Source organism: Eretmochelys imbricata, chromosome 1 (genome assembly GCF_965152235.1).
Source record: "Eretmochelys imbricata isolate rEreImb1 chromosome 1, rEreImb1.hap1, whole genome shotgun sequence".
Lineage (NCBI taxonomy): Eukaryota > Metazoa > Chordata > Testudines > Cheloniidae > Eretmochelys > Eretmochelys imbricata.
Genome location: NC_135572.1, coordinates 271,826,279 through 271,894,735, shown reverse-complemented (window position 1 = coordinate 271,894,735; position 68,457 = coordinate 271,826,279). Strand labels below are relative to the sequence as shown.

Below are 68,457 nucleotides of genomic sequence, written 5' to 3'. Positions count from 1 at the left end.
TGGGACGCAGGAGGGGGTGCAGGGCTCAGGCTCTTGGAGGGAGTTTGGGTATGGGAGGGGGCTTGGGGCAGGGGGTTGGGGCATGGGAGGGTTTTGGGGTACTGTATCCGGGCGGTGTTCAACTCGGGAGCTCCCCAGAAGCGGCGACATGTCTCTGCTGCTCCGCAGTGGCGGCGTGGCCAGACGTCTCCACACGCTGCCTCTGCCTGCAGGCACCGTCCCCGCAGCTCCCACTGGCCATGGTTCCCGGCCAATGGGAGCTGTGGAGCCAGTGCTCAGGGCGGGGTGGGAGCAGTGCACAGAGCCCCCATGGTTGTTTCTCCACCTAGGAGCAGAAGGGACATATTGCTGCTTCTCAGGAGCCACGTGGACCCACTCCAACCAGACTTTTCATGGATATCAGAAATGCTGGTTTCTAGAGCTTTCCAGTTGGTAAAGTGCCAGATAACACAGCTTTTACTGTACTAAGTTTGCCCTTCTGTGGTCTTCTGAAACCACACCCATCCTCCATGAGCTTTTGAATATAATTACTAAAGGTTCTGAGATTTCTTCAACTAGTTGATGAAGTACTCTAGGATGAATTTCATGAGGCCCTAATGACTTGAATACATTTAACTTATCTAAATGTTCTTTAACCTGTTTTTTCCCTATTTTGGCTTATATTCCTTCTCCCTTGTTGTGATTATTAATTGTGTTGAATATCTGGTCAGCATTAACTGTTTTAGGGAAGACCACCCTATACCGGAAACCTACTGACCGCTATTCCTACCTACATGCCTCCAGCTTTCACCCAGACCACACCACATGATCCATTGTCTACAGCCAAGCTCTAGGATACAACCGCATTTGCTCCAACCCCTCAGACAGAGACAAACACCTACAAGATCTCTATCAAGCATTCTTACAACTACAATACCCACGTGCTGAAGTGAAGAAACAGATTGACAGAGCCAGAAGAGTACCCAGAAGTCACCTACTACAGGACAGGCCCAACAAAGAAAATAACAGAATGCCGCTAGCCGTCACCTTCAGCCCCCAACTAAATCCCCTCCAACACATTATCAAGGATCTACAACCTATCCTGAAGGACTACCCATCACTCTCACAAATCTTGGGACACAGGCCAGTCCTTGCCTACAGATAGCCTCCCAACCTGAAGCGCCCCCCCGTTCCTCAGACGTTCTTGTTAACTCTTGGAAATGTGCTGGAAATGGCCCACCTTGATTATCACTTCAAAAGGTTTTCTCTCCCCCCACCCCACTCTCCTGCTGGTAATAGCTCATCTTAAGTGATCACTCTCCTTACAGTGTGTATGGTAAACATCCATTTTTGTATGGTCTGTGTGTATATAAATCTCCTCACTGTATTTTCCACTTTATGCATCCGATGAAGTGAGCTGTAGCTCACAAAAGCTTATGCTCAAATAAATGGGTTAGTCTCTAAGGTGCCACAAGTACTCCTTTTCTTTTTGCGAATACAGACTAACACGGCTGCTACTCTGAAACCTGAAGGAAAAGGGGTATTAAACATCTCAGCTTTCTTGATGTAACCACTTATTAGCTTTCCTGTCCTGCTGAGTAAAGGACTACACTGCCCTACATCTTTCTCTTGCTGCTGATGTATTTAAAGAACCTCTTCTTGTTGCCTTTTATGTCCCTGGCTAGGTCTAATTCAATTTGTGCCTGAGCAGTTTTGAGTTTTTTTCCTACCTGCTTGTGTTATTCTTTTGTATTCCTCCTGAGTAATTTGTCCATGTGTCCACTTTTGCAAGGATTCCTTTCTGATTTTCAGGTTATTAAAGAGCTCCTGATGGAGCCATATTGGCTCCTTACTATTTTGTCTATCTTTACTTCACATTGGGATAGTTCACAGTTGGATCTTTTATATTGTCTCCTTGAGAAACTGCCAGCTCTCCTGAACTCCCTAGATGCACTTCCCATAGTAGCTTGCCTGCCAGTTCTCTGTGTTTGTTAGAGTCTACTTTTTTGAAGTCCTTTGGCCTTATTCTGCTGCTAAAATGGCTGTCTCTCTGGTTACTTCCTCCACTTTCTAAAACAAAAAGTTTTTCTTTGAGTGCTTGTTCATGTCCATTCAAATCAGGTGTGTGCGCGTGCGTGTGCACGTTGGCCGAAAGATTTTTCCCCTAGCAGCATCCATCGGGTCAGTCTGGGCACCCCCTGGAGTCACACCTATAGCCCTGCCGACCTGCCACCCCTTCAGTTCCTTCTTACCGCCAGTGACGGTGGCTGGAACTTCCCTTAGCTCTTTCACCGCAAGTTCACTCTCTATCCAATTGTATGTCGTTAGTTGCTAGTGTTGTCAGAGTGATTAGAGTTTAGTATAGTGTTTGTTGGGGGCTGTTTGCCCCTCCCCCCCCCGCCCACTCCGGTTCCTGGAACCGTGGTATGTCACGCTCCCCGGGTTTCAAAAACTGTGTGGCCTGCGCCAAGCGCATGCCCAAGAGTGACCAGCACTTGTCATGTCTATGGTGCCTGGGGCAGACCCAACAGAAAGATCGCTGTAAGATCTGCCGCGAGTTCCATCCGAGACCTCTTAAGGAAAGGGAAGAGCAGCTCAAGGTGATCCTCATGGAGGCAGCTCTACGCCCCCACTTCGATCCAGGCTTGGGAGCCTGACCCCCTACTGCGTCGTCCTCTACGCGAAGAGCCTCGGCACCAAGAAAGAACTCTTCCCGAGACGCTTGGCACTGTCACAGCTCTTCAAGGGGCCTGTGTCATAAATATAAAGGGAAGGGTAAACCCCTTTGAAATCCCTCCTGGCCAGGGGAAAGCTCCTCTCACCTGTAAAGGGTTAAGAAGCTAAAGGTAACCTCGCTGGCACCTGACCAAAATGACCAATGAGGAGACAAGATACTTTCAAAAGCTGGGAGGAGGGAGAGAAACAAAGGGTCTGTGTCTGTCTGTATGCTGGTCTTTGCCAGGGATAGACCAGGAATGGAGTCTTAGAACTTTTAGTAAGAAATCTAGCTAGGTATGTGTTAGATTATGATTTCTTTAAATGGCTGAGAAAAGAATTGTGCTGAATAGAATAACTATTTCTGTCTGTGTATCTTTTTTGTAACTTAAGGTTTTGCCTAGAGGGGTTCTCTATGTTTTTTGAATCTAATTACCCTGTAAGATATCTACCATCCTGATTTTACAGGGGGGATTTCTTTATTTCTATTTACTTCTATTTTTTATTAAAAGTCTTCTTGTAAAAAACTGAATGCTTTTTCATTGTTCTCAGATCCAAGGGTTTGGGTCTGTGGTCACCTATGCAAATTGGTGAGGCTTTTTATCCAACATTTCCCAGGAAAGGGGGGAGTACAAGTGTTGGGAGGATTGTTCATTGTTCTTAAGATCCAAGGGTCTGGGTCTGTAGTCACCTAGGCAAATTGGTGAGGCTTTTTACCAAACCTTATCCAGGAAGTGGGGTGCAAGGTTTTGGGAAGTATTTTGGGGGGAAGGACGCGTCCAAACAGCTCTTCCCCAGTAACCAGTATTAGTTTGGTGGTGGTAGCGGCCAGTCCAAGGACGACGGGTGGAATATTTTGTACCTTGGGGAAGTTTTTGACCTAAGCTGGTAAAGATAAGCTTAGGAGGTTTTTCATGCAGGTCCCCACATCTGTACCCTAGAGTTCAGAGTTGGGGAGGAACCTTGACAGCCTGTCTGACAGTAGGCACCGTTCCCACTCACTGATGCCTCAGAAGAAGGAAAAGCTGGACAACTGTTCTCCTCTGGCTGAACCATGAGATGTGCTACCCCAGGTGGGCCACTCCTTGGGATCTCCTTCCAGGGCTGTATCGACTACTGCCCAGGTGCGGCAGTTGAGTCCTGCCCTGCCTCGAACACCGACACCTACACAGCAGCTGCAGCTCCCATCCATGCTGGAAGCGTACCAGGCTGCTCAGGACCTCCTCCACCTGACAGCACCATTCTCACCAGCCAGGGAGGAACCCTCAGTGCCTGCAGACTTGCTTCCTCTGGTGCATTCGAAGGGGAAGCCAGCTATGATGTTGAGACGCTCCCCCTCGCCATGTCCCTTGGCGCCCACCCACTCCGACAAGAGCCTACCTGCTCCCTGAGCTCTCAACATTTGAGGAACCGAGGACTGACTCCTCCATGGTCTTCAGTGTCTGAGACCTTGGAGTCAGAGTCCAACTCCTATCGCTCTGGTAGGAGCAGAAGTCGCACACTGAGGTCCGGTAGAGACAGAAGAGAGTCCCAGGTGTGGCCTCCGCAGTGGCAGAACCCACCTCAGTGGCTCTTCTAGACCCCCTAGGCTTTTCACCAGGGTCAGGCAGGAACCCAGGGTCCACGCTCAGCAACATCTTCCATGGCCTTTGGCACCATCATGCCACCTTCTGCTGCGCATCTGCCCTCGGCGGCTACGGTCCCAATGCCTCTGCCTCCAGCACCGTGCTTAACTCCGATCTTGGCACCTTTTTTCACGACGTCAACACATCCGTCTACCACACCTGCACCGTTGTCGACATCAACCTCGATGCAGGCACCTGCGGCCCCAGTGTCAATGTCAGCACCAGGCCCCCTGCTTCTGGTGGCTCCTGTGAGCGTGCTGACACAGCTCCCTCCTGTAGGACTGACGCTGTTGCCATCGTCCGTTCTGACATCCATAGCCTCATGTCACCGTCACCTCCAGCGGCACCACTACCTCCGATGCTGCCCCAGGAGCCATCTGACCCCCTCGGGAGTAGATGGTAGGGAGCTTCCACTATGAGCACACACGTCTTCCTCCTCGTTACCAGACAAAGCATTGGCAGGGACAGCCATAGCCCCTGCGTTAGAGAACAACAGACTCCTGCAGCAGTTGCTGTGCAGGGCCGCCCAGGGTCTGGGCATCAAGGCTGAGGAGATGGTAGAAGAGATACATCCTGGCACCCTTGGAACCTTCACATATAGCCTTGTCTCTTATAAAGACCATTGTGGACACCACTAGGACCCTGTGGCAGATGCCGGCATCCTTGCCATCTACTGCCAAGCACAGCTGGTTTCAGCCCAGCACATTTCATCATGGATCGTGGCCTGTATCAGTGAGTGCTACAATCTAGCAGAGGTTCCTGCGCCTCTGATCACAGCGCACTCTACCAGGGCACAGGATTCATCGACGGCATTCCTGGCTCAAGTTCCCACCCAGGGAATCTGCAGGGCAGCGACATGGTCATCCATACACACTTTCGCTGTGAACTATGGAATCACCCGACAGGCCAGAGACGATGTGGCCTTCGGAAGAACAGTACTCCAATCAGTGGACAGCTCTGACCCCACCTCCTGAATTTGGCTTGAGAGACACTGATTGGAATGGACATGAGCAAGCATGCGAAGAAGAAAAAACGGTTACTCACTTCTTGTAACTGTTCTTCGAGATGTCTTGTTCATGTCTATTCCAATACCGACCTTCCTACCCCTCTGTCGGAGTAGCCAGCAAGAAGGAACTGAGGGGGTGGGGGGGTCAGCAGGGCTATATATTAGGCGCCATGAGGGCATGACTCCAGGGCCACACAGACCAACCCGATGGATGCTGCTAGTGCAAAAATCTTCCAGCCAACGTGCACATGTGCTCACATATACCTGATTGGAATGGACATGAACAACATCTCGAAGAACAATAGTTATGAGAAGTGGGTAACCGTTTTTTTTGTCCCCAGTGTGACGGGTGGACCCCCTTTCTGGGGTGCCACCTGATGTGCTGGGGTCCCACTGAGCCCACCTGTCCACCAGCCTGGGTCCCCTCCCCACACACTGTGCTGTTGTGTCCGGCTCTCCAGTCCCCTTCCAGCACAAACACAGGTAGGGACATGTCCAGCTGTAGAATCACACAGCATCTGCAATCAGCTCTGTGTAGGAGGACTCAACTGGGGAATTGCCCAGCTCTTCGATGCACATCCCCTCTGGTGTGTAAACCCCAAATGATATTGTCTTGCGCTGTATAAAAATGTATACAGCATAAGCTCATAATATTCATCTCCTCCCTCAATGTGAAGGAAGATATGTACAGCTTTCTATCTTCTCCCACCCCCACCCCCCAAGTTATGAATTGCACAAACTGGGTTTTGGAATAAACAAAGAACAAGTTTATTAACTACAAAAGGTAAATGTTAAGTGACTATAAGAGATTGCAAACAGAACAAAGCAGGTTACGGAGCAAATAAAACAAAACACAGAAACTAAACTTAATACACTTAAGAATACTGGCTACAGATAATAATTTCTCACCCTAAATGTTCTTTCAAGCTGGTTGAAGAGTTTCTTGAAGATAAACTGCACTGCTTGCAGCTTAAATCTCCAGGGATTCCTTTTACAGGCTGATTTGTCTCAGAGTTTATATTCCTAACTTCAGATACAGCAATGATACATGCATACATATAGGATAATCATATTCAGTAAATCATAATCTTTCCAACGATACTTCATATGACCTCTCTTACATAAAATACATCTCAGTTATGCCATATTCATAACAATTTTTCTATGAAGAATAAGGGGGCTTAACATCACACCCATTATTTTCCAAAAACTTGTTGGACATTTTGTTCTATTACTTTCCCACCAATATGGATAGTTAAATTTCCACATTACTGCCAGGTCTTGTGTTTTGGATATTTCTGTTATTTGTTCTAGAAATGCCTCATCTACCTCCTGTTCCTGATTTAGTGGTCTATAATAAATCCCTATTATCCCTATTTTTTACTACTTTTCCATATATAGTGTTTGATAATTCCTGATTTTTCATTGTGTTTTGCTTTTTAAGTGGGGAATGGGGGGACACCACTTGGGATAGAGTTGGACAGCCAGTGGTACTTGGCAACAAGTCAAATTGTTATGTTTATGTTATGCACTTTATGTTTTTGTTTTAATCTCTATTTTTGTGCTCTTCCCTCTCCCTCTCTGGTTCCCTCTTCTATAGCCCCTTATGATGCCCATTCTTTTTACCCCGTCCCCGTGCCCTTTGGACAAGCAACACTCAGGAAAATTATACCCTAGACGATTGCGATTTACATCAAGCTTCTGCAGTTGATGGCACCTTATGCTCATGCCTCCCCATAATTCTCCTGCACCTACTTTATTCCCTGGAAGTCTGGCAAGTGGCTGTTACCTGAAATTGGGCCAGCTAGTGGGCTTAGGGAGGACGAATGACCCATGAGAGTTTGGCAGAAAGCAGCACATTCATTATACTGATAGCTAAGCTCAAAAGAAGTGTGTGTGTGGGAGGGGAGTCACATTCACACTCGCATGCTCACACTCCTAGGACAGGCACAGCACTGGAGATGTCAGGATCCTTCAAGGTAAGTGTCCCACAGTGCAGCGATGGATGGTGAGAGGAAGGTAAGTCTTCCCGAGGCACGATGGAATGCAACATGCCGAACCACTGGCCAGGCGGTCTGGGTGAAGGGCCTTCAGAGGAGGTACAAGCTTGTGAGTGCACTCCTGAGCACATGGCCGCTTTCCCTTTTAAGGACCTGCTCCTCATGGCCTGTGACTAGAGATGACTTGGCCACGTCCGATTGGTCACACTGCACCTCAGGCAGTGTCCATGCAGTGTCCATGCACTGGGGGTGTGAGTGCTGCCTAATTAGAGTTCCAGATGCCTTGTCTACCTGGGAGCTCTTCTGATCTTCCAGCTGTTCAACCAGCCCATTCATCCCACAAGCATTCCAGGAGGGAGGGGGAGGGGCAAAGCCACTTCACAGGTATTCAAAAAGGGAGAGGAGACAACAGCGGGGGGCGAGGGAATGTAACAGAACTTTTGAGCATACAAGTTATATGTAGCATAGTCATACAGAGCATACAGATCACTGCTGCTCCTACAACAGTGGCAAGCATCAGACAAGGTAATCCAACAACTGTGAAATATATGTATGAAGCATTTCATCCATATACTCCCCCTCCTCACCACCCGTTGGAATTCTGTGTAGGGAGTAGGATGGAATTCAATAGAGAAAATGATACAAACTTTCCATCACCCTCATAAGATCACACATTTAAATAATAATAATGAAAATATCTCTTAACCAGCCAAATGATCCTGAATTTCAATTTTATTTCCTGGAATGTAAAGGGGTTCACCATGTAATTCCAAAGGATAAGGGGGATAAAAGCATTCTCATTATTAAAGAGAGCACAGTTCAATATAGTTCTTTTGCAGAAGACACACTTGATCACAGATGAGGCTGCTAAATTAGAACATGACTGGGTAGGAAAAGCAATGTTTTGTTACTACTCATGCAGATCCAGAGGGGTAGCAATCTTCTTCCATAAAGTACTGGAAATAACAGTGTCTGAGTCAATTTCAGATGATAGTGCAGATCTTTAATACTTAAAGTTGCCAGAAATAGATCTGAGCTAGTCATTGCTAATATATTTTTTTAACTTCTTTATATGGAGCACCCCATCTCCCTACTGTAATTGTTGGGGATTTTAATTTAGTGCTTTAAGTGGATACATCTGCCTATAGGGTCATAAATCAACCAAAAGTAGAATGGCCCTGGAATTGCATATGTAAGCGGGGAAATGGTCCTGCTATTATGGGGAACTTTTCTGGCTTATAAATTACCCCGGCGAAATGGGCTAGCGAAAGGATCTGAGTCTTCGCTCTCACTCCCTTTACCCAGAGGCCTGCCTGACCTCAAGGGATCCCCTTCCACTCTCCTGTGTGGCAGAGTCCTTGTAACTCCAACAAGGCTGGGCCCAGGATTCCTGGGAGGGCTCGACCCCCAACCTTGTAGTGGTCACTTAGGATGGGGCTAGGGTGTCCCCACTCCAGGGTTCTCTCTCCGCACCAGATGCTTCCCTGACCCACTGATCATTTAATACAATTCAAAGCAGATACAATTTATTAAACAGCAATCAATTTGAAAAATAAGGAAAACTGGGAAAGGTTAAAGTAAAACACATAACCCCGCTCTGTGGCATGGGGACATCACAAACAGTGTCTCTGGAATGTAAGGGAAGTTCACAGTCTATTCCTCACATGTACCAGGCCTCCTTCTCAGGCCCTGGCTGTGCTGCAGGGATGCTGCAGGTCACTCACTCTGGCGGTGACCACACGCCTTCAGGCTCTAGGTGGCAGGACTCTTCTTCCCTGTGTCAGCCCCCTGTTGGGGTTACGATCCCCCTCCAAGTCTGGCCTGCAAGGCCTCTCGGCTAGGGGTGTCTTCCTGCGCTGGGCCCACTGCCAAGGTCCTTCCCACTCTCCCCAGCTGCTCACCGCACCCAGCTCAGACTGCTCCAGTCCCAACTCCACTCTGCCTCAGTGCAGCTCCCTGGGCTGCTTCTCTGGCCCCTCTGGCTCTGATTACTGCAGCTCTCCTCCCAGCACAGATCTGCTCTCGGGGCTGCTTCTGTGGCTCTGCTCCCAGCACTGACCTGCTCCCTGGGCTGCTTCTCTGGCTTTTGTTGTTGTGGCCCTGCTCCCAGGACGGATCTGCTCCCTGCGTGCTGCTCTGGTTCTCTCTGGCTGGCATGGCCCTGCTCTCCAGCTCAGCTCGGGCCCCTGCTCTCTCCTTAGCTTGGCCCCACTCTGTTCCCTGCAATTCCAGCTCACAGGGAGGATGAGACAGCCCCACCCCCACCCCTGGTCTTCTGACTCCCTCATTAACCTGCCCGCCTTGTCAATCAGGCTGACCTGGAGTATTGGCCTCTCCCCATTGCTCCTGGGGACTGTTAGTCTCAGGGACCTGATTTCTCAATCCATCCTTCCCCTTCCATTTGGTACTGGGAGCTAGTCAACCGAAAAAAAACCCACTTAATTTTAGTAAAGTCCCCTTACACATATTAAAGATCTGGGACTATTTGATATCTGACAGCACATACATTCAAAGGGTAGGGGCTATTCATACTTTTCTCCAGTACAAGGATTCTATTCCCACATAGATTTCTTTTTGCTCTCCAGGGACTTGCTTAATTATATAATTGATTCCTCCATTGATACAGTTGCTGTTTCTGATTGTGCCCCTCTTCAAATAGGAACAGAACTGCATAAGAAACAGACATGTAGATGGAGATTTAATTCTTCTCTTTTATTAGATCCTCATTAAAAATATATACATTGAAAAAGGAATTGGCCTTTTCCTGGAGACAAACAAACCCTCAACATCTTCTAGCAGGATGTTGTGGGAGACTCTCAAGGCCTATTTGAGAGATAGAATTATTAGTTTCATGACTTCCAAGAAGAGGAAATATGAAGAAAATTTGATTGCCCTGAAGAAAAAAAAGTAAGAGCTTGACTCATCTTATGCCATAGCCCCATCTCCAGATTCGTTGTGATTCCTGATCAATTATAGATATGAACTCAATGAGCTGCGCTTGGCACAGGCTGAACTCGCCCTATTTTGACTGAGTAGTATTTCTGGAAATGGAGTGAAAAAGCAAGCAAGTTGCTGGCATATCAACTAAGACAAAAGGCCTCTGTGTGTAGAATCATGGTCTTTTGTGATAAACATGGTAAATTACGTACCTCACCCAATGGGAATAATAAATAGTTCTTTAATTTCTACAAAGATCTGTACAAACCCCTCCGCAGATTATTTGGATTGATTTTTTAAAAAATATTACATTATCACAAATTACTGCAGGCCAGTGTGGAAAACTTGATGCTCCCCTAACTGAGGATGACTTAAGTGAGGTGATTAAGAATATGAAAGTGGGGAAAGTCTCAGCCCCAGATAGGTTCCCCACTGAGTTCTATAGACATTTCCTTGAACTTCTGTCTGGCAAGATAATTGAAATGTTTAATGAGTCACTTCTAGAAGGCATCCTTCCTTCATATGCTGAGGGAAGCCCTAATATTAGTTATTCCTAAACCAGGAAGAGATGGTGAGATGCCACACTATGTTCCAACTGCAGGCCAATATCCCTTGTTAATAGTGGTATCAGAATACTGTAGTGGCAAAAGTTCTGGAATGAGACTGGAGAAGGTTTTGGGCTCTATCATACATCCAAATCAATTGGGTTTGTCAGAGACCTTCTTGGCTCTGATAACCTTTGACAAAGTTAATCGTATCATACGATAGCAGTAAAATATGGTGACCCTGAACCACAAGCTGTTTTAGCCTTAGTTGCAGAAAATGCTTTTGAGAGGGTAAGCTGGAGGTATGTTTTATACTCTACAAAAATTTTTATTTGTACCCATGTTTAGTTCCTACATCCAACTGTTATATTAGTCCCCAACCTCTCTCCTCACAACCAGCAAAGTGATCTTGAATATTTTCAGCCTTTTCAGAGGAACCAGGCAAGTGTGACTGTTGTCTCTATTACTTTTTGATTTGGCTCTTGAGCCCCTGGCAATATCTATACAGTCTCATCCAGATACCCCAGGCATATAACTTGGTTCCATGTTGATGTTATATGCAGAGGATGCCCTGTTGTATTAATTTAGATGGAATATATGGACCCAAAGAGTCCAATGTCTTAACAAGACTGTGATGGGGCGTGCATACCCCGCACTAGGCAGTAAAGGGTTAATCCCACACTATGGGCGGCAGAAGTGCCGCCCCTTAGACCAGATGGGGCATGCTCCAAATGCTGCACTAGTATAAAGGAGAGAAGCCCAGCTCACTAGGGTGGAAGGACACTTGGTGGAGGCGCCAGTCCAGGAGCCACTTCAGCCCTTGATTGCAGGAATCAGAGAGCCTGAGGCCCAGACTGGAGATCGGTTGCCCTCAACCAGTCGACAGGAGTTGGAGTCCCAACCAGCTACCTGTACCAAGGAGCTCAGAGATCCCAATGATGAACAGACCCTGGCTTTGGGATTTACTGTAGGAAGTGGCCTAGAGGGGTGTAGTGAGTGGTGCCTCGCACCTTAAGAGAATCAGCGTGTTGCAGTAGGATCCCCGCTCACTGGGTGGTGATCACACTCACCGCTGACAGGACTTTGGGCCTGGACCCAGTGGAGACGGAGGGACCGGGTCCCCCGATCATCCCTGCTGCTACCCACCCTTGGGTGGTGGTCTGCTTCTTTGACTCTGGCCACTAGGTCACACAGGCTTGACCCCAAGGGTAGCTGTGTTGAATCTGACCACTGTGCCTTATCATGGCGAGGTCTGAAACAGTCGGGTAGATGGTTACACGGTGTCAGCACTCCCATCGCCTGCTGCATCAGGGGACAGGGAGTGCATGCATACACTGCTACAAAGACCCAGTCACTGTCCAACATTAAACAGTTTTAAACCAGGTTTGGTACTCAGAAATGCTTAGCACCATGGCAAACACCATTAAAAATCCTTGTATGAAAGACACAGAAAAGGAAGAAAAAGTTAAAGTATTTGAAAAGTAAAATATTAATAAGTAAGGCTTTCACTTTAACAACATCCCTTTTTCCCTTTCCCTGCATCTGTAGCCAGTGTTTAAAGGAAAAACACAAACAAAAACAAACCGTCTAAACCTTGTTTGACAGTCTCTTTGATTATAGTAAAGATGGTAACTACTGTCCCTTAGGGAAAAGACAAGTTAGTTGAGATTGGCTGGCGCTGTTTTTGTTGCTGTTGCTACAGTTGTAAAAATCTGATCTCATTTCCTAGAAGACTGTCAGGGTTCCCTCCCCGCTCTGAACTTTGGGGTACAGATGTGGGGACCCGCATGAAAGCCCCCCTAAGCTTATTTCTACCAGCTTAGATTAAAAACTTCCCCAAAGCACAAATCCTTTGTCCTTGGACGGTATGCTGCCACCACCAAGTGATTTAGACAAAGAATCAGGGAAAGGACCACTTGGAGTTCCTATTCCCCCAAAATATCCCCAAGCCCCTTTCCTGGGGAGGCTTGAGAATAATATCCTAACCGATTGTTTCCAAAGTGAGCACAGATCAACCCCCCTGGGTCTTAGGGCATTGAAAAAAATCAATCAGGTTTTTTTAAAAAGGTAAAAGAATCACCTCTGTAAAATCAGGGTGGAAGATAACTTTACAGGCTAACAAAAGATTCAAAAACACAGCAGAACTCCCTCTAGGCTTAGTTTCAAAGTTACAAAATACAGGAATACACCTCCCTCTAGCAAAGGGAAAATGCACAAGCTAAAACAAAAGATAATCTAATGCGCCTTGCCTTACTTACTCTTTTTGCAATATTGAGACTCATTTTAGGATGGTTTATAGGAGAAGGAGTTTTCTGACCTGATGCTTCTCTGCTTCCCAAGAGAACACACACAAACTAAGCCCCTCCCCCAAGATTTGAAAGTATTTTCTTTCCCCATTGGTCCTTTTGGTCAGGTGCCAACCAGGTTATCTGAGCTTCTTAACCCCTTACAGGTAAGAAGGAATCCTAGGCTACCCTTAGATGTATGGTTATGACAAAGACAAAACAAGAAAAATGTGCACAAAAGGGGAAAGAAAATAAGAGCAAAGATAGAAAATGTATCTTCTGTCTTTGGTATTGACTTTCACTTACAACCTCACTTTTGGAAAACCACAGGAAGAGCACATGGTCTTACCTGCCACTCTGAGACCTGGCAAACTTGTACTAGCATCAAGTTTTTTAGGGTATGACATTTAGCTGCCTATTTCAAGTCACAGACTTTCAGTTGCACAATATGCAGTCCTGGTCAGTGTTGGGATTATCTGAAATAATTAATAAGGGAAACCTCTATGTTTCCCATTTGTTAGAACTCCTACTTTGCAAACATATCTATGTGCAATTGAAGTTCTGCCGGCTTCTTGTAGTGTTCTCTCTTTGTTCAGGGAGAAATAACCTGGTATTCAGAGTACTAGTAATCCTCCTGTGAGACTGAGAGGCATGAACAAAAGGTATCTATTTAAAAATAATCATCAGTAGTAAATAGGAAAAGTAACCAGAATGTTGTATCGTTTAAAACTCCTGCGGCTTAAAAAACAACAACAACAACAACGTCCATCAGAGGACAGTAGAGGATAAGGAATGAGAAAGGGCGACAAGTTTTTCAACGGCTTTTGAGAACCCCCTTCAGATAACGTCCACCCATGCTTTCCAAAGATATGAGGGCTCCTACTAAACGGGTACAGTGTAGCCTTTGCGTTGCCACACGTGCAGGTATAAACTCCTTTTCTAAGTATTGCCCCCGAGCCCCCCCTTTGCATCTAAGCAATTCAGAAGCTGACCCCTTCCCAACACGAAACAATGATTTCTGCCTCTGAGGTAGAGGAACGAGTTCCTTTCTCTGGAATGGGAAAGCAGGCTGGTTTTGTGAGCGATTATTTCTGCAGTCGTTTTTATGCATTAGTCACACTGTGACTGTGTCACATGTACTGTGAAAGAAACAGTAAGAATGAGCATACCACCAAATGAACAAATTTAAGGAATGGAAGAAAAAAATGCGGTGTCCCCCGCTTTATCTTCTGATGAAGAAATGTGCACGTTTCGTTCACATTAACCCTCCCTGTACAGCCTTTGGAAAACACAGGGGAGAGACGATGCGTCCGGAAACCTGATTGGTCAGATTTTGATGCAGTCTGTAAATGTTTGAAAATCAGAGGATGGTTTAAAAAAAAAAAAAAAAAGCCACAAATATGAAGATCTCTGGATGGAAGACCCTCCAGAAAGGAAGATCATAAGCTAAGGACAAATACAAAGTTCAGCTGGGAAGTGGCTCTTATTTTGCACAATTCACAGAGACGGGCGATATTGCCAGAAACCGCAAGGTTGCATTACAATCCTAATTGCTGCAAGCAGGACTTTTTCGTGGATTCTAAGGCCAGAAGGGATCATTGTGACCATCTAGTTTTGACAGTGTGTCTCGGTATTACAAACGAAAGACTTATCCTGGATCGGATCGAATCTATCTATTTTAGCTTCCTTCTTTAATTCAAATCTAGAGCAGCGTACCCCTGCCACCAACGGCGGGTGGGCTGGGAAGGGAGAGGAGAGGAGAGGAGGGACAGCAAACTCACTAACCCGCCTCTTTTCTTCCGAAGCACGCCTTATGCAGGCATCGGCAACCGGAGGAGGGGGAGTTCGGTGGAAAACAGGGCCAAGGCTCCACCCCTTTTCTTGAGAGTTCTCAAACAGGTCGGCTCCCAGACCATATACGGAGAGTAGAACGAGCCGAAGCAACTTGCTCGTTCTGGTTTTCTGAGAGCGGTGGTTCTAAGGTCGTAGCATTATGTCTGGTCGCGGCAAAGGTGGTAAGGGCTTGGGAAAGGGGGGCGCTAAGCGCCATCGCAAGGTGCTCCGTGATAACATTCAGGGTATCACGAAGCCGGCTATTCGTCGTTTGGCGCGCCGTGGTGGCGTAAAGCGTATTTCTGGCTTGATCTATGAAGAAACCCGAGGAGTGCTGAAAGTGTTTTTAGAGAACGTGATCCGTGACGCTGTCACTTACACTGAACATGCCAAGCGAAAGACTGTGACTGCTATGGACGTAGTTTATGCTCTGAAACGCCAGGGTCGCACTCTCTACGGCTTCGGGGGCTAAGTTTCCATCCGGCTTTAAAGTTGAAACATCCTCAAAACCACAAAGGCTCTTTTAAGAGCCACCCACATTTTCACAACGAGAGCTTAATTACTAGTCTGGTTTTGAAATTGCAGTGTGTGTGTGTGTGTATATGCGCGCGCGCGATAAATTATGTGTATTTTGTTAAGTTTTTGGAATGTTTTATTTTCTCACTTTACCTAAATCATAGATCACGTGGAAAGAGAAGGATTAATGTTCTTTCGCTGCAGAGGGGAGGGGGGACTAAACCCCGTGGTCAAAAGCTTTATGGCCGACCTTTATGCTCAGACAAAATCTGTTTTGTCAGCTCCCCGGATAACGAGAGGCAGAACAGCGTGGGGTTCGCGGGAAGACCTTTCTGCTGCCTTACCCGCGTCGTGATAGCTCGAGAAACAATTGATGGGTAAAATGCAATAACGTCCACTCTGACTAAAAACACTAGTGTCCGTTTTGGTTCCTCCCGCATTTGGGGAGGACAAAAGAGATTTCCCGCTTTGTTCCACAAGGCCCCCTATTTCATACACACTTTTTCATTTTGGTGGAGAAGATATGGGGGGCATAAGAAGATGTCAATCGAGAACATATGTAAGAATTACAATTGATAAGTGACCTTTGGTGGCCTCTGAAGCTCAAGGCAGGACTGAAGGAGAGTAAAGAGGTCCTTCCTTCATAAGGAGTCAAGCGCTGTCACCTTCTAAAAGCCGATAAATTAGCACACGAAGAGACTTTCCTATGTAGTCAACACATCCTGTGGTTTCAGTGTTACCTTCCGGGGATTCGTGCTCGTGCAAGTTGTTCATATGTAAGATACCGAACATCATTCACGCTTCTTCGCAGTACTGTATCAGAGATTTGGCCCGTTTGGAAGTGAAATATGAGACGACGAGCCACCTCTTTAAAAGAGAGAGAGGTAGAAGGTGAGGGAGGGAGCGGCGGAGTTTCAGAGAGAGGGGGGAACCGCAAGAATCGGACTATGGGGACATCCAGAGAGCGCGAGTTTAGTGACCTGACCGTTAAAAGCCAGTTTGGGCGAGACTTGTCCCGCCGACGCTGGGGGGTGGGGAAGGGCGGGTCGGATGTTTCGCTGCACAAGCGCGGGCTTTTCAAATGTTCAAATTGTCCAATGATAGCTGTCTCCACGTCAACAACGAATCAGAAAGGAGCACTGGGCTATATATACCACCCGAGCCGGGGGGCTCTGCCTTACTTTGTTCTTTTGCGCTGTTTCTCTCAGAGTTGTGATTGAGGGTTGCTGAGAATGGCCCGGACCAAGCAAACCGCCCGTAAATCCACCGGTGGCAAAGCCCCCCGTAAGCAGTTGGCCACTAAAGCTGCCCGGAAGAGCGCTCCTGCTACTGGGGGAGTGAAGAAACCCCATCGCTATCGACCCGGCACCGTGGCCCTGCGAGAGATCCGCCGCTACCAGAAATCCACCGAGCTGCTCATCCGCAAGCTGCCCTTCCAGCGCCTGGTGCGTGAAATCGCCCAGGACTTCAAGACCGACTTGCGCTTCCAGAGCTCGGCCGTTATGGCCCTGCAGGAGGCCAGCGAAGCCTACTTGGTGGGGCTCTTTGAGGACACCAACCTGTGTGCTATTCACGCCAAGAGAGTCACTATCATGCCCAAAGACATCCAGTTAGCTCGGCGTATCCGAGGCGAGAGAGCTTAAAAGTTACACCCACCACCTTTTGGCAACTAGGAAACCATTACGAAAGATCCAAAGGCTCTTTTAAGAGCCACCACATTCACATTCAAAAGAAGCTGCAACGCACTCGTTATTTGTGCACCCTTGACAGTCATAAAATTGTGTATCAATATCCTTTGAAATCTTAAGATTCTAACTGTATTGCCTGTAATGAGAAAATGTCACTTTATATTTCAAATTACTAATCAAATGTAAATTGAGTTTTTTGCATGATTTGTTCCTGTTTTGGGGCGGTGGGTGTTTTAACGAGGCTTGTTTGAACATGTCACTGCCACTGACTAACACACGAGGTTTGTATTCTTTTATGTTCTTTAAACTGTTAGGAGAAAAATCCCATAGGCACCTACATTTCTACCTCTAGTTATGCGCACTACTGCCTCACGGTAGGCATTCTGTCATCTCCTGCCTAAACCACAAAACAATGTACACAAACCAGTGGAAGACAGGCACACCTATCTCAGGGCTACGGCTGGATATGGAAAATCTGAAGAGCATTCTAAGCGCCATCCTTAGACGAGCTCACGCAACAGACGGCACGATGTGAGACACACATAGCAGAAACCAAACTCACAAGAAGAGTTAAGTGCAGGAGGATGTATTTCGGGGAGACAGCAATTTCGACAAGGATCGGGTTGCAATGTTATGTGGTTTTCTCAGCGTTTTTTTTTTTTCTTACATAAACCTGATTCGCAAGTATGACGATTGAGGCTGCACAAAAGACGACTGTGTTACAGCTTCTTTTGAATGTGAATGTGGTGGCTCTTAAAAGAGCCTTTGGATCTTTCGTAATGGTTTCCTAGTTGCCAAAAGGTGGTGGGTGTAACTTTTAAGCTCTCTCGCCTCGGATACGCCGAGCTAACTGGATGTCTTTGGGCATGATAGTGACTCTCTTGGCGTGAATAGCACACAGGTTGGTGTCCTCAAAGAGCCCCACCAAGTAGGCTTCGCTGGCCTCCTGCAGGGCCATAACGGCCGAGCTCTGGAAGCGCAAGTCGGTCTTGAAGTCCTGGGCGATTTCACGCACCAGGCGCTGGAAGGGCAGCTTGCGGATGAGCAGCTCGGTGGATTTCTGGTAGCGGCGGATCTCTCGCAGGGCCACGGTGCCGGGTCGATAGCGATGGGGTTTCTTCACTCCCCCAGTAGCAGGAGCGCTCTTCCGGGCAGCTTTAGTGGCCAACTGCTTACGGGGGGCTTTGCCACCGGTGGATTTACGGGCGGTTTGCTTGGTCCGGGCCATTCTCAGCAACCCTCAATCACAACTCTGAGAGAAACAGCGCAAAAGAACAAAGTAAGGCAGAGCCCCCCGGCTCGGGTGGTATATATAGCCCAGTGCTCCTTTCTGATTCGTTGTTGACGTGGAGACAGCTATCATTGGACAATTTGAACATTTGAAAAGCCCGCGCTTGTGCAGCGAAACATCCGACCCGCCCTTCCCCACCCCCCAGCGTCGGCAGGACAAGTCTCGCCCAAACTGGCTTTTAACGGTCAGGTCACTAAACTCGCGCTCTCTGGATGTCCCCATAGTCCGATTCTTGCGGTTCCCCCCTCTCTCTGAAACTCCGCCGCTCCCTCCCTCACCTTCTACCTCTCTCTCTTTTAAAGAAGTGGCTCGTCGTCTCATATTTCACTTCCAAACGGGCCAAATCTCTGATACAGTACTGCGAAGAAGCGTGAATGATGTTCGGTATCTTACATATGAACAACTTGCACGAGCACGAATCCCCGGAAGGTAACACTGAAACCACAGGATGTGTTGACTACATAGGAAAGTCTCTTCGTGTGCTAATTTATCGGCTTTTAGAAGGTGACAGCGCTTGACTCCTTATGAAGGAAGGACCTCTTTACTCTCCTTCAGTCCTGCCTTGAGCTTCAGAGGCCACCAAAGGTCACTTATCAATTGTAATTCTTACATATGTTCTCGATTGACATCTTCTCATGCCCCCCATATCTTCTCCACCAAAATGAAAAAGTGTGTATGAAATAGGGGGCCTTGTGGAACAAAGCGGGAAATCTCTTTTGTCCTCCCCAAATGCGGGAGGAACCAAAACGGACACTAGTGTTTTTAGTCAGAGTGGACGTTATTGCATTTTACCCATCAATTGTTTCTCGAGCTATCACGACGCGGGTAAGGCAGCAGAAAGGTCTTCCCGCGAACCCCACGCTGTTCTGCCTCTCGTTATCCGGGGAGCTGACAAAACAGATTTTGTCTGAGCATAAAGGTCGGCCATAAAGCTTTTGACCACGGGGTTTAGTCCCCCCTCCCCTCTGCAGCGAAAGAACATTAATCCTTCTCTTTCCACGTGATCTATGATTTAGGTAAAGTGAGAAAATAAAACATTCCAAAAACTTAACAAAATACACATAATTTATCGCGCGCGCGCGCATATACACACACACTCTGCAATTTCAAAACCAGACTAGTAATTAAGCTCTCGTTGTGAAAATGTGGGTGGCTCTTGAAAGAGCCTTTGTGGTTTTGAGGATGTTTCAACTTTAAAGCCGGATGGAAACTTAGCCCCCGAAGCCGTAGAGAGTGCGACCCTGGCGTTTCAGAGCATAAACTACGTCCATAGCAGTCACAGTCTTTCGCTTGGCATGTTCAGTGTAAGTGACAGCGTCACGGATCACGTTCTCTAAAAACACTTTCAGCACTCCTCGGGTTTCTTCATAGATCAAGCCAGAAATACGCTTTACGCCACCACGGCGCGCCAAACGACGAATAGCCGGCTTCGTGATACCCTGAATGTTATCACGGAGCACCTTGCGATGGCGCTTAGCGCCCCCCTTTCCCAAGCCCTTACCACCTTTGCCGCGACCAGACATAATGCTACGACCTTAGAACCACCGCTCTCAGAAAACCAGAACGAGCAAGTTGCTTCGGCTCGTTCTACTCTCCGTATATGGTCTGGGAGCCGACCTGTTTGAGAACTCTCAAGAAAAGGGGTGGAGCCTTGGCCCTGTTTTCCACCGAACTCCCCCTCCTCCGGTTGCCGATGCCTGCATAAGGCGTGCTTCGGAAGAAAAGAGGCGGGTTAGTGAGTTTGCTGTCCCTCCTCTCCTCTCCTCTCCCTTCCCAGCCCACCCGCCGTTGGTGGCAGGGGTACGCTGCTCTAGATTTGAATTAAAGAAGGAAGCTAAAATAGATAGATTCGATCCGATCCAGGATAAGTCTTTCGTTTGTAATACCGAGACACACTGTCAAAACTAGATGGTCACAATGATCCCTTCTGGCCTTAGAATCCACGAAAAAGTCCTGCTTGCAGCAATTAGGATTGTAATGCAACCTTGCGGTTTCTGGCAATATCGCCCGTCTCTGTGAATTGTGCAAAATAAGAGCCACTTCCCAGCTGAACTTTGTATTTGTCCTTAGCTTATGATCTTCCTTTCTGGAGGGTCTTCCATCCAGAGATCTTCATATTTGTGGCTTTTTTTTTTAAACCATCCTCTGATTTTCAAACATTTACAGACTGCATCAAAATCTGACCAATCAGGTTTCCGGACGCATCGTCTCTCCCCTGTGTTTTCCAAAGGCTGTACAGGGAGGGTTAATGTGAACGAAACGTGCACATTTCTTCATCAGAAGATAAAGCGGGGGACACCGCATTTTTTTCTTCCATTCCTTAAATTTGTTCATTTGGTGGTATGCTCATTCTTACTGTTTCTTTCACAGTACATGTGACACAGTCACAGTGTGACTAATGCATAAAAACGACTGCAGAAATAATCGCTCACAAAACCAGCCTGCTTTCCCATTCCAGAGAAAGGAACTCGTTCCTCTACCTCAGAGGCAGAAATCATTGTTTCGTGTTGGGAAGGGGTCAGCTTCTGAATTGCTTAGATGCAAAGGGGGGGCTCGGGGGCAATACTTAGAAAAGGAGTTTATACCTGCACGTGTGGCAACGCAAAGGCTACACTGTACCCGTTTAGTAGGAGCCCTCATATCTTTGGAAAGCATGGGTGGACGTTATCTGAAAGGGGTTCTCAAAAGCCGTTGAAAAACTTGTCGCCCTTTCTCATTCCTTATCCTCTACTGTCCTCTGATGGACGTTGTTGTTGTTGTTGTTTTTTAAGCCGCAGGAGTTTTAAACGATACAACATTCTGGTTACTTTTCCTATTTACTACTGATGATTATTTTTAAATAGATACCTTTTGTTCATGCCTCTCAGTCTCACAGGAGGATTACTAGTACTCTGAATACCAGGTTATTTCTCCCTGAACAAAGAGAGAACACTACAAGAAGCCGGCAGAACTTCAATTGCACATAGATATGTTTGCAAAGTAGGAGTTCTAACAAATGGGAAACATAGAGGTTTCCCTTATTAATTATTTCAGATAATCCCAACACTGACCAGGACTGCATATTGTGCAACTGAAAGTCTGTGACTTGAAATAGGCAGCTAAATGTCATACCCTAAAAAACTTGATGCTAGTACAAGTTTGCCAGGTCTCAGAGTGGCAGGTAAGACCATGTGCTCTTCCTGTGGTTTTCCAAAAGTGAGGTTGTAAGTGAAAGTCAATACCAAAGACAGAAGATACATTTTCTATCTTTGCTCTTATTTTCTTTCCCCTTTTGTGCACATTTTTCTTGTTTTGTCTTTGTCATAACCATACATCTAAGGGTAGCCTAGGATTCCTTCTTACCTGTAAGGGGTTAAGAAGCTCAGATAACCTGGTTGGCACCTGACCAAAAGGACCAATGGGGAAAGAAAATACTTTCAAATCTTGGGGGAGGGGCTTAGTTTGTGTGTGTTCTCTTGGGAAGCAGAGAAGCATCAGGTCAGAAAACTCCTTCTCCTATAAACCATCCTAAAATGAGTCTCAATATTGCAAAAAGAGTAAGTAAGGCAAGGCGCATTAGATTATCTTTTGTTTTAGCTTGTGCATTTTCCCTTTGCTAGAGGGAGGTGTATTCCTGTATTTTGTAACTTTGAAACTAAGCCTAGAGGGAGTTCTGCTGTGTTTTTGAATCTTTTGTTAGCCTGTAAAGTTATCTTCCACCCTGATTTTACAGAGGTGATTCTTTTACCTTTTTAAAAAAACCTGATTGATTTTTTTCAATGCCCTAAGACCCAGGGGGGTTGATCTGTGCTCACTTTGGAAACAATCGGTTAGGATATTATTCTCAAGCCTCCCCAGGAAAGGGGCTTGGGGATATTTTGGGGGAATAGGAACTCCAAGTGGTCCTTTCCCTGATTCTTTGTCTAAATCACTTGGTGGTGGCAGCATACCGTCCAAGGACAAAGGATTTGTGCTTTGGGGAAGTTTTTAATCTAAGCTGGTAGAAATAAGCTTAGGGGGGCTTTCATGCGGGTCCCCACATCTGTACCCCAAAGTTCAGAGCGGGGAGGGAACCCTGACAGTCTTCTAGGAAATGAGATCAGATTTTTACAACTGTAGCAACAGCAACAAAAACAGCGCCAGCCAATCTCAACTAACTTGTCTTTTCCCTAAGGGACAGTAGTTACCATCTTTACTATAATCAAAGAGACTGTCAAACAAGGTTTAGATGGTTTGGTTTTGTTTGTGTTTTTCCTTTAAACACTGGCTACAGATGCAGGGAAAGGGAAAAAGGGATGTTGTTAAAGTGAAAGCCTTACTTATTAATATTTTACTTTTCAAATACTTTAACTTTTTCTTCCTTTTCTGTGTCTTTAATACAAGGATTCGATCCAAGAAGAAGTGTTTTTTTACCCACGAAAGCTTATGCCCAAATAAATCTGTTAGTTTTTAAGGTGCCACCAGACTCCTTGTTGTTTTTTTAAAAAAGTATATATATCAACTTTGTAATGGTAGAAAGGTGAGCTGCCCTTTTAAAAATAGGATGGGGGTATTTTGAGAATTAGGCCAAGAAATTGACGTAATTGTGAGCTCTCTGTAAAATGTATGTAAATATTAATAAGTTGCCACAATAACCTATAACAACAAATTTTGATGGCATAAGGTCTGAAAAGGAGGCAGAAAGACTGAATTAGTTTACATTAAAAGGTCTACTGGTATATTTCAATATCTGTTTTAAGATCTTGCTTGGTAAACAAGAGAATGTGGATCCATAAATCAATGAACCAAAATTGGTGTGTCAGATATTAGGCCTAAATGGCGGTCAAAATTATGAGGGGATTGGCTATTCTACTCATCATTCTCTTTTTTGGGTCCTGAAAGAAAAAGATTTGGCTGTGTGTGGAATAGACAGAGGCCTCTGAAGCAAGTTTCAGCATCATGGCTGTCATCACCTGTGACCCTTGCCCTTCATCATCCTCATCCTGAGACTGTGATGTCTACCAGACCTGGCCAGAGAGAGGAACACAGATAACATTGACATCTAGCAGCTCCAGCTGAATTGTATACACCACCTTGGATGAAATGGGTTTGGACTTTAACAACAACAGCTCCAGCCCATGTCAACAAACTTCTTCTCTTCTCCCCAAAAGGACATTTATTACCATCTTTGATACCATCACAGGGGTTTTCCTTCTAAAACTCTCTCCAGCTAAAGGGAAAGAGAACAAAGGATATTGTTAAAATTCAAGCCTTGTTTAATATTTTACATTTCTATGTTTGAACTGCTTTTTCCTATTCTATATCTTTAATAAAAAATGTTAAACGGATGTATAATAATGGGCTTGTCAACCCCAAACCTTATTTAATTCTGGCAGAGTGCATCAATTGCACATCACAACATTCATAGTCTACACCAGTGCAATCTCATTGACATCAATATAATTGCCACAAAGAAAAAGTTCAGCCATTGGTCAAGGTTGGCGGAAAATACATTGTATTGCCCACATTAAAATGTTCTCACAGTTGTTGTCTTGAGATGCTTAAGCTCCTCCATGCTTTAAGGTACATACTTAACGTTAAGCAGATTGGCCACAAAAGTGTCAGGGATATCCTTTTTGTTATCCCCATGAACATCTACCCCAGTGTGGCCAAGTTGTTAGACTCTGAAAACTCTCAATCCGTACATGTTCAGCAGAGCATTTTTCCTTTGGCAACTAAATTGTCTGAAGTTTGGCTTCCCTTACTATTGTCCCCCCTCAGACAGTTGAGCAGAACTTCCCCTGCAAAAACTCCTGGCATCTACCAAGGATCACTATGGTTTCAGGCACTGGAAATTAAAGCAGGGAGATTGTCTTTTCTGTAGTTTCCATGCCCCCATTTTTGGCACGCAGGCATGATGAAGGAGTATATATTCTAACTCAGGGGTTCTCAAACTGGGGGCTGGGACCCTTCAGTGAGTCATGAGCTTATTACCTGTGGGGCCGTGAGCTGTCAGCCTCCATCCCAAACCCCGCTTTTCCTCCAGCATTTATAATGGTGTTAAATATATTTAAATGTGTTTTTAATTTATAAGGGAGGCGGTGTCGCACTCAGAGGCTTGCTATGTGAAAGGGGTCACCAGTACAAAAGTGTGAGAACCACTTTTCTAACTGGAATACAGAGGGGTGAGGAGCTTGGTGAGGGAGCAGGAGACAAGAGATGGTGAAGGGGGAGGACTAGAACATGAACAAGTTAGAAGGGCCTTTATAGACGGGGGTCACACTAAAGATGGAAAGGGGAAGAAGGGTCTTTAACTATAAAAAACACTCCCCTCTAGAGTCTGGAATAAAACCTAGGATTCCTGAATCTCAACATTCTTGTGTTGTAAGAAAATATCTGTAAAACCCTCTGAAACAAATGTGTTTCCTTTTTCTCCAACGGCAGGTCCACATACTGGATATCAATCTCAACCCGTTGTTATCAGTTGGACCAACTAACAGAGGTTTACACTAGATATAAATGTCCCTCCCAACCCTTAGGGAATTCCTAATGTATCCAGGTGAAGGTCATTCTGAGAAGCATCAGTAAGATGTGATTTCTAGAGAATTGGTTAAAAGACTGAAAGCACAGCCCGGGAGAGAAACAAGGATAGAAAGCGGACGTGGCGATGGAGGAGAGTATGAACAGAACGGGTATTAATCAAGGAAAGAGAGAACAAACTGAAAAATGCCCCCTCCCCCTCCCGCCTCCTTAGTAGTGCTCTCATTTCAGAGAATAAAGGTTTCCAAGTAAGTGCCAGACGAATCTCATTTGAAGATAAACAAAAATCCCCGTGTGAGAAGGTATCAATTTACATGGGAAACTAGTGATTCTCCCTACCCCCAATAAAAGAAGGGGGGACGAGTTGCCACAGGCCAATCCTTGCAGAGCGCGGGCTTTTCAAACCCACCAACGGGATTGATCCTGATCCCACCACTGTCAGCTGGGCAGAAGAGAGAGAGAGTGTAGATCACGCAGTTTTCCCCCACACACTTGTCCTCTCACTCTCCCCTCCTCCTAGACAATAAATCCTGTCCGAACCGAAGCTGATGTGCGAGGAATGGCCACCTTCCTCCCCTTACACAATAACCATGATTGTTAAAGCTCGTTCCTCTCAGGGTTGTTTTGTTTTTGTTTTTTTCTGAATGGGTAGGGGAGAAAACCTCTTTAGCTGCTAGTAATCATGAATTTGGGCCGATCCTCTAGATCGATTTTAATACACTCCTCTAAAATATAAATGAACCAGCATCCCGCATTTTAAAGAATGGATACCATGTTGTTTCTTGTCGCGGGCAAAGAAGGAAAATGTACGAAACCGATCACTTTATGTCTCCCTCTTTTGTATTACTTTCGTTTCTTAAAGTTGTGCGCCTCATGAAAAGCAGCACGAGGTTACTGAGGTGAACCTGGTGTTTCAGCTCCTCTGGGAAAGGGTGGGTGGCTCTTAAAAGAGCCGTTGGATTTCTCTGTATGACCAATTTCTTTCTAACCCATTTACTTCTTCTTGAGCGCTGCCTTCTTAGCCTTCGTTGCTTTTGGCTTCGTCGGCTTGGGCTTGGCCGCCTTGGGCTTCACCGCTTTGGTCTTAGCCGGGCTCTTGGCTGCCTTCTTAGGCTTGGCGGCAGCTTTCACCTTTTTCGGGCTCTTGGCTGACTTCTTGGCTGCGGCAGCTGCTGGCTTCTTGACTTTTTTCGGGCTCTTTTTCACGGCCGCAGCCTTTTTGGGTTTCTTGGCAGCTGGTTTCTTAGGCTTTGCCGCTGGTTTTTTCTTGGACGCCTTTTCCTTAGTCTCATCCGGATTCTTGTTGAGTTTAAAAGAACCAGATGCGCCAGTACCCTTGGTCTGCACCAAAGTGCCCTTGCTCACCAGGCTCTTGAGCCCGAGCTTGATGCGGCTGTTGCTTTTTTCCACATCGTACCCTCCGGCGGCCAGAGCCTTCTTAAGGGCGGCCAGCGAGACCCCTTTGCGCTCCTTGGAAGCGGACACCGCCTTGGTGATCAGCTCGGTCACGCTGGGACCTGGAGGCTTACGGGCTTTAGAGCCTCCTGCCGCCTTCTTCGGTTTTTTAGTAGAAGTTTTTGCCCCAGGACCGGAGACAGCAGGAGCTGCGACAGGCGCCGTTTCCGACATAGTGATTCGTGTTTTCTAAAATCAGAAAAAGAAAAAAAAACTAAGAGTAGAGAAAGGCAGACGGCTGGTATTTATAGAGAGGAGCTGCTCTGTGATTGGCGCATTAAAGAGCCCGCCCCACTGAAAGCAAACAGATCTCTTCTCCTCTCTCTGTGTTTCTTCGGAGTTAAAAAGGGGTATTTTTTGCTAAATATCTATCACCAAATCACCCTATTTCTTAGCTGGGTGAAGGGGAAACAGGGCATTTTCATTCAGTAGAGTTTCCAGTAGGAGAGACTAAAGATGAGCTAAAAAAATGCCAATAAATCCTGAGACCTGGGGTTGGAGAGACCTCTGAAGAGAGAAACTTTAGTTTTTCGTTGTAAATTTAAACCATATCACTGTCAATAAAATCACATGTACAATTATATCTCATTCTTTAGAAGGTTTTCTCCAAATCAAGGTACAAAGCCAGTTATTTGAAGTAATGTTGTCAGTGTAAAATGATTTCAAAAAGAAGAAAGTAACACAAGCTCATCCTTGTGCTTTGAATAAGGATTAAGAATTGGCTCTCTTAACCAAATATTCTACCCCCTAAAACACTTAATTCTGTTGAAAAAATCCATTATAGAAAACAACAGAGAGCTGATCAAATACCTCAGGAAGGATGTTTATGTTCCAGGAATTGTATATAAAAGTAGTTGTGATGTACCTTTTTTGCTATTTTAATAGAAGATAAACAAGATGTCATTATTATTTTGTAAAGTTCAAATTCATTTTACTGTACTGCTCTTTAACTTAATTTTATTCCAAGAAAGTCACTTCTGTTCATTAAAAGCAGTAGCCATTTTTTAAATGATAGTGTTCTGAACTTTAATTTAAAATAGAAGAACTATTAGGGTGTTTGTTTCATTATAGTCTGTTAAAACTCGTAGAAAGTCAGAAGCAATGCTTCAATAAAAATCTAAACCATATGGAGAATTAAAGATCAAAATCTAATCAATCAGTGCTTTTTTTATTCTTTAGCATTAATATATTATATGAAAATGGCTTCTGTAGTGAGGAAAAATCAATGTTAACCGTGTGATTTAGTCATATCTGTATTGCATCAAGAACTGAATGAGATTTTTAATCTGTTCTGCAACATTACTACAAGATGATTCACTGTTCTGATTTTTTAAAAGTGATAGGGGCATTCAAACAGTTTCAAACCCAATATATATATATATATATTTGTAATAAAATGTAAAATTCCGGATGGGGGTTGGGGGAGGAGGCTAATTTATTCATAATTTACCTTAGAGTTGCAAAAAATTGAGGAAATCGCTTTTCTTTCAATTCTGCAATGGTAATTAGCTCTTACTTGTGATTATATTGGGTGAAAACTAGGCCACAATCAGCTACTAAACAACGGTGAAGACACCCAATTTTAGATTGAATGTAATATAGTACAATAATAATAATATTTAAAAATAATTAATAAAAATGCAAAACATAATATCTGACCAGTCTGCAACAAGTAATGAGCAAATATTTACTATTCTGAAACTCCACTGGTTGTTTAGGAAATATAAGAGGTCTTTCCTCTCTCCCCTTCCCCTCTCGCACCCCCTCGCCCCCCGCAGACACACGAGTTATGCTGTGGATAGGGCTCTAAAGTAAAGTAATAGTAGGTATATGTCATCCAATCCCAGGTTAAAAGGAGAGAAGTTGTTGTGACATTTCAGCAATCACCCAGACCAGTAAGGGGTTCTGTCACCACCCGACTTGTAACTTTGAATGCCTGTCGCTGTGCAGCTATGGGCTCAGCCTTGACACCAGTAGATAGCCTACAAGCATAAAGGTCTCAGCCTGGCTTCCACCAGACTAGTTACTCCTTGCCGGGTGACCTCAGCAGCCCTTCCCATCTTGTCTCCTCAATCTATACCAAGTTCTTAACTACTGGACACTCAGAAGATGCAGTTTTGTTTATTTACAATGAATGTACAAATGCCTACATCTCAGAACACAGAAGGAATCAAGCAGGAAAACAGCTTCTTTTGCTCAGAGCACCGACAACATCCTTCTCAGCTTGTACCCCTGACTCAAAAAAACTCCCCAGTTTTCTTTCAGAGTCAGATACTGCTTACAGCTGCTCCTTCCAGATGTCTGTCTGTCTCTCAGACCATGTCTACACTATGGGGACTATAGAAGCATAGCTATGGTGCCATAGCGATACTGTCATAATCCCATAGCGTAGACAAAGACTACAGTGATGGAAGGGCTTTTTCTCTCTCTTTAGAAACACCTCCTCCCTGAGTGAGAGTAGATAGGTGAAAAATTCTTCCGGTGACCTAGCTGCATCTATACCAGCAGTTAGGTCAGCAAATCTATGGCATTCATAGGTGTGGCTTTTTCACACCCCAGAGTACTGTAGCTATGTCAGTCTAAATTTTAAGTGTGGACTTAATTGTGTGTCAATTTGAATATTTTCTCTCCTCTCCCGCCCCCACCACCTTACCCAAAACAATACTCAGCAAAACCCATCCACCTACTTAGTCCAAAAACTCCTTGGCAAGTTCACAAATCCTTTGTCACTGAACTTAGTATATTACTAGTAGTGTGTGAATACTGGGCTGCTTGCTTCAGCACTGCGTGCACTAACCAGGAGGGCTTATATCAATGTGCAGTGCACCATGAATCCGGAGCCTCGTGTGCAATGTGCCAGCACCTGACAGGATGCCTTTGGGGAAATTTTTGCAGTGTCTGACAGGACAGAAACGACTCTCCTAGGGATTTCTAGAGCCTGGGGTCATGATCTTAGCATGCAACTTTGTCCCTCCCATAATACCGTCCATATCCCATAATTTTTGTGCCTTTTCTCCCCCCTAAATTCCACAAGCTAGTGTGGCACTTTTTGGTGCCCACCATCTCCGACAGAAGCGTGGAGCCTGCACAGCTCTATACTCGTCTCAGAAATGTTGCAAATACAGGTCACTCATTTCTCCTGTATTTGCAGACCTGCAGGAAGTACTGCAACAACTGGGAACGTGATGACTGCTTGGAGGACAGCTTTCTGTGCAATAGAGCAGGAAAAAAAAATCAAGTTTGTTAGTGGCATTCACGGAGCTGCTGCAAGTGGTTGAGCACCAGTTCTGGGCCCAAGAAATGAGCAATGACTGGATACTCACCAGTGGAGGGAGAGAAGACCTCACATTTACTCTCAATCAACCAGAAATCACTATGTGGCAAGTAACATCACTCTCTGGGTTAGAAACACAGCTTATTTGTAGATTCATGGATTCTAAGCCAGAAGGGACCATTTTGATTTTCTAGTCTGACCACCTGTATAAAAAAGGCCATAGAACTTCCCCAAAATAATTCTTGTTTGTACTAGAGCATATCTTTTAGAAAAATAGCCAATCTTGGTTTAAAAATTGCTAATGATGGAAAACCCACCACAGTGTGGATACTATTTACCTCCCTAGGTCACAGGAGTATGCATTATGGTAGCCTTTTCCCATAAGTCTCCTTCCTCATTCAGGGCACAGGACGTACCTTCCCAGGGAGACTGTTGTCTGTACAACCCCTACTTCTTTTGTTGCAGAAACTGGAAGGTGTACAGTGAAAGAGGCAGGGAATTGCAGGAAGGTCTCATGGGGAAGGCAATGGGATGCTGCATGGGAGAATGTTTTCCTGACTCTGCCACAGAGTTCCTATATAATCCTAGTCAAGTCACTTAAACCAAACATTTATGGCAGACTGTCACTAATTGTGTGTTCCCCATTTTCTTATACAACTTCTTACTCTGGGTCTGGTTTACAAAAGTGCCAAACAATTGAAGTCAATGGGAGTTGTACTTTGAACCTATAACGTGCTGTATAATGCTAAGTAATTTGGAAAATCAGGTCCTAGGAATCAGGTCCAACCTAAATTAGTGGATATTTTTGTCTTTAATCTCTCTGTGCCTCACCTCTCTATCTATCTGTAAAATAGGGAGAATACTGTCCCCTCACCTCACAGGGGTTTTGTGAAAAGGGATTCATTAATATCTGTGAAGCAGTTCAGATGTTGTAGGAAGGTACTCTATAGAAAAGCCCATGAGGAATAAATAATTCTCTCTTTAAAACTTGTGTGTAAGAAATAAGGCATGGAGTCACAAACTGAAGAATAAAGTGAAAACAAAATGTTGGATAGTTGCACACTAAAGTCTGGTCTACACTACAGACCTACAGCAGTATAACTCTGTCACTCAGGGGTGTGAAAAACCCCCTCCCGAGTGATGTAGTTATAGGGACCTAACCCCTCCCCCAACCCCATGTAGACAGCACTAGGTGGGCAGAAGAGATTCTTCTGCTGACATAGCTACTGCCTCAAGAGGGATGGATTAACTACGCGGATGGGAGAGTTCTCTCTGGTCTGCTTGTAGCAGCTCCATGAAAGCACTACAGCAGCACAGCTGGAGTGTCATTTTAAGTGTACATTTGCTCTAAGTGAACATTGTCCATTCTGTGTAGCGAGTGAGGCAGCAATACTATACAAAAAATAGTATGTAATCATGGATTGTCAGTAGAGCCTGCATTATACGAATTTTCACAAGGGGGAGGGGCTGAACTGAAGTTCACAAGCAACCTTAATTCCTGCATTTTCTAACTTTTGAATGACACTGCTACCTTAATAAATGTGCTTTTAATCTAGCTTTTCGTTGTGTAATGGAATAGAATACACTCCACAGACTTAGAGTGGGAAATTATTCAAGAATAGTGAAGGACAAAAGGAAGGAAGCTCACTCTGGAGCTGCTCTGAATTATATATCAGGGGAGCAGGTTTACAGAATCCTTGGTTTAGCTTTGGCTTTGTACAGTGGGCTGAAAATTACACTCTAAGTGGCTCAGCATCCTCAGGTCTGCAGGGTGTGCACTGCTGAGAAGACAACCAATTTATACCCTGCTGAGTGGGGACTCTAACTTTATTACTGCTCTGTTTTGGATTACAGGCCTTTGAACTTCCTCCACATATCGGGGCAATTGGGAATATCCCAGACAATCCACATACAAGATGAGAGAGGCATAGTTTATTTCTTATTATCTTTCACAGAAAATCAGAAGAATTAAAATGCTGATACCTCGTTCCTGTTTCTAAGATTACAGGAATGGCTTCTGGTGACAAGGGCAGAAGACAAGTCTGCATTAATAATGCGTTCTCATTCTAATTTGAAGATTATCATTTTGTGTCCCTTCACAGATCTCCTTCAGCACAGACCCTATTGGAAATATTTGGCGACAACCCCAGATAGGTTTGTAACCATCAGGAAACCATTACTGAGCCTTTAATTAACAGCCTGGTGTTAGTGCAATACATAAAGGATAGAAAGCAAAGGCTCACCAGAGAATAAAAAGAGACTAGCTCTTTTCAGGAAGTTTGATTTTTTTTTTAAATAGAGTAATTGAAAAATGACATTATTCTCTAGTTTAGACACTAGACACAAAATGCAACTTTATAGAGGAAAACGAACAATGGATTGGCAAAATTAAAAACCAGGATGTACAGTGTAAAGTTGAAAGTTAGACCACTCACTGTCAGGGATAATAAGTCTCTTCACAGGATGAGGACAAAGCACCCAGGAAATTTATCTAGCTTCTGGATAATCCTCTCTTTGGTGAAGAGTTTGGCTGCAACCTTCCAAATAATGGATTTTAGGGAGCCATGAGGAAGGGAATGTGCTATCCTTTGGATGCCAGGGCATTTGTTTGGAGGGCTCTTCTGGTTCCTCATATCCTTTACAGTATGGCTCCTAAAGTACTCATCTTCCCATTGGCTATCATCCAGATATCTGCACAAACTCTCCTAACCCAAGTGTGGTTCAGATGCACAGTGCACCTTTATACTATTTATCTAGCAGCATGAGGTTTGGCATACATGTCTGCCAGTCCTGGGGGGGAAGCATAGCTAGGGTTGCCAATTTTGGTTGGACATATTCCTGGAGGTTTCATCACATGACATAGTATTTAATTTGAAGATTAATCTTTAATTCCTGGAGACTCCAGGACATTTCTGGAGGATTGGCAACCTTAAGCCTAGCACACAATATGGCTGCTTTCTGGGTTTCACCCTCTGTCTGTCTTGGCACCCATTACATGATACTTGAGTGTCTTCTGTCCTCAGAGCCCCCTGAAAAACCCAGCAGAGCCCTGGGCCTAGGGAGTTACACATGACGGGCATTTGTGGGTTCCAAAGGGAATGGAAAGCATTTAACAACCCACATTTTTTCCTCACCCCATGACAGGGGTCTACAACTCATGGTTTTGCTGAGCATAGAGATGGACAGACTCATTTTCTGAAGAAAATAACTGGGAATGTACTAGAGAAGGGAAAGATCACATTTAATAGGAGTTCCCTCAATAGCAAAGACACGGTACTAGAGAAGTAGTTCCATAGTTCAGGTATGTGGTTTTCAAATAAGAACGAAATAGGAACCATAGTTATCTAAACAGTTAAGTGAGAAAACAAAGTTTGCATTTTTGTTTCATTTCTCTGAAATATGATTTATAGAAACATTTCATGTGTTTCATCTTGTAAAAACCAAAGTAATTAATTTTACTAGAAAGGGGTTTATCAAGTCAAAACCCTGCATCCACTAACACCCACAGCTCCTTTGATTACAATGTACCATTGCCCTATTAATACATATCATATAATATATTGCTTGAAACGGTCAGACTGTATCCTCCAACTTTTATTTTAATAACACAAACATTTAGAATCAAAATGTGCATATGGATTTGAGGATTCATTCCTGAGATAGTGCTGAAGGTTGCTGGCAAGTACAACTTATAGCAGTCAACCTCACAACCAGAGAATTTTGATCCAGCTCTTATGGACAACCATCCCTTACAATGGTCAAATGGAGGGGTCTATCTTTACCAACAAGATGGGGAAACTTGCATGTCAGGTCCATGTAAAAAGAAAAACTGCATCAGCTTCTAAAAAAACCCTTGATATTTTTATTCTAAGCAGGGGTTTTGTTGCTTGACCTTGTGTGTGTGTGTGTGTGTGTGTGTGTGTATATATATATAATGTATTGAGAGAAAAAAATAGTTTTGCCTCTAATTCTGAAAGCAGTGAGGTTCCATGGCTGTTCTTATCTCTTGCGGAAGTAAATTCCATTGTCTAAAAATGTGTTTCCTGCACACAGAAGTCGCCTCTACTGGTCACTAGGATAATACCAGAGGTGTCATAGACCACTAGAAACACCTTTTGGAGGTACATTGGCCAGATATCCCAGCAGGAGTTGCGAGCATCTTGCACTGTTAAGCCCCAACTGAGTCAGATTTACCACTGCAAGGGTCCCCAATCTGAGCTGTGTCCTTTTACACAAAGGAAACTGTTAAGCTGTCTGGAGTGACTCCAGGGTACGAGTATTAGCCTCTGAGCAGACTGTTAAGAAGCACGGCACACATCCTAAACCGTATGTAAGATTAATACATAGATTTCACTAACCAAGTTGTGACGTTATTGACATGAATTGTGACCGTATAGATCATTGTTGCAATCAAGGTCCTGTAGTGGCACCAGATCTTGTACAAAGGAGGTTAAGAAAGGTGTCTATGGAAAGGTTATGATTTGCTGGTTATGATTAGTCTATCTGTATGCATGTATCATTTTTGTATATAAAGTATTGGCTTTATATTGTCTGTATTTCAAACTTGTGCTGTGCTTCTGGGTGACACCCCAGACAGTTTGGCATCTGCACTGCTTGGCCTGCTTGATGGCCCATTAAGGACCATCAGCTATATAACTGACCCATTGATAGAAGGTAGATACACCTTGTGTCTCAGCAAGGCATGCAGGGACATGCCTATGGAGAGGACGCTAAGGCTTTCAAGCCATGTGCTGGGCAGCTTATGTTTGGAAGAAAGGTAGCACAGGCCACATGGCAAAAGACTATAAAAGGCAGCTGCATCATCTCCATTTTGTCTTCATTCCTGCTTCTTACCTCTGAAACAAAGGACTGAATGACCCATCATCATAAGCTGTGGATGTACTATACTACAGAGAGTTGATTTGAGCCTGCAGTTTATTCTGCCACTGCTACAAGCCTGAACCAAGACCTTTGCCATTACTGTATGTAATTAATTCCATTTAACCAATTTTAATTCTCATCTATATTTCTTTCTGTTTATGAATAAACCTTTAGATTCTAAAGGATTGGTAACAGTGTGATTTGTGGGTAAGATCTAACTGGTATATTGACCTGAGTCTGGGACTTGGTCCTTTGGGATCGGGAGATCTTTTTTCTTTTACTGGGGTATTGGTTTTCATAACCATTCATCCCCATAATGAGTGGCACTGGTGGTGATACTGGGAAACTGGACTGTCTGAGGAAATTGCTTGTATGAATTCTGGTTAGCCAGTGGGATAAAACCAAAGTCCTCTCTGGCTGGTTTGGTGTGCCTTAGTAGTGGAACCCCAGTTCCACTGGCTGAACCCCAGCCTTGGGCTGTGACTGCCCTGCTCTAAGCAATTTGTCCTGAATTGATATTCTCAGTGGTGTCCCGCCAAAGGCCGCTTCATTACACAAGAATCAAGTGTGAACTCCTCAAGTGTTATAACAGCCTAACCATGGAGTCACAGACAGTTTCTTGGGTACTGAGGTCTATCTTTCCAACCAGTTCAGCTTGCTTTTGTGATAGATGGCCCCTTCCACCAAAACTCAGAAGATTCGGGTTACTCCCAGTCCCAAAAGACCAATCATTTACCTCAGGGCAATTGTACCTTAGATCCCAGGAATGGGAAAACTACCTTATGAGAGGAGACTCAAAGAGCTTGGCTTGTTTAGCCTAACCAAAAGAAAGCTGAGGGGAGATATGATTGTTCTCTATAAATACATCAGAGGGATAAATACCAAAGAGGGAGAGGAGTTGTTGAAGTTAATTACCAATGTGGACACAAGAACAAATGGATACAAACTGGCCATCAACAAGTTTAGACTTGAAATTAGATGAAGGTTTAACCATCAGAGGTGTGAAATTCTGGAAAGGGCTTTCAAGGGGAGAAGTGCGGGTAAAACGCACAGCTGGTGTGATAAATAAAAGGGACAGGGGTGGCTCCCTTTTATGGGCACCCAGCCAGCCAGATAGATATCAAATTCCTCTTAGTAGTTGTTCTCTACTTGCTTTACCTGTAAAGAGTTAAAAAGTCTCCCTTCATAGGTAAAAGGAAGGGAGTGGGCACCTGACCAGAAGAGCCAATAGGAAGGCTAGAACTTTTCAAAATGAGGAAAAAAAAACTTCCCCTTGGTCTGTCTGTTGTTGTTCTCCAGGAGAAGCAGAGACAGAGCTGGAACTATGCTGTAAGAAGCTTGGAGCCAGGTATGAAAAATCATCTAAATTATACCTAGAAACTACTCACTTGAAACCCCCAGATATGTAAGTAGATCAGGAAATATCCAGGAAAACACGATTAGGTTTATTTTTTTATGTCTTGTGGACTCCTCTGTGCTAACCCCAAATGCTTTTGTTTTGCTTGTAACCTTTAACCTGGACTGCAGGAAGGTTACTCCTGATGCTTAATTTTTGTAAGTGGGTTTTTTAAATCTAGCAATAGCCTGAGTTTTTAAATGTATTTTTTTGTTTTTTAATAAAATTTACCTTTTTTAAGAACAGCACTGGATTTTGTGTCCTAAGAAGTTTGTGCATGTTGTTTAATTAGCTGGTGGCAACAGATGATTTCCTTTGTTTTCTTTCTCAGCTCTTCCCTGGAGGGAGGGTGAAAGGGCTTGAGGGTACCCTATGGGAAGGAATTCCCAACTGTGCCTTCCTGGGTTCTCAAAGGGGTTTTTGCACTTGGGTGGGGGCAGCATCTACCCATCCAAGATCAGCGAAAAGCTGTGACCTTGGGAGTTTAATACAAGTCTGAAGTGGCCAGTGTTAATTTTTAGAATCCTTGCTGGCCCCCATCTTCTGCACTCGAAGTACCAGAGTGAGGAATCAGACTTGACAGCTGGCCAGGAGGAGGTGCCGAGCTTGATAAATTTATGGAGGGTATGGATGATGAGACTGCCTACTATGGCGTGTAAGCAATCTGTAACTGGCAGCAGCAAAGCTCCAATGGCCAGTGATGGGGCACTAGATGGGAAGGGCTCTGAGTTTCTACAGAGAATTCTTTCCCAGGTATATGCCTGGCGGGTCTTGCCCACATGCTAAGGATCTAACTGATCACCAGATTTGGGTTGGGGAAGGAATTTTCCTCCAGATGAGATTGGCAGAGACCCTGGGGATGTTTTGCCTTCCTTTGCAGCATGGGTCTCTTTCCAATTTAATCTAGTGTAAATGGTGGATTTGCTGTAACCTGAAGTGTTTAAATCATGATCTTAGGCATGGGCAGCTGGTGGAGCCACACTTTGGGAAGGTTGGCCCCTAGCTCAGCCCCTTCTGCCCACTCCCCTCCCCCACCCGGAGGAGCCCTGAGTCCCTCCCCTACCCTCCACCCCCCAGCTGGAGAAGCCTTGGGCGGGCGGGCTGGCTGGCTGGCTGGAGGCCTGAGACCCCCTCCCCTACCTGCCTGGAGGTGTCCCAAGCCCCCACTTGCTCAGAGGAGCCCCGAGCCAGCCATGCCACACCTCCCCTCCCCAGACCCCAAATTGCTGCAGGGAAAAGCGTCTTGGACTCGTCTCCTCCGGCAGAAGCTTTTGCTATGCCCCATGCAGGTTCTAGGGCTGCTGAGGAGGCAGTATTTGCTATTTAGTTTCCTGGGTTCATCCGTAATCTCTCTGGAGTCTAGGGAGATTACTGATGAACCTGGGAAGCTGAATAGCACATACAACCTTCTCAGCCACCCCAAAACCTCCATGGGGGCATAATAAAACAAAAACTTCCCCCCGCTAAACCCCACAACCGGGTGTCCAGCAGCCACTCCAGGGGAGGCTGAGCCTTCCCATGCCTATTATACCCACCACCTATAATCTGAGGATTTCAGTAACTCAGCCAGAGGTGAGGGGATCCATTACAGGAGTGGTGGGTGAGGTTCTGTGGCCTGCAGTGCTCATGAGGTGAGACTAGATGATCAAGATAGTCCCTTCTGGTGTTAAAGTCTATGAGATCCTACACCAAAGACAATACTTGTAGCCAATCCTACAATAAACTATCCAAAAATGTATCAACTAAGAAAGAGAGATGAGAGAGATTTATGGGGAAGGGGATGTGGGAAAGCAGTGCTCTCAATACCAGGGGGTGAGGGTTAATTTTCCACCCTGCTTAATCTGTCGCTCCAATACAAATGGGCTTCCATCCCCACAACTGAACCCAGATCACTCTGCTCTCAGCCAGGATCAGGACACCTGCCCGGTTGGAATCCCCTGGGTGGGAAGAACACACCACCCCTTGTGCAAGGGGGTCCAGGATTGGGCTCAGTTCTCACCTCCTCCTGGTGCAGGTCTCCTGCTGGGGGAAGACCAGGCAGTGCCTCCTGCTGAGCCTGGCTGCTGCTGGGGGCTGTTGAGATCACAGGCACCATGGCGGGGTCAGCGCCCCCTGGCCAGAGTGTAGAGCCACCTCTCTGCCTGGTGCATCTTGCGCACCCTGCTCTGTCTGTTCCATGCACCTGCTCTACCTTCCCTGTAATGGCCCAGCCTGTAGCACCTGGTCCACTTCCCAGAGCCTCTCTCCTGCCCCAGTGCCTAGCTCCCTCTGCCCCAAATTGCCCCCTGGCTGCATGGTCACCTCCCTTCTCCCTGACACCTCACCTCTCTCCTTGCTGCCAGCACTGTGGGAGCCCCCCAGGAAGCCAAGGAGATGCTGATGCTGGTGGAAGCGCTGCCAGGGGGTGGCATCCCCATCCCCAAAGGACTTTCAGCCCAGGATGCAGGAGCTCAGCTTGCACCAAAGCAACTCCTCCCCCACCCTGCCCTGGACTATCACGCAAGGCGTAGGCGTATGTTTGGGGTGAGTGTCTGTGATGGGGTGTAGGTTGGGGAGTGCATGGGGTAATAAGCAGGGCTGGTCAGGATGAGGGGGTGCATGGGGGATAGGTAGGGCTGAGGGTGCATGTGCTGTGTGTGGGATGGGTTGGTGAATGGGGGAAATAGGCAGGGTTGGGTCATTTGGGTGTATAGGATAGGGGATGTATCAGTGCTTAATTTGTGCCAGAACTTTCTGGAGCTGAGCCCCAGCACCTCTTTCATTAGAAATTAAGCACTTCTGGTCTGCCTTTTCACCTTGCTCTAGACCACAGAACAAATGTATATTTTCTTGGTGTGCGATGAAGCACATCCTCCATGTTTTCCCTGCCTGTCCTTCCTGAACAAACTATACCCCTCTACCCAGAGCCATCCCTAGGGGATTGCGAGTCGGGGTGACTGCTCCAAGCCCCGAGCTTTGCGGGGCCCTGTGGGCCGGCGTAATCGGCCGGTGCCACATGGGTGAACTGCTGGCTGGGGGAGGCTACTCCCAGCCCCGCCCTTCCACCTGAGGGAGAGCGCGCCGGGAGGGAGAGCGTGCAGTGGTGCCGTTGCAGCCTCCCCCACCCTGGGAAGTTGGGCGGCATGGCCCCAGCCCCAGTCCCCTGGAGCCCAGTGGCTCAACTGAAGCAGGACCCTGGGGGAGGGGGAGGAGGAGAGAGCAGAGTGTGGATGGAGACATGTCTGGCTGTTTAGGGAGTCACCGCCTCCCCCAGCCTCCCTAACCCACCCCCGATGCAATCAGTCCTGGAATGACGTCATTCCATCCTGGCCCTGCCTCTACCAATATTCTAGTCATGAGATGTATCCCACCAAGTCTCTGCAATGCCAGTGAAGTCATACATTTTCTTTGTGTACTAAGACTTCCAGTTCTTCCTGTTTATTCCCTATACTCCTAGCATTTGTACACAGACACCTAAGATGAAGAACAGATTCCCCAGCCATTTTTCCTCTTGTTGTTCCTATGAGCCTATTGTAATTCTCCATTTTCCAGCTCTCTAGCAAGGTCACTTTTTTTATACCTGTGAGTTTTTTTCACCTGGCCCCTTTGAACTTATTTCAAAGCCCTCCTCACCAGGTAGGAGATTTGGTATTCCAAGATGTTATTCTTCTTTGTTAGGTGGACCTCATCTCTTCCCAGCAATCCTTCTTCCTGGCACAACGTCCCATGCTTCAGGAAGCCAAAGTCTTCCTGTCAACACCATCTTCACAGCCATACATTCATACCAGAGATATTTTTTTCCCCCTTCCTGGGCCCCTTCCTTCAACCACAGGCTGGATGAGACCACCACTTGAATCCCTCACTTCTTCACCTTAGATCCCAGAGCCCAGTAATCACTGCTTATCTCAGGGTCATGCCAGGCAATACCATTAGTCCCCAGGTAAATAAGCAGAATGGGGTAGCGATCAGAGAGCTGGATGAGACTCAGCAACCTTTCCATAACACCTCAGATGTGGGCTTCAGGCAAGCAGTACACCTCCCATGACATCACATCAGGCCACCAGATGTACACCTCTTTCCCTCTCAGAAGGGAGTCCTCAACCACCACCACCACCAGTCTCCTCCTCTTGGATATGGTAGCAGTGAGCCTCCCAGCCTGGGGGGCAGTTGGCTCCTCCTCCTCAGCTATTGGGGTCTGCTTCTCTCCTACTGTTGCCAGTACAGCATAACAGTTCTTGACCTTGGTGGATGGAGGACCAGAGTGGGGGTGGAGCGCATCCCACTGCCTGAGGGTCCAGCTATCAGTCTCCTCCCTCCAGAGCAGCCCAAAGCAATATCCAATATTTCATTGGAAGACCAAGACTCAGAGGATCCACCAGACTCCTTGATATTTTGTTCAAATGATTAATCATCTCTGTTAAAAAATGTATTTTATTTCTAATTATAATTTGACTGGTTTCAGTTTTCTACCATTGGCTTTGGGCCCAGCTTGTCAGGACGTTCCCTGTAGAACTGGTTTTTACTAGGTCAGGGACAAGGAAATGGGCAGCAGGTTCCCAGGAGCATCCATCAGGGCGATAGCCCTCCCAGTGTATAAGGTAATAGAATTGGCCTTGCTGCAGTTTGTAATCAAGAATAGCATGCACTATGCATTCCTCATGACCCTGTATCTTGACTGGTGGCAGATGCTGTTAGGCCTGGTCGAGGAACTGGTCCTATATATAAGGCTTCAAAATGATGTGGAACACTGACTATATTTTGAGGGGCTTGGAGAGTTGAAGTTTGAAGGCGACAGCGTTCATCTGCTGACGTGTCCAAAAGGAGAGGAGGAATTGGTTATCCAGCTTGTGGGAAGGTCTGTTTGTGTGTAAGTGTCTCACAACAATTGAGTTGAGTAACAAATAGTAGCAGGTTGTCCTCCTATATGAGGACCAGTCCCCTATAGACATACCACAGGTCATCCTCACTTTGCTCATTAGTCACATTTTGATTGGTTTGAAGATTAAGAGGCATGGAGAAGATGGCCTTGGAAATTCAAACTGATGTCTTGAGGCTCTACAATGATCTAGGACAGGAGGGTGCATAACTAGAAAGTAGCACTTGTGCTGAAAGTTTGTAACTTTTCATAAAGGTTATTTATAGTTGTCTCACAGTTCCCCACCCCTCTCCTCCCTTTTTCTGTGTATCAGTGAATGTGGCAGCATAGGAGAAAAGAGGTAAGTGAGGAAGTCCACAAGAATGAATATGTTAGATCCAGAAATCATGATGTATAAACATTTATCTTATGTTTCACATTTGAAATTTCTTGGGTAAAGTGAAGGTTAACACACACCAAAAGGTTGCACATTTATTAAAAATAAAGCAAAATTGTTTTTATTTACTCCTCCCCCCCCCCCCACTTGTCAGGCTCCAAATTGTGTCAGACTATATTTTAAACATGTTTAAAATCTGGTCTGCTACTTGCTATCTGTTTGTTCAGAACCTAGCATTATACGGCCTGCACCTGATTAAGATACCTAGGGGTCCCCTCAAGGTAAAAGGGGGGTGGGGATTATATGAATAACTAATACTGGAAAATATTTATTAAAATGTTTCCCAGTAATTAGACTTCAGATATAGCAAATGTACCTTGTATAACTGATTTTCTACTGAAAAGTTCCAGTCCTTTCTCCATGGGGAAAATCAAGTAGTATTCCAATAGAAATTAAAATAAGCCTATTGTGAAACTGACAGAGGTGAACAATGGGGCATTTAAGTATTTATGATTAAATATATATTTATTATTCCTGCTGTTTTGTTGTATGATGGTCTTTATTTCTTGGCTGTTATTAGTAAATAGTGAACAGAAACAGGTTTTTAGATCATTTTCAAGTTCTGCAACTTAAAAAAGAATGTCCATCAGATGGCAGTAATGGATAAGAAATGAGAGAGTGAAATACATGCCACAGTTTAGCAGAACCCCTTCTGATTATTTTGATCTATAGTTTTCAAAGATCTGCAAATTCTTAAATAATTTGTACAGTGTAGCCTTTGAGTTGACACCTGCACGTACAGCATTGTCTTCTAAATACTGCACTCTGTTTTCATATAAGCAATTCAGAAGCCCCTTCTCAACATTAAGTAAATAAAATCTGCCTATTGGTTTAGATGAATGAGTCTCTTTCCTTGAAATGGCAAAGAGGTCTGGTTTTCTGAGCGACTAGCGATTTGTCTGCAGACTTTCAAACCAAGTCACACTACTTCCTGTATGTACTGCAAAAGGCATAGTAGTAATGAAATTCTTTCCCGAGTTTGAAAAGCCCACGCAAGGATTGCCCAGTACCAACCCTCCTTTTTTACTTCTTCAGTGAGTTACCTAGACGCATGAGACCTCTATTCTCGTACATTTGACAATAACCTGTAAAGGAGAAGGTTGGATGGGAGCTTGAGAGCTGTAAATACTGACTTCCTGTTGCAAGTTGTGCCGTGGAAAAATGATAGTTCTGCATCAAATTTTCCACATCATCTTCAGCCAAAGTTATTCTCTCCCCCTCCCGTACGTTTAAGTGCGTGTGTGAACGGGACGTAATTTACACATCCCAATTTAACCCACCGCTAGGTTGAGGGCAAAATCCTGTCCCCGCTGATGTCAGTTAATTGTTTTGTTTGTTTGATTTTTGTTACGCTGATTTTTGTAAGAGGAGGATTTCACCTTTTGAAGATAATCAAACCCTTTTTTGACTTTGTGGGTGGCTCTGAAAAGAGCCTTTAGGTTAGTTTTAAAGCCAAAGTGTTTATTTCTCAGTCAGCTTTACTTGCTCTTTGCCTTGTGGCTCTCGGTTTTCTTGGGCAGCAGCACGGCCTGGATATTGGGCAGGACACCCCCTTGAGCGATCGTGACTTTCCCCAACAGCTTGTTGAGCTCCTCGTCGTTTCGGATGGCGAGCTGCAGGTGACGGGGGATGATCCTCGTTTTCTTGTTGTCCCGAGCAGCGTTGCCAGCCAGCTCCAGAATCTCAGCGGTCAGATACTCCAGCACCGCAGCCATATAGACCGGGGCGCCAGCCCCCACCCGCTCCGCATAATTGCCTTTGCGAAGCAAGCGGTGCACACGGCCCACCGGGAACTGCAGCCCAGCCCGTGAGGAGCGAGACTTCGCCTTAGCCCGCACCTTACCTCCCTGCTTTCCTCTGCCCGACATTTGCGATTCACGTTCTGCCTAAGACCCTTTACTCAGGAAAAGAAATGCAAAGTAAACCAAGGGACAGCCAGCAGCCGGCCTTATATTGCTTCCGTTTTCAGAGTCAATCGATTTGTGATAGGCTGGAGACTTGCCTTGTCTGAACAGCCAATGGGGAAGCGGATCTAACTGTGACCATTGGTGAAGCAGAATATGCCTGTTGGAAAGGGGGTGGCTTTTGCATCTCATCGAATTAAAAAAAAAAAGAGGGGGGGGCTCGGCACCATTTTTCCACGTTGTTATTGCTGACTGAATATCAAGGGAGTTTAATATCAAGGGAGTTTTCTTTGTGTATTTACAGATTAGAAATGTTTTCAACGGGTCTTGTACATTGGTGCTCAGTGATGTGACCACTCATTGAAGGTGCTCTTACTTCTAATTTAGTTTTTTTGAGGTAAATTTATCAATTAAATTAATTTAAACAAAACCCTAGCCCTCTACCTTCGAGACTATCTTGCAGAGATAATTAAATCAGGACACTGATAAATGGACCAACTATTGATTTAACAGTAAGGATAGAAGTAGTCAGAAAGACTGGCTAAAGTGAGTATTCCATAACAGCAGTGCACTCAGTTTACAGAAAGACACACAAGAGCATATCTGTAAATATCCAGTGGGTGAGAAATAAGTCTGCAGATGAATGGGGGAATTGAGATGTAATGCATAATGATCATTCTCCCACAGCGGGACTTTTAACAGGAACAGTCAGTATTTGTACATGCATCTCACGTTCCCCACACAACTTTCTTTTACAGATTGTTGTCAGATTTACGAGAATAAAGGTCTTCAAATGACTGGTACACCTGTTGGAAAGTCAAATAGAAAATCCCCGAGACGTAGTTTTGTACCGAACTAGTATTCAAAACCTCCCCCTCCTCCTCCAACCGAGCACAGGGGATTAGGGATCTCTCCTTGAAGGGGTTAAAAGGACGGTTTGTCACTGGGCAATCCTTGCACAGCGCGGGCTTTTCAAACGCCCACAAGGTTTGTAATTGACTAATCCTTGCACAGCGCGGGCTTTTCAAACGCAGGAAGTTGTTTTTAAACCGCGCCCAGAAACCAGATAGAGAACGGATTTTTGCTTCTAAAATCGCCAACATTTCCTCCCGCTTCCCTCCCTCCCTCTTCTCGGAGACGTAGGCCGATATGCGTTTACACGGTAATCTTATGGCTATTGTAGATCAGTCCCCTAACGGCAGCATTTATACGGAAGGAATGATTGGCTCCCGCACTAATCCTCTTTAACTGTTTTACAAAATGCATCTTCCTAATAGATTTGATATAGTATCTCAAAATAATATTAGCAATTGTTATGAGGTTTTTTTAATGCCCCCATAATGCTGCTTTCTAGAAAATGCGCTCGACTCTTCCTTGTAAATCCACCTTCCTGTACCTCTGCGACTGCTGGAGGAACTGGCCAGAGACTGCGTCTGAGGACACCATCTACAGCTAAATGCTGCTAACCAAATACCATCAATACTTTAAAACTATTACTTCTATATTCTAAACCAAATATGAATTAACACAAAAGGTAGGAGTCCAGTTAAGGTTTGCGGTGTGTTCCCTGAGGCACTGTTTTACTTGTGGTTTTCAGACCTTCATGATTGAACCCCGCTCCTCTACGTGAGTTAACAGTGAAACAGAGGCGTATCTATACAATTTGTCTAATAGAGTGACAAACATGTTGCTTAGATAAAAAAATTCAGTACAAAGTATTTTTTCCTCGCTCATCTTCCTTCCCGTGATTAGACTGATCCAGCTCTTACTGTGAAAGTATGGGTGGCTCTGAAAAGAGCCGTTGTTAATTATACGTGGGAAAAAGACTCAACCACCAAATCCGTACAGAGTGCGGCCCTGGCGTTTCAGAGCATAAACCACATCCATGGCTGTGACCGTCTTACGCTTGGCATGTTCAGTGTAAGTAACAGCATCGCGGATCACGTTCTCTAAAAACACCTTCAACACGCCACGCGTCTCTTCGTAAATCAGTCCCGAAATACGCTTTACTCCCCCACGGCGCGCCAAACGACGAATAGCCGGCTTTGTAATACCTTGGATATTATCACGAAGAACCTTCCGATGGCGCTTAGCGCCCCCCTTCCCAAGTCCCTTACCACCTTTACCACGTCCAGACATAACTACCTCAGTACTACTCCACACAGTGAAAAAATTATAAACTGCCCTGTTCGTGAACTATGTAACCGTATGTGGGCTCATCTCCTTATATACAGCTGAAACCGACCTAATTGAAAACTGCAAAGAGGCGGTTCTATTCTAGTGGTCTTCCCTTTCCTTCCCCCACTGACCTCTGTACAATGCTCATTTAGAAGAGAAGAGCGGGAGAGCATTCCCCTCCCCCACCCTCCTCCCGCTCACCGTTGGCAGCAGACTGCTTCTTTTAAAATTCAGAAATCTTTTGAGTACAGATATATACATTTATTTCTGTAGTATTTCCTGAAATTTTGTACTTTTATACATTACTAAATCCTACCTAATTATTGGAATCCCAGATTTTCCAGCAATACTGGTCCTTTTAAACTCCTTAAAATAAGAGCCACATTCAAAATGTGCTTTTTATTTATCACTGGTGTATTTTCACTGCTGGAGGATCTTCCAGAAAAAGTGTTTCACACCATGGGCTATTTCTTTTGAAAATGTTCCTTAGATTTTTAAAAAGTTGCAGTGTGCAGCAAAATGCGGCCAATCAGATTTCCTGACGCATCTTTCACTTTTCTTATACCCCACATTCACTGCCATTTTCCAAAGCATGCATAAAGACGGTTAATGTGATAAGTACGCCTTAATTTCAGCCAAAGGATGTGCTAAAATGGCATTTATTACCACTTCCAGAATCTGACATTCCATTAGTTATGTATAGAAAATTGGTGAATATGTGAGCGTTACCTGTTTCTAACCCTTTTCTATATTCCCAGTGACCTCTAGCACCTGCCATCTGCACTGGAATTCACACAGGCCCAGGTACCCTCTCTCTCCTTTCTGATGCACTATTGGACAATTGGTCTGAAATCAACAAGATTAAATGCAATATCGATATGTGAAGGGTACTACCCTTAGGAAGGAAAAATAGTGTACAACTACAAAATGGGGATTAACTGTCTAGGTCAGGGGTGGGCAAACCTCCGCCCCATCCAACTGCTTCTTGTCTCCTGACCGCCCCCTGGGACTCCCCGCCCCTTATCCAACCCACCGGCACCAGCCCCCTTACCGTGCCACTCAGAGCAGCATGTCTGGCAGCCACACCACCCAGCCAGAGCTAGACACGCTGCCACTCTGCTCAGCAGGAGCGCACAGCTCCTCTGCCCAGAGCAAGGTCCGCGCTGCAGCGTGGCTGCAGGGGAAGAGGGACAGTGAGGGAGGGGCCGTGGGCTAGCCGCCCTGGCCAGGAGCTCAAGGGCCAGGCAGGATGGTCCCACGGGCCGGATGTGGTCCACGGGGCGTAGTTTGCCCACCTCTGGTCTAGGGTGTAGTACTGCTAGAAATGATCTGGGAGTTAGAGTGGAATACAAATTGAATGAGAGTCAACAATGTGATGCAGTTATGAAAAAGGCAATATTCTAGGATGTATTAACAGGTGTGTTGCATGCAAGACACGGGAGACAATTGTCCCACTTTACTGAGCACAGGTGAGGCCTCAGCTGGAATACTACATTCAGTTTTAGGCAACACACTTTATGAAAGATGTGGACAAACTGGGGAGACCAGAGGAGAGTAACAAAAATAATAAAAGGTTTAGAAACCTGACTAACTGGGCGCAGACTCACCGGCAGTGCCTCCTGCTGGTTGTCCTTGGGAATTAGTGTTCCAGCCTCCAGAGAGCCCTCTTCAGGCCGGCGTCTCGCCTTGCTGCTGGCTCCCATGTCCCTCCCAGGACTCCGGTGCCCCTGTCCTGGGTGCTGCCCCCTGGCACTACCCCACAGTTCTGGGTCTCCCCCTTCCAGGGGAACCCCCCACCCACTAGCCCTACCTTACCTCAGTCATAGGCTCCTGCCAGTCACCAGCTAGCCCCCACACCCTGGGGCAGACTGCAGTATGAGCCACTCATCACCGGCAAGGTTGGGTTTGGACCTGCTGCCTCTGCCCACCCGTGGCTGCCCCCTGCAACCCTCATACATAATAGGATTTACCAGGCCCTCAGCCTGGGGCTTCCCTAGGCCGGAGCACCCAGGCTCCCTTGGCCTTTCCCCAGCCCTGCGCCAAACTAGGTGTCCTGCTCGGCACCTTGCAGCCAGACCCTTCTTCCTCGAAAGAAAGAAAGAAAGTCTTTTTGAGCATCTGGCTCACAGCCTTTATAAAGCCAGCTGGGCCCTGATTGGGGCGTGGCGCGCAGCTGCCTCCACTTCCCCCAATCGGCCGGGGTTTTGCTCCCTTCCCCAGCTCCAGCCCTCTGCAGGGCTTTTCCAACCCCTTCAGGGCTGGAGTGGGTGCTCACCCCACTATACTGACCTATGAAGAAACGTTGAAAAAAAGTAGGAATTAAGATCAATTGTTCTCCATGTCCACTAAAGGTAGGACAAGAAGTAATGTGCTTAATCTGAAGCCAGGGCGATTTAGATTAGAAATTAGGAAACTTTCTAACTATAAGGGTAGTTAAGATTCAGAATAGGCTTCTAAGGGAGATTGCGGAATCCCCATCTTTGGAGGATTTTAAGAACTGGATAGACAAACAGCTGTCAAGGATGGTCTAGGTTTACTTGGTTCTGCCACAGTGCAGAGCTAGCTCCACTTGATGACCTCTCCGCCCTACTTTTCTATGATTCTATTGCTCTGGGTCATTCCAGCAGTCTGGTGGTACATGACACAGTGTACTACAAGGCTTAGTTAAAACTAACCAAAGACAGGATTTTCCTTGGGACTCGGCCCATTGCTCAGAAAAGGCAGAATTAAGATTTGGTGGGTGAGGAGAGGTGTTAGATATTGCCTTAATTGTATTTCCTGATTTTAGTGTTTGGGAGCATATTGGATTTTAGCTAAGGCCTAAAATGGTGGATTTGGCTAACCTTTTCTCACACGTCAATGAGAACATGTTGATATCAGTAGTTCACACACTGTGTATACAGTTAAGGGAGTCATTCTTTACATTGCAGGGAGCATGTGACACACACTGACGTTCTGGAACTGTGCATACTAGTTCCTGAAGTTTTTACTTTATGTTTGAAATTCTGAGGGCGGGGGAGGAGAGTATGGATGTGTGTATCTAGGTTAAGGAACAGGAACCCCCTCCCCTGTAACCTTATCTTTACTGTAAAGAGGCAGTGGACTTGATCTGTGTGGTTATTGACAATCTTGGACAACAAAACACAGCTGTCTTTAAAAGGCTGTATCTGGAGTACAGCTTTGCAGATACAGCTTCAAAATGTGTAAAGCTGAAAAATGAATATAAAAGACACAGAGATAAGCTCAAAGCTTCCACATGCATTGGCTAAAAAATTGTGCCACACTGGGGAAAAAGGTGAAAAGTTTACAATCCCAGAATTTAGAAGCTAGTGAAGCCTTAGGAAATGTCCTATTCCAAAATGAAAAATGGAAGCTGAGTGATTTAAAGAAGGGGATGTGACGTTAAATGGAGTTTTGTACAGATTATGAACACTACAGAGAGAAAAAGTTAGACAGTCGGGACGAGTGCAAGTATTAAATTGTTAAAAAATGTTAGTATTAAAGGGAATGTTGATGACTCTTTTTTACAAAAAAGGCATGTTGAGAGAAGGACTATCTACTAAGATCAATAGAAAAATAAAGTAACATAGCCACTAATATTGCTGTCAGAAAACGAACAGTTTAAGTGTAGCAGCAATGGTACCTATATTGAAGCTGGATGAAACTTAGAAAAGAATAAGGAAATCAAAGCGGTCTCGATACAGAATATTTCTAACATACAGCAGTTAACAGAGCCACCACCCCCAAAGTTATCTCAGCTGTGAAAAATGTATTCAAAGCCAACATATAACATTAAAATTGCAGTTTACAAATGTAAACGTCTTAATTTAGGGAAGGCCCAATGAAAACTGAAAAGGTATTTTGATGGCCAAGTCTCTGGCGTGGAGCATGAAGTAGGAGATCAGGTGCTTGTACAGTATGTCTCAGAGAAAAAGCCCTTTCTCAAATCCATTTTGGAGGGTCCCTGCTATGTAATGGATAAGGCTAGTCCATCAGTATACCTGGTTCAGGTAAAGGATGAAAAATGGGTGGTGAGTCGATGGTTGCATGCAATGCAGCTGAACCTATACAGACGGAGGGACAGAAAGGAATCTACTGATGTAAAAAAAAGGAAGCAAGAATAATTGTTTTCTTTTTCAGATGTTGATTAACATGGAAGGCATAATATAAACTATGTTGGGATCCATGGAATTCAGGATACAGCAGAGAAACAATGAGGGGACAGTGCATGAGGGGGAGAATACCACCCTAGCCTTACGGTTCCCAGGTAGTCATGCAAAAAAGCCTACAATGTTCTGGTACAGACTGGACTGCAGCCAAGGTGGAAGATCCTAACAGCTCTCAGGAGCAGGGACTTGGAATGGGGGACCTAGTGGGGATGGTGTGTTTAAATGGGATGGTAATGGCTAACCTAACCACACAGTTAACACTGTTGGGAAATATTACAATTATATTAGTAAATCATTGAACTACTGCCCATGAATCCACTTCCATGCCAGGAAAGTGACTGAGACTTTGACCTTTTTTTCTGAATGTGATTAAGGACTTGCAGAGTTCCACTCCCACTCCTGAACATACTGGAGTAACAATGTCTACTACTCTAGAATTGAAGGAAGAAAATGAACCATGTCCAGAAATGGAACCATGACCTGATGATGGACTAGTGATAAATTGTGAACATCAGATTATGAGTAATAACACACAGTAACAAGTGATACCTATAGTATTGAATGTATCCGATTTTACATTGCCACAGCAGCTCTGTCATGTGAAATATTTGCACGTCTAAATGCAAATGATATAAGAAGTCAGGCAAAAATTCAGACAGCCAATGGATGGGATTGAATTCAAGGAAATTTGGTGGCCTGAGAAGGGAAAGAGTCAGGGGAAGAGAAATTAAAAAAGATATGGAAACTGTACTAAGGGTCGGGGCATTGGGAACATCAGCATGGAATCACAATATTGTGGGAGGAAAATTAGAGCATGAGAGTTCAATTGTAAAACCTGTTAAAATTAAATAAACAATGGAATGAGGATATAGGGGAGAATTTAAAGGGTGTTCAGGATGCTAGGATAACAGGACAGATGTTTAGAGAAGTGGAAGCAGCACTCAATAAACTAGGAAAAATCATGAACCATCATAACCTGTCAAAGGCAAAGTACCTGTTTGTGTTTCTTAACACAGGAGCTTCAAGTTGGAGTAAATGAAATTGAGCCTGGGGAAATACATGGGTTCATAAGAAATAAGCTGCTACAACAATAGACAAAAATAAAAGGAGTAGATTGGAGCAGGGATGCTACTCAGGAATCCATTATGCTCAGAAAAGGTGCACGTTTGATGAAACATGGATAATTCCTTGGGTACTAGCAGTACCAGTGGTCACAGGTCTAAGTGATGCATTAAGAGTGTATAGTGTCCAGCCTATAGATAAGTTGGAACCTACCATGGCAGGTTACATCTTTAAGGTATATGTCACCCCTCCTTGGATACAGGTGGGGGAGTCTGGAAATCCCCAAATACCTCATGTAGTTCAAAGAGCCAAGGTACCTAGTATGTCATTGTGATGAACTGCATTGCCAGTTTGTGGATTCTTCTTCGATGAAGAAAAAAATCACACAGTACAGCTGAGGCAATGGGGACAAGGTCAAGTCAAGATTGCGAAGGCTGGAGAAGACAAATATTGCACAATCTCTTGAGTTGGACATTTCCAATTTGTCCACATCTTTCCTGAAATGTGGCACCCAGAACTGGACACAATACTCCAGTTGAGGCCTAATCAGAGCTGAGTAGAGTGGAAGAATTACTTCTCGTGTCTTGCTTACAATACTCCTGCTAATACATCGCAGAATGATGTTTGCTTTTTTTTGCAACAGTGTTACACTGTTGACTCATATTTAGCTTGTGATCCACTATGACCCCCAGATCCCTTTCCCCAGTACTCCTTCCTAGGCAGTCATTTCCCAATTTGTACGTGTGCAGCTGATTGTTCCTTCCTAAGTGGAGTAATTTGCATTTGTCCTTATTGAATTTCATCCTATTTACTTCAGACCATTTCTTCAGTTTGTCCAGATCATTTTGAATTTTAATCCTATCTTCCAAAGCACTTGCAACCCCTCCCAGCTTGGTATCGTCCTCAAACTTTTTTAAGTGTACTCTGTATGCCATTATCTAAATCATTGATGAAGATATTGAACAGAACTGGACCCAGAATCGATCTCTGAGGGACCCCACTCATTATGCCTTTCCAGCATGACTGTGAACCACTGATAACTACTCTCTGGGAACGATTTTCCAATCAGTTATGCACCCACCTTATAGTAGCTACATCTAGCTTGTATTTCCCTAGTTTATTTATTAGAAGGTCATGAGAGACACTATCAAAAGCCTTACTAAAGTCAAGATCTACTGCATCCCCCCATCCACAAGGCTTGCTACACTGTCAAAGAAAGCTATCAGGTTGGTTTGACACAATTTGTTCTTGACAAATCCATGCTGACTGTTATTTATCACCTTATTATCTTTTAGGTGTTTGCAATTTGATTGCTTTATTATTTGCTCTGTTATCTTTCCAGGTACAGAAGTTAAGCTGACTGGTCTGTAATTCCCTGGGTTGTCCTTATTTCCTTTTTTATAGATGGGCACTATATTTGCCCTTTTCCAGTCTTCTGAGTAGATGTCCAAAACATTTGTTGACCTGAAGACAGGGGAGTCAAAATATTCAAAGCAACATAGATGCACTGTGGAATGCCTCATAGGGGAAGTTAGTGCACTATATTGGGGAACATCCATGGATACGCATGATATCAACAGGCTTTGTAATTGTGCAGGCCATCCTAGTAGTGGTGTTCATTGCATTTATTTGGAAGGTTAGGAACATGGTTAGGTAGTGGAGAAAGAGAATAATGTCTATGAAATACAGGCTTTGATGAAGCTTTAGAAAGGATTCTATGGCTTCATGATGGGAAGTGTTGAGGCTGACGATATATTTAGGCTTGACAGAATCCTGCAGTGAATTTTAAGAGTCTGTTCTGACAACATTTAACAGCGTAAGCATAAATAGAACTGTGCATGTGTAAGAAATTGCAGAGTAATCATGTTTGTGAGAAAAAGAAATGACAAAGTAACTAAAAAGATGCAGAAGACCAGCTTGAACACTAAACCTGTACTGACAGAGGAGAGTTAACATGAAAATATGTGTAAGAAAGGGTAACAAAAAGCTGTAAATAAGTAAGTTATAAGTAAGTTTGTTTAACAAAGGGAGGTTAAAGCTGTATTGGCCTGTGCTGGAGGTGACTGTGATTAGATCATCCTGATGAACTTCCCACTTCTAAGTAAGTGATCACCACTTGCTGAGTGTTTTGCCTAAATAAAAGATTTGTTAGACCATCTGCTGAGTAAGTGAATCTCAATCCAACACACAGATGTTCAAGTTTAGGTGCATTTGACATTTAGAGATAAGAGGCACTGCCAGTCAACATAAACTCTGTATTAACCAAGATTTTGGGTGGTGAGTTTTCCTTGATTTTTGAGGAAGTGGTGGCAGAGAGGGGGAAATGATGATAGAGACAACTATGGGAGGGCATGAAGGATCTTTGTAGGTTTACTTTAGCCTCCCCCTGCACCAGCTCTGGGCTTCTCCTGCATCTTGCCCTCTGCCCCCAGTAAAAGTGCAGAGGCCAAGGTGAAAAGGGAATCTGGTAACTGAAGGGTTATGAGGAACAGATCAAGCAGCTGAAGACAAGGCAAACCCCAGATTCTTTATTCCTTTTTGGAGGCTGGGAAGGGGAAAAGGACTGTGCACAATCCATGGAGATAAATGCATTCTGATACGACACCTCCGAGAAGAGTGAACTGCTCGGTTCATCTCCAAACTTGTTTTCATCCACCCCTCAAAGTAAAATTATCCCCCCACAGTTTTTGTGGAATACCAGTTTTCAGTACACATGTCCTATGTACATGGATATTAGAACAACAGGAATATTGAAATCAGGTCCATATTGGAGGAGTAGAATAAAAGAACACCTTACACAAATGATCCCACAATTATGAAACAAACCTTCCACAGACCCTGATGCATCACACTTATTTTCAAGTCTCTGGATTATAGAGATTTGAATATTAAAATCATCTTCTTAGTGGAAGGGCTGTATATGAGGAACTTTTTGACTCAATGACCCTCAATGACATTTGTATAACGGAGTGTACCTCTGCTCCTCTTTTGCTATACACCTATATTCAAGAAAATATTACTATGCATGTGGATTTTGAACATTGGGGGTATATTATCACCCACTGATCAAATAACCCCAACTTTGCCACACAATTTTTACCTAAGGCATTGTTCCATCATGCCAATTTCTGAGGCAATTTACCTATACATTTGGATTTTATAGAATTTTGATATGTGCAAACAACTCATTTTGGATATGTTATATCTCAGGAATCCCTTGGCTGAATGAATCTGAATTTGCTTTATATAGGCTACCCAAATCCTGTTGAATGCCTGTGCACAACCCTTCATCAGTCAGCTACCCGGTCTTGCCGCCTCCTGGCCACTCCATGCCCCTGGGTCTACTGCATAGGGATGGGACTCTGCACTCCAGTAGGGAACATGGGAGCCTGTACAACAGTCACAGGTGAAAGACACCTAATGAGAATGAATGAAAACTGAAACAAGAGCTCTGATGTGTGAAGTTCTCAATTAATCACCATGAATGTTCTCATCTCTTCCCCTGTCCCAGTGCCTGGGTGTATGTGTCATATACTGCATCATATACAGTATTTGAGAAAGAGAGTCATTTTAAGAGACATACTAAAATAAACTTGGGGATTCATTAGGATATAGCTATTGTTATTTCTAACAAATATTTTTTGAGCCTTGCTCACATCACAATGTGTGTAGGGTGGAAAACAAAACACAAAGAGACAAAAAAACCCTCTGACATTATTACCAGAATCTTCCCTGGATATTTAAGTAGACACTTGCTTATTAGCTGTTACAGGCTAATCAAATAGTATATGATGCCTTAATTTTATCTTTCACATTATATTATCTTCTGTCACAGAATCAGCTTCTTTCTGCTTTTTTAGGAGATGATTTGTGGGCTAGTTTTCACCAGCTTAAACCCAAGATCATCACAAGAAGTGAGAACTGTTATTCTGGAATGCAAAGAGAACATAAAGTTTCATTCCTTTGTTGTGAGTGCAAAGTAGGTTACAGATAATTCAGTGCTTTTCTGAAGTGATTGGCTCTGAGAAGGTACACAGAGAGAGAGATTTAAAGTTCCCTTTAGCTGTTAAAAAGGCATCAAAAAGAGTCATATTATATTAGTGCTACAGAACAATATACAACAGTCTCCTGCAATTCAGACAACTAAATAAAGTGTTATCATTAATTATACGCTTTAAAGAAGCCACCTTTATATAACATTAAATTAAATAGACGAAAATAATTTATTAACTGAATTTTCATCTCTAGATAATGGTATCCCTATAGTTTATGTTTATACTAAAACATTTTACCTTAATTGTTGTTTTAATCAATAATGCTGTAAAAAGACACTAAAATACAAAACACTGTTTAGCAAATTACTTGCTTGATACATTTTAAAAAGTTTTTTAAGGGAAAATACAAATAACATTAAAATTACTTTGAAACTGTAAAATAGGCAAGTGTGCTTATCTTCAGTTGGAATATCTGAAAAGGCAAAATATAACAATTATTTGCATAAATGTTCAGAGCATAAACATTCTTTTATAAGTATTTAAAAAGTCCTTCATGATTTTGTTTGTGGCACTATTTCAGCGGAATTAAAGGATTGTAGGAGGTAAAAGACATTGTTAAGGGAGCCAATTCTTATTCTGTTTTCAAAACTCAGGGACAAGTTTGTGTTACTTCCTTCTCTTCAAAATTAATTTATACTGAGGAAATCCATTCATATACTTAGTTTTATATTCTGACTTGGAGAAAACACGCTAAAGAATAATATTTCATTGTGAATGTAATTCTATTGACAACTGTACCATTTTCATTTGTAAGCATAAACAAGTTACCCTTTCCCCAGGTCTCTCTAGCTTCAGGTTCCAGAGTTTATGGGCTCTTCTTTAACTCATCTTTATATTCTACAACTGAAAACTCTGTAGACTAAAAATACCTTGTTTCCTCTTTACCCAGGTAAGAAACTGAGCGATTTGGTAGCAGATATTATGTAAAAAATGAACTTTTTAATTACAAAGAAACACAAACTGAACTGCGAGGCCTTTTGCAATGAAATTGGGCGGGCTCTTTAACTCACCAATAAGACCTCAGTTCATCTCTAAAAATACCAGGCAGCTGATCTGCTACAGTTTGTTTCTGTCCCAGACTGTCAGATACTCTGCCAGTATGTTAGAAACGGCACCTATTGCCTCTCCCCATGTCACTGCTCCTGGGGAGAAATCGCTCGCCAAAAAAACGAAGAAGGCAGAAGGAGGCACCAAAACTCACAAACCCTCGGGTCCCAGCGTGACCGAGCTGATCACCAAGGCTGTGTCTGCTTCCAAGGAGCGCAAAGGGCTCTCCTTGGCCGCTCTTAAGAAGGCTCTGGCCGCCGGAGGGTACGATGTGGAGAAAAACAAAAGCCGCATCAAGCTGGGACTAAAGAGCCTGGTGAGCAAGGGCATCTTGGTGCAGACCAAAGGCACCGGCGCATCCGGCTCCTTCAAACTCAGCAAAAAGCCTGATGTGACCAAGGAAAAGACGCCGAAAAAAAAGGCAGCGGCAAAGCCTAAGAAACCAGCTGCCAAGAAACCCGCCAGCGCCTCCAAGAAACCAAAAAAGGCTGCGGCCGTGAAAAAGAGCCCGAAAAAAACCAAGAAACCAGCAGGTGCCGCAGCCAAGAAAGCGGCCAAGAGCCCCAAAAAGCTTACAGCCGCTAAGCCCACGAAAGTACCTAAGAGCCCGAGTAAAGCCAAAGCGGTGAAGGCCAAGTTTGTCAAGCCGAGTAAACTTAAAGTAGCGAAGGCGGCCCCCAAGAAGTGAAACTGATTAAAGAGGAAAGGAATCGTCTCAGCCAAACAAACCCAACGGCTCTTTTAAGAGCCACCCATCCCTTCCCAAAAGGAGCTGAAATGTCGGGATCACTTACTTAATAACCTAACCGTGTCTCTCTTGAAGGGCAGAAATTCCCTTCTCAGATGGCAACAGAAGAGGACAGATACACGGCTCTGGGAAAGCGTATTATCCTACCTGCTCCATATCAGCTTTAGTCCCGCGCTCTCGGAGAAAAACAGTCTGAAATGCTAAATTTTTAGTGATCTATAGACAAAAGTCTCTTTTCTGACCTGCAAGGAGCGGGAATAGGGATTAGAGCCGTAGTTAGTTTGAAAAACCCACACTTTTATTTTCTTTAACAGTAATTTAACAGGTTTCAGAGTAACAGCCGTGTTAGTCTGTATTCGCAAAAAGAAAAGGAGTACTTGTGGCACCTTAGAGACTAACCAATTTATTTGAGCATGAGCTTTCGTGAGCTATAGCTCACTTCATCAGATGCATCTGATGAAGTGAGCTGTAGCTCACGAAAGCTCATGCTCAAATAAATTGGTTAGTCTCTAAGGTGCCACAAGTACTCCTTTTCTTTTTAGTAATTTAACAGTATCATAAGAGGGGGAGGGATGGATTAGAATCTATATGAACTCACACTGCCCCTCCTTGAGAAGATTAATGGCTACAAAATTATTCCCCCAGGAAATCTCTTTGTTTTCCAGTCAGATTTGTGGGCTATTTTAAACTCTACGTTCTTTTAAATCGGCATCCAAGCTGTGGGTAGGGGAACGCTGCTCGTTGTTATTACCCTTTTGCTATAATACACTTTTCATATAGATTCTAATCCATTCCCCACTCTTATGATACTTCTGAATTACTGTTTCCAGAGATAAACCGGGAATAAATAAAATTTCTTTTGTAGTTGTTTCACTTTTCTCAGAAAGTCAGATAATTTCAGCTCTTGCTTGTTAAACTCCTCGTCTTTACGGACGGCGAGCTGCCAATGGCGGGGAATGAGTCTGGCTTTCTTGTCCCGAGCAGCATTCCCAGCCATCTGGAGAATCTCAGCGGTCAGATACTCCAGCACCGCAGCCGTATAGACCGGGACTCTGGCACCTACCCGCTCCGCATAGCGACCTTTCTGAAGCAGACGGTATACACGGCCCACTGGAAACTGCAGCCCAAGAGCCCGTACTTTACCTCCCTGCTTGCCGCGGCCTGACATGATGACGCAAAAACTATTAAATGCGCCTCACTCAAAAAAAAAAGTGTGTGTGTGGGGGGGGGGGGGGGGGAGAATAACGTTTTCACACATTGCTTTTATATCTCTTCTGTTTTTACAATAAAACGGCTTATGATAGGCTAAAATGTTCACAGATCTGTCAACTTGCCTTGGGGATGAGGATCTACCTTTAACCAATGGTGAGGTCGGATGGTAAGTTTATATGTCTAACAGCCAATAGTTAACCAAGAAAAGCAGTCCGCTAATTTGCATTAATAGTGGGGCGGGAACTATTATTCTCTTGTTTTTGTGGTTCAACTAAAAAGAGAGGGTTACTTTTAGGACCCTCCGTCTGTAACGCAGGAGCATAACTCATTTTACACGTTCCATTTAGTGCAAGACACTCATCAAATTTCAAAGCACCCTGCCTAAAAGACATTTTGATACGCATAAATTACGTTATATGAGATATCGAAACTATGTTGATTGCACGCTTGACCACCGGTATTTAACGTTCCCGCAGCAAGCTTCTCATGGGAACATTGATTAAAGGTGTTCTTCCCCCTTATTTGCTTTATGAACTATGCTTATAAATAAAAGCATGCACACCCTGATGACTGCGACTTTGAGCCCTGGTCTACACTAGGACTTTAGGTCTAATTTAGCAGTGTTAAATTGATGTAAACCTGCACCCCTCCACACGATGAAGCCCTTTTTTCGACTTAAAGGGCTCTTAAAATCGATTTCCTTACTCCACCCCTGACAAGTGGATTAGTGCTTAAATCGGCCTTGCCGGGTTGAATTTGGGGTACTGTGGACACAATTCGATGGTATTGGCCTCCGGGAGCTATCCCAAAGTGCTCCATTGTGACCGCTCTGGACAGCACTCTCAACTCAGATGCACTGGCCAGGTAGACAGGAAAAGGCCCACAAACTTTTGAATCTCATTTCCTGTTTGGCCAGCGTGGCAAGCTGCAGGTGACCATGCACAGCTCATCAGCAGAGGTGACCATGTTGGAGTCCCAGAATCGCAAAAGAGCTCCAGCATGGACCGAACGGGAGGTACGGGATCTGATCGCTGTTTGGGGAGAGGAATCTGTGCTATCAGAACTCCGTTCCAGTTTTCGAAATGCCAAAATATTTGTCAAAATCTCCCAGGGCATGAAGGACAGAGGCCATAACAGGGACCTGAAGCAGTGCCACGTGAAACTTAAGGAGCTGAGGCAAGCCTACCAGAAAACCAGAGAGGCGAACGGCCGCTCCGGGTCAGAGCCCCAAACATGCCACTTCTATGATGAGCTGCATGCCATTTTAGGGGGTTCAGCCACCACTACCCCAGCCGTGTTGTTTGACTCCTTCAGTGGAGATGGAGGCCACACAGAAGCAGGTTTTGGGGACTAAGAAGATGATGAGGAGGAGGAGGTTGTAGATAGCTCACAGCAAGCAAGCGGAGAAACCGGTTTTCCCAACAGCCAGGAACTGTTTCTCACCCTGGACCTGGAGCCAGTACCCCCCGAACCCACCCAAGGCTGCCTCCTGGACCCGGCAGGTGGAGAAGGGACCTCCAGTGAGTGTACCTTTTAAAATACTATACATGATTTAAAAGCAAGCATGTGAAAGGATTAATTTGCCCTGGCATTCGCAGCTCTCCTGGATGTACTCCCAAGGCCTTTGCAAAAGGTTTCTGGGGAGGGCAGCCTTATTGCGTCCTTCATAGTAGGACACTTTACCACACCAGGCCAGTAGCACGTACTCGGGAATCATTGTACAATAAAGCATTGCAGTGTATGGTTGCTGGCGTTCAAACAACATCCGTTCTTTATCTCTCTGTGTTATCCTCAGGAGAGTGAGATATCATTCATGGTCACCTGGTTGAAATAGGGTGCTTTTCTTCAGGGGACACTCAGAGGTGCCCGTTCCTGCTGGGCTGTTTGCCTGTGGCTGAACAGAAATGTTCCCTGCTCTTAGTCACGGGGAGGGGGGAGGGTTGAGGGGGTAGCCACACGGTGGGGGGAGGCAAATTGCAACCTTGTAACGAAAGCACATGTGCTATGTATGTAATGTTAACAGCAAGGTTTACCCTGAAAGAGTGTAGCCATTATTTTATAAAATGTGTCTTTTTTAAATACCGCTGTCCCTTTTTTTGTTTTCCTCCACCAGCTGCATGTGTTTCAATGATCACAGGATCTTCTCCTTCCCAGAGGCTAGTGAAGCTTAGAAAGAAAAAAAAACGCACTCCTGATGAAATGTTCTCCGAGCTCATGCTGTCCTCCCACACTGACAGAGCACAGACGAATGCGTGGAGGCAGACAATGTCAGAGTGCAGGAAAGCACAAAATGACCGGGAGGAGAGGTGGCGGGCTGAAGATGGGCTGAAGCTCAAATGAGGCGGCAGCATGATGAGAGGAGGCAGGATTCAATGCTGAGTCTGCTGGAGGATCAAACCAGTATGCTCCAGTGTATGGTTGAGCTGCAGCAAAGGCAGCTGGAGCACAGACTGCCGCTACAGCCCCTGTGTAACCAACCACCCTCCTCCCCAAGTTCCATAGCCTCCTCACCCAGATGCCCAAGAATGCGGTGGGGGGCCTCCAGCCAACCAGCCACTCCGCCACAGAGGATTGCCCAAAAAACAGAAGGCTGGCATTCAATAAATTTTAAAGTTGTAAACTTTTAAAGTGCTGTGTGGCATTTTCCTTCCCTCCTCCTGGGCTACCTTGGTAGTCATCTCCCTATTTGTGTGATGAATGAATAAAGAATGCATAAATGTGAAGCAACAATGACTTTATTGCCTCTGCAAGTGGTGATCGAAGGGAGGAGAGGAGGGTGGTTAGCTTACAGGGAAGTAGAGTGAACCAAGGGGCGGTGTGTTTCATCATGGAGAAACAAAGAGAACTTTCACACTGTAGCCTGGCCAGTCATGAAACTGGCTTTCAAAGCTTCTCTGATGCGCACCGCGCCCTCCTGTGCTCTTCTAACTGCCCTGGTGTCTGTCTGTGCGAAACCAGCAGCCAGGCCATTTGCCTCAACCTCCCACCCCGCCATAAACGTCTCCCCCTTACTCTCACAGATATTGTGGAGTGCACAGCAAGCAGTAATAACAGTGGGAACATTGGTTTCGCTGAGGTCTAAGCAAGTCAGTAAACTGTGCCAGCATGCCTTTAAACGTCCAAATGCACATTCTACCACCATTCTGCACTTGCTCAGCCTGTAGTTGAACAGCTCCTGACTACTGTCCAGGCTGCCTGTGTATGACTTCATGAGCCATGGCATTAAGGGGTAGGCTGGGTCCCCAAGGATAACTATAGGTATTTCAACATCCCCAACAGTTATTTTCTGGTGTGGGAATAAAGTACCTTCTTGCAGATTTTGAAACAGACCAGAGTTCCTGAAGATGCGAGCGTCATGTACCTTTCCCGGCCATCCCACGTTGATGTGGGTGAAACGTCCCTTGTGATCCACCAGAGCTTGCAGCACTCTTGAAAAGTATCCCTTGCGGTTTATGTACTTGCCGGCTTGGTGCTCCGGTGCCAATATAGGGATATGGGTTCCGTCTATGGCCCCACCACAGTTAGGGAATCCCAGTGCAGCAAAGCCATCCACTATGACCTGCACATTTCCCAGGGTCACTACCCTTGATATCAGCAGATCTTTGATTGCGTGGGCTATTTGCATCACAGCAGCCCCAACAGTAGATTTGCCCACCCCAAATTGATTGCCAACTGACCGGTAGCTGTCCGGCGTTGCAAGCTTCCACAGGGCTATTGCCATTCGCTTCTCAACTGTGAGGGCTGCTCTCATCTTGGTATTCATGCGCTTCAGGGCAGGGGAAAGCAAGTCACAAAGTTCCATGAAAGTGCCCTTATGCATTCGAAAGTTTTGCAGCCACTGGGAATCGTCCCAGACCTGCAACACTATGAGGTCCCACCAGTCTGTGCTTGTTTCCCGAGCCCAGAGTCAGCGTTCCACCGCATGAACCTGCCCCATTAGCACCATGATGCATGCATTGGCAGGGCCCATGCTTTCAGAGAAATCTGTGTCCATGTCCTGATCACTCACGTGACTGCGGTGACATCGCCTCCTCACCCGGTATCGCTCTGCCAGGTTCTGGTGCTGCGTATACTGCTGGATAATGCGTGTGGTGTTTAATGTGCTCCTAATTGCCAAAGTGAGCTGAGCGGCCTCCATGCTTGCCTTGGTATGGTGTCCGCACAGAAAAAAGGCGCGGAACGATTGTCTGCCATTGCTCTAATGGAGGGAAGGCGACTGACGACATGGCTTACAGGGAATTAAAATCAACTAAGGGGGTGGCTTTACATCAAGGAGTATTTCAGGCAGGACTTCACGGAGGGTTCCAATAAGAAATGGTGCACCTAAGTAATTGTTCTTATTGGAACAATCAGGTTGGTCTGGCCTCTGATTTATACATGGCTAGATTTACCTAGCTGCACCTTCTCTGTGAGTGACTGCAGTGTGACCTAGAGGAATGAGTCCCCCAGACGGGTGGCAGGGGAGGGGGGGGGGAGCAAATGAGTACAAAACAAATCTGGTCTATTTCTTGTTGTTTTGATCCACTCCATCTATCTTTTACATCTTTGGCTGGCAGCAGACGGTGCAGAAGGACTGCAAGCCATCCACATCTCATGGCTGCCCGGCAGAAGATGGTACAATAGGACTGCTAGCAATCCATATGGCCTGCCTGCTCACCATAAGATGGTTCAATAGGACTGACTGCAGGACTAAAGAGAATGACCTGGTCAAGTCACTTCTAATGTAGTCCCTACACCCATGTCTGCCCAGGCGCTCCTGGCCGAAATGGCCAGGAGCACCTCGGACACGACGAGGACGGCTACCAGTCCTATTGTACCGTCTGCTGCCACAAGGCAAGGGGTTGCTGCTGCTGTGTAGCAATGCAGTACCGCGTCTGCCAGCACCCAGGAGACATACGGTAACCGTTACCTGAGCGGGCTCCATGCTTGCCGTGGTATGGCGTCTGCACAGGTAACTCAGGAAAAAAGGCGCAAAACGATTGTCTGCTGCTGCTTTCACGGAGGGAGGGAGGGAACGGGGGCCTGACGATATGTACCCAGAACCACCCGCGACAATGTTTTAGCCCCATCAGGCATTGGGATTTCAACGCAGAATTCCAATGGGCAGCGGAGACTGCGGGAACGGTGGGATAGCTACCCACAGTGCAACGCTCCGGAAGTCGACGCTAGCCTCGGTACTGTGGAAGCACTCCGCCGAGTTAATGCACTTAATGCACTTAAAGCATTTTCTGTGGGGATACACAAATTTGAATATATAAAAACAATTTCTAAAAACCCGACTTCTATAAATTCGATCTAATTTCGTAGTATAGACATACCCTAAGTAGTATTAGTGATTAAAGCAAGACATCTAAAAGGCTGCCTAGGTTCTCCCACACCAAAGGTGATTTTAAGATATTAAGAGCATTTTATTGGTTTTATATTTTGCCAGGACAATTTTATATAAATCAAGTACACAGTATTCTTGATATTAGAAGGGCAGATGTTGTGTAAGGATTCTCAAACTGGGGGTCAGGACCCCTCAAGGGGTCGTGAGGTTATTGCATGGGGGTCACGAGCTGTCAGCCTCCACCCCAACCCCTCTTTGCCTCCAGTATTTATAATGGTGTTAAATATATATAAAAGGTGTTTTTAACTTATAAGGCGGGGGGGGTCTCACTCAGGGGCTTGCCATATGAAAAGGGTCGCCAGCACAAAAGTTTGAGAACCACTGTGTTATAGCTTTATCCAGTGTGAATGTAATGGCTCTTAGGAGAGTTTTTGTGTTGTCCTCCAGCGTAGTTATTAAGTATGAAAATTTGGTGGCGTAGCTTTTAAGCCTTCTCACTCCAGATGCTCCAGCCTCAGCATCCTTGGCATAACGGTAACCCTCTTGGTGTGAATAGCACAGAGATTACCGTCTTTAAAGAGTCCTCCCATGTGTGTGCACTGTCTGCTCTGGAAGGTCAATTATTCTGAGCAGATGGGGGCTGGACTAGAGCTCTGGCCCATATGGCCATGGTTCTGGAATATCTGATCACTGAAATTCTTGAGCTGCTTGGCAGACAGTACAGCTTGGGACAGCAAGAAGAAAAGGAGGACTTGTGGCACCTTAGAGACTAACAAATTTATATGAGCATAAGCCTTCGTGCGCTACAGCTCACTTCATCGGATGCATTCAGTGGAAAATAGGATTATCATCCCCCGCTATCTACAACTCTTTATACATAATGACGAGGAGGTCTGTAACGCATTAAATCTAAACACACACACACAATTTAAAAGCTAAAAGCAATCTACACTGTCACAAATTTAATCCATTGTTTTGAGCCAGCCTGATTTTAGTTTGATCGTTGGTTATTTTACTTGTTCTTGACATTGTGACTCTCTGTTTTATTGGGCAAAAGCATGGCCTGAAGGTAGGCAGGACACTCCCTTGTGACCAAGAAGATATATCAAGCTAAAATCAGTCCAAAACCAATCCAAAAACTCTTTTAAGAGCCACCTGCAAGGTCAAAGTAAGGATTTATTTATGTTTTAAGATCCAATAGGAAACAGGGTGACAGAAAATAATGAAATCCTTATCCTATAAAAATAAATGGCAAAGCTTTCATACACATCAGTGGGGCTAGGATATTCCCCTTATTTTTCAAACAGGAACTATGTTCAAACAAGAGCAGTGGCATTTTCCCCTCCCATGAACACTGAATTAAATTGTGGTCAGTGTAGATCGCTTTCAGCTTTTAAATTGTGTGTTTGTTTAGATTTAATTCATAGTCATCCATTTTCCACTGCATGATTTTTACCAGGAACAGTCAGTATTAATCTCTACACCTCTCAAGTCCCACACACGTCTCTTGCAGGTTATTTGTAGTCAGATCTAGGAGAATAACGGTCTCCAAACGGATGGCCAATCTGTTTGTAAATCAAACAGGAAACCCTGGGGAATAGTTTGGTGCGGAATGCGTATTCCAAACCACTCCCTGCGACAGACTGCAGGGGCGTTTAGGTAGCTCCGTTAACTGGTAAAATAGGACAGGTTGGGATTGGGCACTCCTTGCACAGCGCGACGTTTTCAAACGTACAAAAGGGTTTATCACCCACCAATTCTTGCACAGCGCGGGCTTTTCAAATTTACGAAAGGGTTTAGCCACCTCCCCGATGCAAAAGGAGGTTTTGCCTATAACTCACCAACAGCTTTGCTTCTCTGACTGTCCTGGCTTTTGTCACTTGGAGACTGAAGCCGCTGTGCCACGGCAACAGACATCTTCCATCCCTTACGCTGCAAAGTTGTGCCTTTTCCCGCGTAGTCTCCTAACCGTGGAGTGTATAAAGAGACAATGCTTGTCTCCCGCACTAATCCCAGTTACCTAATTTGGAAAATGCAACTTCCAAATTGATTTCTGTAACTCTCAGTCTCAAAAGAATATTAGCCACTGTTATGAGTATTAAGGATATCTCGACAATACTAATTTGTAGCTAGAGCAGCAAAGCCCTCAGTTACGATTACCTTTTTCGGGGAGATCCAGGCTGCTGCTGTGGCCGGGGAAAATAGCTAAAGAGACTGTGTCTGATGCTACCGGGGCCGCCTCCAACCACATGCTTTCTTACTCCAGAACGTATTTTGAGCCACCAACTCAATAAAAAAGATGTAATCTATTAAAACGCATCTGAACACGTTTCAAATTAAGAATTAAATAATGCAATAACAAACGAGCCAAAGTAGGTTTTTGTGTATTTTAAGTTTCAGCATTTCCGGTTTTCCAAAGTGTGTAAAAAGAGCTGGTGAACACAACCACAGCTGCTTTTATATGTAAAATTTATAGTAGGCGGATTAACAGGGTTTTTTGCTTGTTTCAAATATAGACTCCAGCACCAGCAAACAAAAGTAGTTTTCTTCTGAGAATATAAAATAATTTATTGTCTGGTTTAAAATGTTTGTCTTTCTGTTTAAGGAACTTTTAGAGAAACTCAGTTTATACTGAAAGCCTAGCTAGGGGATACTGTCTCCTACCATGAGGATGCCAAAAGAAAGTTGGTGGCAACCATGAACGTAGTTGTGAGCTGAAACGTCAGGCCTGCACTCTTCACAGTTATGGAGGCCAAAGGTAATGCAAGATATTGTATTGTGACTTTCAAAGCTATAAAAGATTATACTAGCTTAGGTTCTCAGTCACTAAAGAAACAGGACAATGGAAATGACCAGTGACCCGTGATTTAATGTAACAGCTTGCCTCTGCTCATGCCAGGTACCTATTTTAGATGAAGCTGAAGATTATATATTGTTTCAGGCTAAGTGGATAGGGCATTTTGATATGAATGAGACTGGCTTTGACCCAGTAACATGACTTTGTGTAAGAAATACTTTTATCCAACTGAACTCACCAACATAGATTCAGAAATCTCTAATTAATGCAGATGGGCGAAAGGGGAGATATTAAGAGTTCCATAACTAAGATTTTAAATTAAACTGAAAACAGAGTAAAGGTTTTCAATAGACTGGGATTTTTTTTACATTTTTTTATAATTTTTCATTATGTTTTCCTCTACCAGGAAACCAGAGTGTTCTGCTTATTAGCAAGAAAGCTGGCTATCAGACTTGTGCTAAAGGAAACAAAGATTGGTCTGGCTAAATGGTCTCTTAATACAAATGCTTAGTCGCCAACGCCACAATAAAAGAACTTCCATTATTTTCTATTTCATTTCCAATGCATGTTTTATCAAGCAAAACCACTAAGACAATACAAAAACCTTATCTAACTGAAATATAATACATTGTACTTTCATAAGACTATTTAGCAATACAACTCTTATTGCGAAAATATGGGTGGCTCTTAAAAGAGCCTTTGTGTTTCTTGCTATTTGATTTTTAACTTAAGTCAAAAGAAAGGCTTAACCTCCGAATCCGTACAAAGTACGACCCTGTCGTTTTAAAGCGTAAACCACGTCCATGGCTGTCACAGTCTTCCGCTTCGCATGCTCGGTGTAAGTAACAGCATCACGGATCACGTTTTCGAGAAAAACTTTGAGCACACCACGGGTCTCTTCATAGATCAACCCAGAAATACGCTTGACACCACCACGACGAGCCAAACGACGAATAGCCGGTTTAGTAATACCTTGAATGTTATCACGAAGTACCTTCCGATGGCGCTTAGCCCCTCCTTTTCCGAGTCCTTTACCGCCTTTGCCGCGACCAGACATATTGCTACCACTATCAAAACACTCTATGCACGCTTAGAAACCTCTTCTCTTTTTATATTGCTGCCTGCCGACCTGACTGAAAACTTGTACTGGAAAAGGGGCGAGGCCTAGTTTATTGTCCATTCCTTCCTTCTTCCGCTCGCCGCTCTCTTTATGCTGTTCGATTGAGAGGCAGCTTATTGACCCCCCCCCCTTTTCTTTCTTTTTCCTTTCCTCCTGCACTCACCATTGTCTGTATACTGCTCCATTTATCCTCCACAAATTTTCGAATTATATTTCAATTATATTTATACCGAGACACATTATCTATTCCTACCTCTATTAATTCCTACCTCTGCTGAATCCCACATTTGTGCCAATATCGGTCGGTCTCTGAATTGCTCGACATAACAGTCTATTTCAAACTGCACTTTCTCTTTTATTTTCTATTATTGTAGTTTTTCTATCTGGAGGGTATTCAGATAACAGTGCTTCCTATTTGTGGCTATTTTCTTTGGAAAATACTCCTTTCGTTTTCAGTGATTTGTAATCTGCGGCAAAATCTGACCAATCAGATTTTTTGACAAACCATCTGTCGCGGCCATTTTCCAAAGAGTACACTGGTTGAATATGATAAGTAGAATCTTGCCCTCATACGCTACATCCGTATTTCTTTCTCCACCTTCCCCCATTTGAAGGTATTTTTATTGTTGCTGTTCTTTTTGCAGTACATTCAAAAGTATGACGTCATTTGAATGACCGCAGAAATAATCGCTCAGAAAACCGGACTCCTTTCCCCTTTCCAGGACTCATGCCTCTTCTTCCTAGGCATAAATAATTGTTTTATGCTCGAAGATTTGAGTTTCTGCATAAAAACTGAGGAAAATACTTTGAAATTGCTACTGTCTACACACATTTTTGACAACACACATTGAAAGCACGGATGAAAACGATCAGAAGGGGTTCACAAAAACTGAGAAATATGCCACCTTTTCCCCTGTCGTATCCTCTGTTGCCCTCTGATGGAAATTCTTTTTCAATCTGCACAAGTTGTAAAATATATAAAAAATGGGTTTATTGGTCAGGGCTTACTAATTATAATCAAACAACTATAATACAATAACATACTAGTAATAATTATTAATAATAATAATAATACAACTAGAGACACAAGAAAAGGAATACTTGTGGCACCTTCGAGACAAACAAATTTATTTGAGCTACAGCTCACTTCATCGGATGCATTCAGTGGAAAATACAGTGGGGAGATTTCATATACACAGAGAACATGAAACAATGGGTGTTACCATACACACTGTAACAAGTGTGATCAGGTGTCATTACACAAAGTAAAACTATTTCCCCATGTTTATTCTGTTTTTAACCCCTTCATTAGACAGTCTGATGATTTTACCTCTGGATTTTATCCTAAACTTCTTCACAGTTCATTTGTAATTTGCATCATACATTTTATTGTGTACAAAGACACTGTTGTATTACTAGTGTCTTTAAATAAATGCCTCTGTCTAACTTTTGTGTTCCTCAGCTCCCCAGATAAGTCTCCTCCCAGGCCATCCTTACCATTCCCCCCATGCCCTTTTCTGTACAATATTCTGATTTCAAAAGGAACACCCCTAGACAATCCACTAAGTGAAATACACAGACATTCAAACTCTGAATACCAGCCTTCATTTGCTTATTTACA

General features: G+C 44.6%; 10 protein-coding genes and 1 long non-coding RNA gene across 11 annotated transcripts in view; 3 read left to right on the top strand and 8 right to left on the bottom strand.

Annotated features, from left to right (window-relative positions):
* Positions 1-15,029: 15,029 nt before the first annotated feature.
* On the top strand, positions 15,030-15,563 carry LOC144259422 (histone H4). The gene has a single exon (XM_077807637.1). The coding sequence runs from the start codon at positions 15,086-15,088 to the stop codon at positions 15,395-15,397; it is 312 nt and encodes a 103-aa protein (XP_077663763.1). The 5' UTR covers positions 15,030-15,085; the 3' UTR covers positions 15,398-15,563.
* Positions 15,564-16,594: 1,031 nt separating this feature from the next.
* LOC144259421 (histone H3) lies at positions 16,595-17,191 on the top strand. The gene has a single exon (XM_077807636.1). It carries the CDS (start codon positions 16,674-16,676, stop codon positions 17,082-17,084), a length of 411 nt encoding a protein of 136 aa, XP_077663762.1. The 5' UTR covers positions 16,595-16,673; the 3' UTR covers positions 17,085-17,191.
* A 669-nt stretch (positions 17,192-17,860) lies between these two features.
* LOC144259420 (histone H3) lies at positions 17,861-18,436 on the bottom strand. The gene has a single exon (XM_077807635.1). The coding sequence runs from the start codon at positions 18,355-18,357 to the stop codon at positions 17,947-17,949; it is 411 nt and encodes a 136-aa protein (XP_077663761.1). The 5' UTR covers positions 18,358-18,436; the 3' UTR covers positions 17,861-17,946.
* Positions 18,437-19,467: 1,031 nt separating this feature from the next.
* Positions 19,468-19,999, bottom strand: LOC144259419 (histone H4). The gene has a single exon (XM_077807634.1). The coding sequence runs from the start codon at positions 19,941-19,943 to the stop codon at positions 19,632-19,634; it is 312 nt and encodes a 103-aa protein (XP_077663760.1). The 5' UTR covers positions 19,944-19,999; the 3' UTR covers positions 19,468-19,631.
* Positions 20,000-25,575: 5,576 nt separating this feature from the next.
* Positions 25,576-26,580, bottom strand: LOC144259418 (histone H1-like). The gene has a single exon (XM_077807633.1). The coding sequence runs from the start codon at positions 26,545-26,547 to the stop codon at positions 25,912-25,914; it is 636 nt and encodes a 211-aa protein (XP_077663759.1). The 5' UTR covers positions 26,548-26,580; the 3' UTR covers positions 25,576-25,911.
* A 15,689-nt stretch (positions 26,581-42,269) lies between these two features.
* On the bottom strand, positions 42,270-43,240 carry LOC144259417 (histone H2A.J). The gene has a single exon (XM_077807631.1). The coding sequence runs from the start codon at positions 43,081-43,083 to the stop codon at positions 42,694-42,696; it is 390 nt and encodes a 129-aa protein (XP_077663757.1). The 5' UTR covers positions 43,084-43,240; the 3' UTR covers positions 42,270-42,693.
* A 1,547-nt stretch (positions 43,241-44,787) lies between these two features.
* LOC144259416 (histone H4) lies at positions 44,788-45,258 on the bottom strand. Its single transcript, XM_077807630.1, has one exon. The coding sequence runs from the start codon at positions 45,256-45,258 to the stop codon at positions 44,947-44,949; it is 312 nt and encodes a 103-aa protein (XP_077663756.1). The 3' UTR covers positions 44,788-44,946.
* An 8,982-nt stretch (positions 45,259-54,240) lies between these two features.
* Positions 54,241-57,594, bottom strand: LOC144272963 (uncharacterized). Its single transcript, XR_013347706.1, has 3 exons — positions 57,442-57,594; positions 54,949-54,995; positions 54,241-54,457 (listed from the first exon to the last, which is right to left on the bottom strand). It is a non-coding gene; the product is annotated as an uncharacterized LOC144272963 (long non-coding RNA).
* Positions 55,566-57,567, top strand: LOC144272952 (histone H1.01-like). Its single transcript, XM_077831382.1, has 2 exons — positions 55,566-56,703; positions 56,932-57,567. Exon 1 carries the CDS (start codon positions 55,566-55,568, stop codon positions 56,316-56,318), a length of 753 nt encoding a protein of 250 aa, XP_077687508.1. The 3' UTR covers positions 56,319-56,703; positions 56,932-57,567.
* Positions 57,595-66,280: 8,686 nt separating the features above from the next.
* Positions 66,281-66,778, bottom strand: LOC144259415 (histone H4). Its single transcript, XM_077807629.1, has one exon. It carries the CDS (start codon positions 66,771-66,773, stop codon positions 66,462-66,464), a length of 312 nt encoding a protein of 103 aa, XP_077663755.1. The 5' UTR covers positions 66,774-66,778; the 3' UTR covers positions 66,281-66,461.
* A 1,172-nt stretch (positions 66,779-67,950) lies between these two features.
* LOC144259414 (histone H3) overlaps positions 67,951-68,457 on the bottom strand; it is a 1,436-nt gene continuing 929 nt past the window's right edge. Inside the window, exon 1 of the mRNA XM_077807628.1 lies at positions 67,951-68,457. This exon is cut by the window's right edge and continues 929 nt beyond it. The gene's annotated coding sequence lies outside the window, so the exon portion shown is untranslated.

Coding starts and splice junctions, on each gene's coding strand:
- LOC144259415 (XM_077807629.1), bottom strand. CDS start 66,773: ATGTCTGGTCGCGGCAAAGGCGGTAAAGGACTCGGAAAAGGAGGGGCT.
- LOC144259422 (XM_077807637.1), top strand. CDS start 15,086: ATGTCTGGTCGCGGCAAAGGTGGTAAGGGCTTGGGAAAGGGGGGCGCT.
- LOC144259417 (XM_077807631.1), bottom strand. CDS start 43,083: ATGTCGGGCAGAGGAAAGCAGGGAGGTAAGGTGCGGGCTAAGGCGAAG.
- LOC144259418 (XM_077807633.1), bottom strand. CDS start 26,547: ATGTCGGAAACGGCGCCTGTCGCAGCTCCTGCTGTCTCCGGTCCTGGG.
- LOC144259420 (XM_077807635.1), bottom strand. CDS start 18,357: ATGGCCCGGACCAAGCAAACCGCCCGTAAATCCACCGGTGGCAAAGCC.
- LOC144259421 (XM_077807636.1), top strand. CDS start 16,674: ATGGCCCGGACCAAGCAAACCGCCCGTAAATCCACCGGTGGCAAAGCC.
- LOC144259419 (XM_077807634.1), bottom strand. CDS start 19,943: ATGTCTGGTCGCGGCAAAGGTGGTAAGGGCTTGGGAAAGGGGGGCGCT.
- LOC144259416 (XM_077807630.1), bottom strand. CDS start 45,258: ATGTCTGGACGTGGTAAAGGTGGTAAGGGACTTGGGAAGGGGGGCGCT.
- LOC144272952 (XM_077831382.1), top strand. CDS start 55,566: ATGAAATTGGGCGGGCTCTTTAACTCACCAATAAGACCTCAGTTCATC.